Source organism: Botryllus schlosseri, chromosome 16, assembly GCF_051294905.1.
Source record: "Botryllus schlosseri isolate E-star chromosome 16, Bs_hap1, whole genome shotgun sequence".
Classification (NCBI taxonomy): Eukaryota; Metazoa; Chordata; class Ascidiacea; order Stolidobranchia; family Styelidae; genus Botryllus; species Botryllus schlosseri.
The window spans coordinates 14,072,281-14,128,759 of record NC_137251.1 but is presented as its reverse complement, the minus strand read 5'-3'; the positions used below and the strand labels follow the sequence as shown (position 1 = coordinate 14,128,759).

Sequence of the window (56,479 nt, the reverse complement as noted above, 5' to 3'; positions counted from 1 at the left end):
AACGTACATTAAAACAACACAGTCACAATTTAATTAAAACCACGAATCTATTTTCATTTCGTCACATACAGAAAAATAAATTTTCTTTCCCCAACACATACTTGTAACCAATCGCTTTCATTAAACACACAACTTCATAAAAGTATTTACTTTCTACAACATAGACATTCGATGTAGTCAAGAAATATTTTTATTAATCAAAATCATCGATTTCTGTTCACGGCGTTAGTGTGTGCATGTCATAGCGGCGGGCCCCGTATTAAAACGGACACGACACGACTGAATGTAAGGGGGTAGTCTATCGCATCGATTTACATGTGGTCTTCGCTACGGTTTCAAAAAACGAATCATCCATTTTGCATTGATCGAGACCGAGCGAACCAGTTACATGTATTCGCGGTAATGATTTTGTTTGTCATATGCGAATGGTAGGGTTGCTACTCTGGCAAATCAACATACAACAATCTTCTGACGATCATAATAGCAATTTCATTTTCCGCCCCTTCATAATTGTATACGCACGAAAAGTATATTGTACAACTCGGCAACTACGTTTAACAAGACCAATCACACTACCAGCGTTGAACACAAGATACCTACCCAAGTCAAAAATATCATACTGGTTTGGACAACTGACGTTTACCTGTGTAAAATTATCATTTTCACTTGGAGGTCCACCGTTACCTAACTAAAATACCATTGTCCTTTGGGGATTTATCGTTAACCCAGTGTAACAAACCCCTTTTCACTTGGAAATATATTTTTACCCTGGATAACAAACCCCTTTTCACTTGGAAATCTATTTTTTTCCCTGGGTAACAAGCCCCTTTTCACTTGGAAATCTATTTTTTCTCTGGGTAACAAACCTTTTTTACTTGGAAATCTATTTTTTCTCTGGGTAACAAACCTTTTTCACTTGGAAATATATTTTTTCTCTCAGTAACAAACCTTTTTCACTTGGGAATATATTTTTTCTCTGGATAACAAACCATTTTCACTTGGTGGGTCGTCGTTTACGTGAGTAAAAATATCATTTTCCTTTGGAGATCTGGCGTTTACCCAGTGTAACAATACATTTTCTCTTGGCCATCTAGCTTTTCCCAGAGTAACAAAACCATTTTCATTTTGAAATCTGACAAACACACCTGACAATTTGGTATTTGTTGTATTGACGATAGTTTGAAATAGATTACAACGAACAGTGACGGAAATATACACATGTCCGGGTTCGTGCTTTGGATTTTCCAGAGTCAAAATGTCTGAATAAAACACCTCCTCGACGATGGTTGGTATGTGGATAACGGTGTTCGGAAAACGGTTGGATTTATGTTACCCATCGCGATAACAATTCCGAGTCGAGTTTTCTCCCGCATGTTTACTATATTGTGTCTTTATTGGTCAATGTATGTCTCGACATTCAGTTTGAAATCGGAAACCCTGATAAAGTATGTAACCGGATCCGGATATCAACTCTGAATCGATAAACCAATGAACAATATTCAAGGTAAACATGTTACACCCTGTGTTTCCACGAAAAAATACCATCCAGACATACGTCGCGCTTGTTTGCCCACAACAGTATACGCGTAAATGGAGGTGTGTGACATTGCATGCAATGTGTTGGTATACAAACAGCGGGGAGTAACCCTTCGATCCACTGACATTATCATAGCCGGTAGTTTTGATGTAGATCGAATGTCATCAAGCACACCCGATAACAATACCAATAAGCCACATTGCAATGACTCTGAGTCAATCTGAAGCAGGATATACAGACACACAAACATGGAACCGTAACATGGGTTATTCGCACGACGGTGAAAGTGAACTGTACAACATATATCAATAGAGCGTTCACAGTCGAATACGCGAGCCATGCACAATCATATACCCAGATTTTCGTTGGATATGTACGAAACCAATAAATCGATACATTTCTGTTCCTTCTACGTCAATAATACAAGCGGCATTCCAATGCATCGCTCGAATGTAAGGTTCGTCAGGTGTAAAGTTCATGTCAAATAACACCAAAGTGTCCCTTCCGTGTTTTATTATTTCCACCGACGCTTCTTGTCTGTGTCGTAACACTACGGTGCGGGGAGTTGAAAAACGGTGGATTGTGAAACGGATTGACATGACCAACTGAAACCAACGTCAATAGCCTTGTGGTGATGACAGTTTCAAAATGCTCCGATATGACGAGACCAACCCCGATCTCTTGTGGTGATGACCGTTTCGAAATGTCGCCGGACGAACTGGACCCTTACGAAAGTGTGTTTTATGATTGCGTGTGAAATCACGAAAGGTAGTGTTCTATTGTGGTGCACGATCACAGTCTACATTCCACAGAAACATACCTTATTGGATCACAGTTTCAGTCCGACATTTGCAGAATCACTGTTCACGATATTTATCTGGAGTCGTTATGTGGGAGTAGCGACATCCATGCATCGTGATTTAGTGAAAGACTGATCGCAATCATTTCGAGCACCGTACTTCGATAGTTCGCATTGGTCAAACGCTGCAGTCTCAGCAGAAAACTTCGGTGTCGACAACACGATGGATATCGACCGATGTATCCAATTGGTCTGGGTGGTCTGTCTGCAGATAGGGTCATGACTATCTTGCGATAACACCATCGAGTAAATCAGTGAACGGCGTCGAAATATCGATGTAATAGCGCAGACTCAGAGTCACTGCAATGTGGCTTATTGGTATTGTTATCGGGTGTGCTTGATGACATTCGATCTACATCAAAACTACCGGCTATGATAATGTCAGTGGATCGAAGGGTTACTCCCCGCTGTTTGTATACCAACACATTGCATGCAATGTCACACACCTCCATTTACGCGTATACTGTTGTGGGCAAACAAGCGCGACGTATGTCTGGATGGTATTTTTTTCGTGGAAACACAGGGTGTAACATGTTTACCTTGAATATTGTTCATTGGTTTATCGATTCAGAGTTGATATCCGGATCCGGTTACATACTTTATCAGGGTTTCCGATTTCAAACTGAATGTCGAGACATACATTGACCAATAAAGACACAATATAGTAAACATGCGGGAGAAAACTCGACTCGGAATTGTTATCGCGATGGGTAACATAAATCCAACCGTTTTCCGAACACCGTTATCCACATACCAACCATCGTCGAGGAGGTGTTTTATTCAGACATTTTGACTCTGGAAAATCCAAAGCACGAACCCGGACATGTGTATATTTCCGTCACTGTTCGTTGTAATCTATTTCAAACTATCGTCAATACAACAAATACCAAATTGTCAGGTGTGTTTGTCAGATTTCAAAATGAAAATGGTTTTGTTACTCTGGGAAAAGCTAGATGGCCAAGAGAAAATGTATTGTTACACTGGGTAAACGCCAGATCTCCAAAGGAAAATGATATTTTTACTCACGTAAACGACGACCCACCAAGTGAAAATGGTTTGTTATCCAGAGAAAAAATATATTCCCAAGTGAAAAAGGTTTGTTACTGAGAGAAAAAATATATTTCCAAGTGAAAAAGGTTTGTTACCCAGAGAAAAAATAGATTTCCAAGTAAAAAAGGTTTGTTACCCAGAGAAAAAATAGATTTCCAAGTGAAAAGGGGCTTGTTACCCAGGGAAAAAAAATAGATTTCCAAGTGAAAAGGGGTTTGTTATCCAGGGTAAAAATATATTTCCAAGTGAAAAGGGGTTTGTTACACTGGGTTAACGATAAATCCCCAAAGGACAATGGTATTTTAGTTAGGTAACGGTGGACCTCCAAGTGAAAATGATAATTTTACACAGGTAAACGTCAGTTGTCCAAACCAGTATGATATTTTTGACTTGGGTAGGTATCTTGTGTTCAACGCTGGTAGTGTGATTGGTCTTGTTAAACGTAGTTGCCGAGTTGTACAATATACTTTTCGTGCGTATACAATTATGAAGGGGCGGAAAATGAAATTGCTATTATGATCGTCAGAAGATTGTTGTATGTTGATTTGCCAGAGTAGCAACCCTACCATTCGCATATGACAAACAAAATCATTACCGCGAATACATGTAACTGGTTCGCTCGGTCTCGATCAATGCAAAATGGATGATTCGTTTTTTGAAACCGTAGCGAAGACCACATGTAAATCGATGCGATAGACTACCCCCTTACATTCAGTCGTGTCGTGTCCGTTTTAATACGGGGCCCGCCGCTATGACATGCACACACTAACGCCGTGAACAGAAATCGATGATTTTGATTAATAAAAATATTTCTTGACTACATCGAATGTCTATGTTGTAGAAAGTAAATACTTTTATGAAGTTGTGTGTTTAATGAAAGCGATTGGTTACAAGTATGTGTTGGGGAAAGAAAATTTATTTTTCTGTATGTGACGAAATGAAAATAGATTCGTGGTTTTAATTAAATTGTGACTGTGTTGTTTTAATGTACGTTTCAACAGGTAGACTTGACACTGAACAACAATTCGACTCACAAAAAATGTTTGTTGAATGATTTGTCACTGGTGGGCAAAGGGTTAGGAATATTTTTGTATGATAATATCTTCTAGCTGTTTTGTTGTGAGGGCAATCATGTGATGACTCAGCACTTTTCGTTAGCAAAGTAGATTGATTTGTGTGTAAGATGTAAGCACCGTAACTAAAAACATATGTACTCTGTTGTTGGAGTAGCTGATTTATTGCTATGACATGGACATATCCTGAAGGCTTGGTTGGTTTGTTGTTTTACGAAAGATGACGCGACCTCGGTGTCGTAAATTGTGTTAACTAAACTCGGGTGGATACCACAATTGTGCTGGACTTGCACATGGTATTCACATACTGTACACATACAAACTTTTGTGTAAACAACTCTGGTGTTTCTGTTCGTACTAGTTCTGTGTTGAACTATTTGATTATTAAGATACATGAACATCCATTCAGACAACAAAGGCCTTGAGGTATCGAAACAGTTTTGAAAGCGTCACCAATCATTGTACAGGTTCGTAGCATGGGAATGTCGAGTATTTTCGTGTACCATGAATATATTTCATCTATTTTTGGTAAGAAATGAGTTGCGTGGGGTAATCATACACAACCTACAAAAGTTAAACTTGTAGCGTTTGATTGTCTACTTTTTATCAATGCCTTTGTGTTGTTAAAAGACGGCTGAGTTTGCATTTACATTAAGCGGAGAAACTCAAGTAATAAATTTTACTCGTTTGAAAATATCGATCGATGGAGTAACAGTATCAATATGAGTGGTATATTATTTTTTTCGCGATATGCAACCAATCTTCTAAGCATAACTTGTCAAAAATTTATCATGTCGTAGAAACGCCGGTTGTAACGAATTCGAAAGAAATGTACTTCGATTATCACGATGATGCAAATTACGATCAATGAAGTATTTCGGAGATGGATGTGTATCGTTTGGTATGTTCACCAATCGCTAAATGTCGGTTAATTAAACGATGCAAATGACAGCTTGACGATGTTAAAGCTCAAACACTCCAGTGTGTTTATTGCAAAGTATTTCCCGCAAACAAAATATCGAATGTCGATCTCGGTTTCATTAATCAAGTGAGTGAAAATTGTTTTCTATTGGATGGATATGATTTACCTTTAGAAAAACGATATAGACCGATTAAGCGACGCTGTTTCATACCCAATGAGCGAGTGAAATTTCTTAGGGGTTTGATTTAGCTAGTTAATTACCGGTGATTCAATCACATACAAGTATATCGTTTTTTTAGTGATTGAGTATTGTGACGACATTCACTTTGACGAATGACGATGGGAAAATTTCCAATTTCTCTGATCGTGTGTGTTGCGCAAATAGTTCTAGTATGCATTCAGTGAACATCAGACAAATTGACAACGAATTTCAGTAGTTTGGTTAGATGATGAAAATTATTCTGGAGGTTAAAATCGATATCACTACTATGAGCAGCAATACAAAGACATTTTCTGTAGATTTCAGTGTAGCACATACTGTGATTTTATTATTGATATGAGTTTGTATTAACCAAGTCTGTGGAATAGGACGCATCGGTAAAGATATTACAATTGCTTCTGTGCTGATCAAAACCTTGAAGTGTAGATCTATAGACTTCACAATGTTTTTTTTTTACATTTAGCACGTACAATGGTGGGTGTGAAAGGATTAAATATTGATCACACGATTCGAACGATCCTGGATTAATTTCCCGATCAAAAACATTTCGCACATGCAAGTCCTCGTTTTACAAATCGATGCGTTAATTAAAAATATCCCTGAAAAGTTTGTTGATATCACAATAACCAACACCGGTGTAATTACGTCATGATTCAATAATCAAGTCATGATCGACTATTACAAAATCTCGTATGTCAAACTAAAGTATCAATCCTTATGATTACATCATGATAATATTCAATATAACACCTGCGTTCGATTGTAAGAAATGAATTCTCAACTACGTTGCTCGGACTTTGAAATCTCGTATACTCAAAACATATGTTAATCTCAAGTTGCGCGCACCGAGTAGTAATTACTTTTGTCTTACAAAATATACCGAGTAGTAATTAGTTTGTCTTGCAGAATATACCGCGTAGTAATTCCTCTATTTCACAGAATAGTAACGACTTTTCAAGTTGAATAAAAAAAAGATGTGTAGGGATATGAATACAACCGAACTTGTTATGGATTTTAGGTTTTAGTGATTGTATGGACTCGTGTATGTTTGGCTGTTTTTCGTACTGATACTGTTTGAGTTGGTCGGGTAACGGATTTACTTGACAATGTTTTCGTGGTTGACTCTTTGAATATCGTAAGATGGTAAGATGTCAAGACGTAATACTATTTCCGTACACTCAATTACAACAAAACATAACCCGCATTCAAATAATCCGTAAGCTACAAGTGGATTTAAAACTTGATGCTGTTTTGTGGTTAACTCAAGTCAGTAGTCATGTTTGTGTTGATTTCGGGAATGCTCATGACGAGTTGGTCGGGTAAATTAGGTAATGTGGTAGTAACTATGATCTTACCGAGTTGCTGACATTCAAATATCTATTACGCTGTAATATACGGATTTAATTGTGATAAATTATTTCTCAGTTATTGTTCAGACATTCAAATCTCGTATACTCAAAATATAATATGTCCAAGTCAAAACGTATATGCACCGATTAGTAAATACTTTGTCTTCAGAATAGTAACAACCTTTACAATCGAATAAAAAAAGACCGAGCATACGAATACAACCAGGATGAATTAATTCAAATTCATGAGTTGCAGTGATATAATCAAGTAATTGAAAACTAGATTTTTAACAATTGGTAATGTTGTGAATAATTCTATTGAGCATGGTAAGATGTAAAAATATCTCTTTGACAAACGGAAAGCCAGACCGTGAATAGAGTTGTGATGTTTCATTACTTGTTTCAAATCAATGTGTGTATAATATCGAAACGGGACTGTGGGGAAGTTGGTAGTCATGTTTGTCAATCCTATTTCAATTCACACTATGTCAAAGTCCAAATATTTCATTTTGGATTATCTGGATTTAGCTTTAGTACACCCCGTGAATGGATTCCGACACCGTACTATAACGTTTTTGATAATAAGGACTCGAGGATTTTCAATCAACAATACTGGAATTTTTTGATAATGTTAGAGCTGGCAAATGATTAGTTGCGTGATTTTGTTAAGAGTTTGATTTCGTGTTGATAAAGACAATAACTGTATAATACACATACTTGTGATTCTTGATTCTTGTAGAGTTATAGTTGTATTGATTCTATAAGTGCGAAAACAGCGGCGCGGAATGTGCGAATAATTCGATGCGGCTGAAAGTCGGCGTCAGTAATATTCGGTTACGGTCGAATCAAAAGATTTCTCAAAATAATTAGAATTGTACCGAATTAACACATTCAGATACGAATCAACTTGGTTTGTGCAGTAAGTTTCATTTCAAGTTGACAAATTGACACATTACTTGTATATTCACATGATTCTTATTATACAACTAAAGTCAACCACGTTCCGAAGTGTCAAAACATATAGCAAGCACCAGAAAGTGTCAAATTGTTGGTTTTCGAATCACCGTCTGCGACGGCTCTGTGACAAACTAATTACCGAAATATTACCTTGTGAGCGATCGGTATGTCTTTAACACCAAGTCACTAAAATGGTTATGCCCGAGACATTATCTTGTCAGCGATCGCGGGGTTTTGCAAACTATTTCACACATTTTTGAAGTGTTAGTTTGTGAACGCGGTTATTTGTTGATCGCTTTTCGTGTCGCTGCTGAATACTGAATACTCCTGAATGTAATAGTGCTGACTGGATTAGTGTAATAATTGATAGTAGCACGCGGCTGGCCGTGAAACAATTCCACACACAGGTCATTCGAAATATAGGTCGCACTGCTTAATCCTCACAACAAGCCGCGTTTCCGTTTGTGCGGCACGATATACACATTAACAAAGATTCATTCACATGACTATTTACTTGATACATATTCAACACCGGTCGAGAGATGTATATACCCGAAAGTACGAATCACCGCCACACCCATAAGAACGCATGGCGAATCACCAACACAACCTATACGCGAAAGCACGACATGCGAAAGTACGACGTGCGAGAGATGCCAATACCCGAAAGGGCGATGTGCCACCACGAGTTTTCCATGCGATGTGCGAGAGATGCCTATACCCGAAAGTGCGACATGCGAGCGCACCCATAAGAACACATGGCGAATCACCACAGATCCCGTAAGAATACACGACAGGCGAATCACCGCCACCGCCTATAGCAAAAAAGGCGAGTCACCACCCCCGGTTTTCAGGCACCTCACCGCCGCAGCCTATACCCGAAAGTACGAATCACGACCGCATCCATAAGAACACATGGCGCATCACCGCCGAGAGGGGGGTCTAAAAAGGCGCATCACCACCCCCGGTTTTCAGGCGCGTCACCACCCCGCCCATAAGAACCAACGCTAGTTCGCGAGCGATCGTATATACTACTCACGTTGTTCGCTTTTGCCGCGAAATTACACTAGTACTGTTCAGGTAGCCAGCGCCAAGCACGGAAATTTTTGATAATTCATGATAAAATCGGTCAATAAGATCGGGAATTGCATATATATTGCTATCAATTTCTTGTCCTCTCTACTCACGTAATCAGATCTACCGGTAGAGCTGAGTGAGGTGTCTTTGAAACTGTAGAGACCGTAAATAATAATTAAAAGTCTTCTGACGGCCGGACTCGTTGGTGTGACTTCGTTACATGATGTTATTTCGTGACCTCCTGTCTGCTACGGTAGGCCTATGTCAAAAAATATAGGATCGCCCAAACGTACTAAACTAATAGATCACACGATTTCAAATTGGTATTTCTTCACTGGCATCAAATTTTTCCCTGCGGGATGGTATTTGTCTTGTGAGGTTCAGATTACCAAGACAGGAACATTCGACGCCAGTCATTTAGGCGCCTATGGACAAATAAACCTATGTGTATTTCGTATATATAACGAAGTTTTCGGTCACCATACGGGCAGTCCTTTTCGGCCAAGGTTTCTCGCTGCCGATCGTTCTGGCACACTTCTTGGAGTCGCGTGTTACATGGCCTAATACTGTATAATTGTATATGTCTTGGTGCGTCGTGGCGCCGTAATGGCCATCGCCGATATGCCCATTTCTACAAATCTTGCGTATTTTTCCTTGGGGAAGAGTACCCAATAATCATAACATTTGGCAACTTGAAATCGCGCCCAGCGCGAAAAATTTTTGAAAAAGTTACATAAATTTTAAAAAAAAATACTCTATAATTTATGCTTATTCACCAACGAATTCGGGGCCCCCTTTCGAGCTCGCCCCCCCCCCCCAATTGGGGGGTTTGGGGTGCGGCAGTTACGGCCCTGTACATATCGAATGCAATTGGGTGAAATCTGATACACAGATAAGCAAGGTTTAGCCTAGCATAGACTAGGGTTGCCATACGGAAGGTAATTCTAATAAATAGCCTATGCCTAAATGTCCGGAATTTTGAAGCCTTGAAGTAGGCTCAAATTTGTTTCGTAAATCAAGATAAATAGCCTAATAATATTTTTAAGCAGATTGATGCTGTTTGAAAATTTTCTTCGCGCTGCGCACGATTTCATACGCCGTATATTGATATTAATATGGGGTCAACGCACCACCTTCGCAAAAAAAATCAATCGAAAACAAATAAAAATAACCATCATTAACTGAGATAAATGTAATTGTATGATTACGGTATATTCCTAGAGTTGGTTCAGGCCGTTTGAATGTCTAATTTAGTCAAAGGCAGTTGTTCTAAATCTGGGGGTCGTTTGCCTTTATTCTGGGGATCGTGAAGATGTTGGACGTTATCAGCTTCCAAAATAGCAAGTTTGTCAAGCTGACATTTTTTTATTTATCAGCCTATCATTTTTTGAGCTGGACCGCGGCACATTTTCAAATTGGAAATGAGCTCACGGCCATTAATATAGGTTGGAAACCACCGGATGTGCAATCTACTGATGCATTTTATAGTAATATATGGAAGAACCAATTAAGTGACTTCATTCTCAAATTGTAACAAGCAGATGCATATAGTAAGCCTGCAAGAAGTTGCTTTGATTACCCTACGCTGGGCCCAAGATTTCTGCTTTTTTTTGGCGGGAGGGGCTAAAAAATGTTGTTTTGGACCTGGTTACAACACACAACTAGAAAACCGCACCGACCTAACAGTAGCCGGGCTGTCATACACACAACCGGTGGACCAGATAAGGCACACCAGACAATTTCATCCGGCCCGTGAAGAAATCTGTTGCAGAGCCAAGGAATCACCAGCGCTCACATTAGAGGTGGCCCAATTCAAAACCTATGTTTCACTCCACTACTGTATTCAGTCGATATGCGAAACTTTACTAGTGTGACGTCATATTGACTGACAATGTGCTTGTACCTCATTGTGACATCCACTAGTGGGCGCTAAAGAGTGTCCGGAATTTAATTCACAAAAATATTGTGACCCTAGCGTAGACGTGACGGGAGGCTCGATATAACACAGTCATCAAAGTCGCGAGCCACCCATGCAAAACAGGAACACCTTACTAAGAAGTCGTCACTTTCAAGACTTCAGTATAACTATACGAACATTACAAAAATAGGGAAGAAACTCACGACATCATACCATGAAATACCATAGATTAAATGAATAAATTAAAACAATTTCAAATACAATTTAGAGGTGCTTGAGACCTTGAGAGGAGGGATAGTCAAAACATATTTTTCTGAACTCAGAGGAAGGTACAATGCCTAACATTATTGCTATGAATTCTGAATCAATGCGACCGTGGGTAGCCTATATAGGCCTAGCAGATAATTCCTGGATGCTCGGGCAGACCCCGTATGGGTTTACCAGCTTTTTGAGAGTACAGTGCGGAACGTTTCCAAAGACCACCCGGGGATATCTAGATGCTTATGAATACCGGTGCAGGATGGCTAAGCGAAATTACCGCCGCCGAGTATCATGAGCTATTTACTTGCAGCATCAAACTGCGAAAGACACGTAAACCATTCACTCTGCCTACGTCCTACAGCAGTGATTCCCAACCGCGGCTCCAAGCTAGCCTTCTTGCGGCTCTGACTGACCTCTGAATAGCCTAAACCACAAAAATTGTTGTGTTTTAGGAATAGTTATAGTCAATTTCTGTAAATTAATGCTAAGGGATATTAGTTATGTCTAAAGCCGCTTCTAAATACCGGGAAAGAGAATTCTTGCAGACTAGCCTCAAACGCATGGATGAATTTGAATACGCGTCAGATAAGGACATATCATGCGTTCTGCTGGTCATAGACCTTTATAGAGCGTCTCCGTGAAGAGTAGATTTCGATACAATTTGACTAAATCAAAACAACAACTCATTAAGAAAAGCTGGTTCTTCCCGGCATTTGGTCGTTTCGCGTGAGGTCACATCTCCGGTCACGTAGTCCTCGACATCCGTCAGAGCAATAGTTTTAAATCCATGATACGCATACCACAAGTGCTGCGTGGGTCAATCTACGCAGGTGGTAGGCGAACGTTCTTCTGCTACGCGTTGAGCAAAAGATACCAAGGCCCGTATTCAAAGAGACGCCTCGAACTCAAACTCAAGGCTTGCTCGACGGAGTAAAGGCGGAGTTCAACTCCATTTGAGTAGCTCCTTGGTATTCAAAGACATTTTCTAGCTTTGCTCAGTTTCGAGTCTTACTCGACACGTCTGGCATCGTTCGCAACTGTGCGCTGTGCGCTCGCTCGGTATGAACTGTTGCGATGCCGGGTTGGAATCCAGGTACGCTTAGCGTAATATATTTGGTGTGCAGTATCACACCGTGAGGACAGTTAGTAGAATCTTTGGTGTGCACGAGACACCGATTCCATATTGGCAGATAGGTATACGGTACGCGTTTCATTCCTTTCAGATAAAATAGCTATTGACATAGATATGTTAGAATATTACATGCAAGTGAATGGAAACAGGCTGCAGCAAGTACGGAAGTACCTTACAGATATTGATAATCCCGTGGAATACATCACTGAGGAACTGTGTTCTGATCGCTATAGGCTTACGAAAGCCGGTGTTAGTGGATTATGGAGATCCTACATAACCTTACCAGCCCATCCAACAAAGGCCTGCCCCCGTTGTTGAAGTTCCTTGTTGTTTTGCGCTTTTACGCCACAGGAAGCTTTCAAGTTGTTGCTGGGGAACTGGAACATGTCTCCAAGCTCACCGTTGGTTGGTGGATTGGTGAAGCTGGACAGTATGGCCATAGCTCATAAAAGCTCAGCTTCAGCATACATCAAATTCCTACAGGGTTGGTGCGATGACATGCAAAATAAGGTCAAAAACATGCAAAATAAGGTCAGTCGCGACATGCAAAATAAGGTCAGTCACATGCAAAATAAGGTCAGTCGCGACATGCAAAATAAGGTCAGTCCGCGCATAAATCCAAATCTGTACTTCAATTACAAATCCAACTCTTTTTCTTATGAAAACGAACTTCAAAATATCTTTCCTGTATAGTAGCCTACTTTCAACATTGAAATTCCTTATCTATCCTAAATCTTAAGATGTTTCAATCAAAAGATAATCATGATTTTCTTGATTATGAAGTCAGTCGCATGTACAATATTATTATCAGTCCGCGCATAAATCCAAATCCTTATTTCAATTACAAATTCAACTCTTTCTCTTATGAAAAATAAATTTAAAATATCTTTCCTACATAGTAATTTCATGATTGACATTCCTCATCTATATCCTAAATCGCTGAAGATGTTTCAACAAAATATAATCAGACGATTATTACGATTACGAGGTGAGCCGCATAAACAGTACGCGTATATATCCAAATATTTACTTCAAATCCAACTTTTTTTTCTTATGCCACTGGCCTTAGTCTGCACTCTTCATGTGGCGACTGACCGTGTTTCGCATGCGACTGACCTTATTTTGCATGTGACTGACCTCATTTTGCATGTGACTGACCTTATTTTGCATGTGACTGACCTTATTTTGCATGTGACTGACCTTATTTTGCATGTCGCGATTGACCTTATTTTGCATGTGACTGACCTTATTTTGCATGTGACTGACCTTATTTGGCATGTCGCGATTGACCTTATTTTGCATGTGACTGACCTTATTTTGCATGTGACTGACCTTATTTTGCATGTGACTGACCTTATTTTGCATGTCGCGATTGACCTTATTTTGCATGTGACTGACCTTATTTTGCATGTGACTGACCTTATTTTGCATGTGACTGACCTTATTTTGCATGTCGCGATTGACCTTATTTTGCATGTGACTGACCTTATTTTGCATGTGACTGACCTTATTTTGCATGTGACTGACCTTATTTTGCATGTCGCGATTGACCTTATTTTGCATGTGACTGACCTTATTTTGCATGTCGCGATTGACCTTATTTTGCATGTGACTGACCTTATTTTGCATGTGACTGACCTTATTTTGCATGTGACTGACCTTATTTTGCATGTCGCGATTGACCTTATTTTGCATGTGACTGACCTTATTTTGCATGTGACTGACCTTATTTTGCATGTGACTGACCTTATTTTGCATGTGACTGACCTTATTTTGCATGTCGCGATTGACCTTATTTTGCATGTGACTGACCTTATTTTGCATGTGACTGACCTTATTTTGCATGTGACTGACCTTATTTTGCATGTGACTGACCTTATTTTGCATGTCGCGATTGACCTTATTTTGCATGTGACTGACCTTATTTTGCATGTGACTGACCTTATTTTGCATGTGACTGACCTTATTTTGCATGTGACTGACCTTATTTTGCATGTCGCAATTGACCTTATTTTGCATGTGACTGACCTTATTTTGCATGTGACTGACCTTATTTTGCATGTGACTGACCTTATTTTGCATGTGACTGACCTTATTCTGCATGTCGTGACTGACCTTATTTTGCATGCGACTGCCCTTATTTTACATGTGACTGACCTTATTTTGCATGAGACTGACCATTCTGCATGTCGCGACTGACCTTATTTTGCATGCGACTTACCTTATTCTGCATGTAGCGACTGATCTTATTTTGCATGTGACTGACCTATTCTGCGTGTAGCGACTTATTCCGACCTTATTTTGCATATCACCCAGGGTTGTAATGACTCGAGTCATGACTCGACTCGAGTCTGACTCGAGTCACGATTTTATGATGACTCGACTTGACTCGAGTCATTTTCTCAAAATACGGAAATGACTCGACTCGACTCGAGTCAATCTGTGTATTGACTCGACTTGGACTCGAGTCATTGGGCAAGACTCGAACCAAGTCATATGACTCGAGACTCAGACGGTCAAGACCGACATTTCATTGTAATTTCGAAGCATAGTAAAGTAACCACACTATTGGGATTTCGTCTATTGGTACTGGTACTTGAAAATGCGATCAGAAACTGCTAAAAACGAGGAAAATTAATATATTTTAAAAACGAGCCATTCGATATCTCTAACAAGAGTTATAAAAAGTGGATTTAACAATACTTTAACTGGAAAACTGGACAGTCAACACAATGACATGGACTCGACTCGAGTTATAATACCATGACTCGGACTCAAACCTCTGCTCGCTGACTTGGACTCGGACTTGATTCGGTGGTGACTTGAAAATGATTCGACTTGACTCGAGTCAAAACTATAAAAGTGAGATTGACTTGTGACTCGGAGCCTTGAGACTTGGTTACAACCCTGATATCACCAAAACATATAAATTCGCGGACTGGTATATAATTTTCGTCATGTTTCACGCGGAATATATGTATGGCGTAACCAATCTGCTTCCACTAAAGTCTAGTTCAATATAATTTAGGTAGTGGTTGTGTGGTTCATGCGCGAAATTTGAGGGCACATAGTCGCTCATATAACGGTTTCGTCACAGCAAATATAGCTCAGCAATGAGTTTTGAATTCTACGATCTACCACATTTTCAGTTGCCTTCGTAGGCCTAATGGCGTGAAGCACCACCCACACAATTTCAGTTTAAATTTAGCTCAACCATATTGTTTAAATAGGACAATAAACAGAGTAGCCTAATTACCATGGAACTAGAGGCGAATTTTTTAGTTAACTGCAACTTGGCGCCCCCTTCAGAAGCTTTACATCCCCCCAGTTTAAATAACTAGTATAGAACCTCGTAGCAAAGATATTTATAACATGATGCGGACGAGTCGTCAAGCTGTTTGAAATACATTTCTGCCTGGGATGAAGTAACTAACATAAACCGCACATTCCGCATATTTTCATCATTTTAAAACTGCGATGCAATGAGAAGATAGGAAGGTGTCGAAACGACTTGGAGTATTCTTTGAAATCGGGCACCACCTAGGCGAAGTAGAAAAGAGGCAAGCACACTAAATGAAAAGTAAAAGAAGATAGTATAGAAAAAATGGGGTGGCATGTGGCGGCAGGCGAGGTCGATATGTTAGTTCGTGGTCCGGTAATCCTGAAGGCTGACTAATAGTAGGCCTATTCATCTAGAAGAAATTGCTTGTATTTCGACTTGAATTCGGGCATGCTCGACGATTGTCGGATAGCCGGGAGATGCTGTTCCACCACTACAGGTCCGGCATACTTAGCGCAATGCGTTTTCTTGTATTCCACCCTGATCATATGGTATTTGTTCTTCGTTTACGCATATGTCAGTTTCCAGGTTTTGACGGGCAGTGAGAGTACATTTATAACTGCTTTTCAAAACTACTTACTTGAGTATACAGAGTCGCCTAATTCTACTTAAGGATGTTTTTGTCTGCTTCGAAAATAACTTCTAGCCTACTCGTACTTAAGAATGATTATACGTCGCTACTTCTACTTGAGTAGCCTTCTTGATTACATCGACCACCTCTTACGGTTCGCAGTGATCAGAGGTCACTACCTTCTAAATTGCAACATGCATCTTCGTAGCTAATGCAAAATTACTATGACATAACAAGTAGCTGCCATGTTCGAAAATAATTCGTAATTCGGAGTCTATTTCACGCAGTGCTGGTGACAATTTCACTGATGAAAGTGATGCAAATTCATCACAAAACAACTTTTAAAATTGATAAGTTAATTTGTTTTGCCTAAAACTGTCCAAGTAGAAGTGGTCTAAAACAGTGATTCTCAACCGCCGGTCCAATATTATTCAAATTGGCGTGGTCAGTTTATCCACGGCTTTCGGCACGAAACGCTGTAATCGAATCTCGGCGGCAGCATGTTTATCTGGGCCAGGCAATTTTATCTAGTCTAAGCAGAGTTGATAGCGTAAAATTATGTGGAGCCCATGAACTCTGCGGGCCAAATGAGAAGCAGAAAATACGTTAGCGGGACGAGTCAAAATTTTAGCTATATTTTCAAGCGTATGAATTTTATTTCTAAATTGGAAGCAGTGAATGCCATTGTTCAGTGGATATGTCGATATATATCGCTAATAATCTCATCCACGAAGGCCTCGACGCGACGATTGTTCACAACGTTCTCGTTCAGTGATGTTCAGCGCAGGAACTTCGGTAAAACACGTTATACGGCGGTACAAAAATTGCAAAGTTTATTACATGCTCGAAATAAAAGTCCGAAAGAGAATATACCATCAACTCCTCAATACCAGCATACAATCCCGATCAAGTCATAACGAAATACAGATTCACTGTGCGCAGACGCCATTTCTGCCGACCCATTGAGCGCGCTCGAGCGAAAAACGCTATAAACGTATCTGACGACGAGACGCACGCGAAAAGTTCGTCACATATATTTCAAAATAACGAATGTTCACCGCAGGACAGCTAAAAAGGCACAGAAATGTTTCGCACTTTCAGTGGACTCTCATCCCGAATGTTGTTGGTGTGTAAATGTAAGATTTTCTTTCGAACTAGACTCTTGAATTATTTTGAAAGGATGAAATATGTGCACTTATCAGCATAGGAACTTGAGCTGTTGACTTTTTAACTGAAACAACGTGGAAATATCCACACACTGTCAGATTGTATTATCCATTGGAAATTTGATTTGGAATTTCAGTGGACTCTCCTAATTGTTTGTCTGTTGGTATGTTCTTGGATATCCGAACCGGACATTTCCAAAGCTGGACAGCCTAGTCTATGCCCCCATCTGTCCAAGCGGACAGTCGGACAGTCGGACACAGCTCGGACCCGGCTCGGATAGCCCACGGCAATTAGGTGTTTGCTGGGTAGGGAATGAGAATGTGACAGGTAATGTGCCAAATAATATGTATTTGCCAGCATATGTCAAAACAATGTTAAGCATGATACATTTTGAGCTGTCTTTAAACCCCTATCCGCGATTTTCAACAAAGACATCAAAATGTATTTGGGATACTACAAAGGTTTGTTATAGCCACCTTCCGAGCAGTGAGCGAAGGTTGCAATTTTTCTAAATTCACCCTCCCTTGACCGAGTGAATGTCTTCGTGTTTATGCCATAAGACCAGGGTTGTGATGTGACCAAGTCACAAGGTTACGAGTCACAAGTCAATCTTACTTTTATAGTTTTGACTCGAGACAAGTCGAGACATTTTCAATTCATCACCGAGTCAAGTCCGAGTCGAGTGTCAAGTCCGAGTCATGGTGTTTGACTTAAGTCCGATTCTAAGTCATTGTGTTTACTGTTCAGTTCCGATATATGGTCATATGAAACCCACTTTTTACAACTCTGCTCGGTGATATCGAATGCTTTTCATTCAAAATATACTAATTTTCCTCACTTTTAACAGTTTCTGGTAGCATTCTCAAGTATCAGTACTATAGACGAAATAATAATAGCGTGATGACTATACAGCGATAACGTAATAATGAATGACTTTTTGATTTTTCAAGTTGGATATGATCTCTTTTGACATAAATCGAATGCCAGTGAGAGTGCAATTGCATGATCCAGTGTAAAAATTCAAAATTGGGATCTCCGTGTCATTGCCAAGGCCCCAAAACGGTCCTGTGCAACATACAAATCGCTACCCCGACCTTTAAACTCGTTTGCAATGAGAGTAACGAGTTTTAACTAGTTATTTATTTATAATATGTATAAGTTTATACTGAGATCGTCATCGTGTATTTGTCATTTTTATATCATTTGATATAAATTTCGAGCCCAATAAATTTATTTTTATCCGCTCAAGACACACATACACATGGCATACCCGATATAATGAACGGATAGAAGATTGCTGAAACGATATGTCCTGGCCTGATTTCATATTGTTCGCTATATATCTTTAGACGCTTCTTCTTGCTCTCTTTATTCACTTTATATTTTGTATTACTTTGTATTCGTCATTCACCTGGTCTTTCTTGAAAAGAAGCTGTATATGAACACAGACGTCTCATCATGTATGCGACGAGGAGCCCGGACATCAATATACATTATGCAATGCCCGTCCGGCCGAAGATGACAGCAGTCTCAAACCACCTCTTTCAATTTCCAATCCGTACATAAGAAGCAAACAATAGACACTTACGTGACCTTTGACACGAACCAATCAGGTTGCAGCAGGATGTAAACAAAGAACAAGCCCGGGCAAGCTTACTATGAGCTCTTATGGAAAAGGGTTGAAAAATGAAGGTTTTAAGCAAGATTACGTTGAATTGGGGATGACTGGCCTTAATGAATAGTAATAGTGTAGAGCTAGTATGTGGTTGCAGCTTTTAATCTAGGATGAACATGAATGGTGGCAAGTACGCACCAGCGTGCTGTGTCCAAATGCACGGGTTTTTGACAACTTTTCTGATTAAGCGACGATTGTTGTATACTATACTATAGGATTGTGGTAATGCATATTTTGACGATTTCATAGGCTCCAGGTCTCGAGCAAAATTTTCAAGCATATCTCATGTTCAGAAATATATATACTATAAAATATAGCTGCTGCCACACATCACAATTTTTGTGTATTGATTATGAAACTTGAAAGCTATGGAGATTCTATCGAATTTATGGATTTGAGTGGAACAGCATCTTCTTCTAACACCGCGGAGAAAGCTACGAAGTATTTCATGGAGCGCTATGCACACGATTTAGGGATAAAGATTGAGGAGACAATCCACTCTTTTTAGAAGCAATATTCTAGTGAACAGCCAATGTTATAGCAACTTGCGGAAAAGTGAGATAACACACTCAATGGAAATACACGTTCTCGGAAAATCCATTATTGATTCGTCTTGCACTTGTAAGACAGGGTAAGTAAGGAAAAAGACATTTTTTCAGAGACTCCTTCAATAGATATTTTAACCATGATTTATTTTCATATTAGGTTCTGATATATGCTCTCATGCATATGCATTGATTAAGACAATCCAGCACCTGAAGCTAAAAGGACTACATTGTGATTTGCATCAGCATCAGTGAGCTCCATCGTGATTGACAAGCAATCTCTCCACCGTACTCGCAACCGATCAACTCCTGCCTCAAGGTAGATTTTGGTGTATCTGGTGTCTTCAGTTTTATAACATTCCATCAAACACAAATAATCCTAGAACATTTTCATCTGGAGAATTGTTCATTCAACAAATTGGGCATCTAAATGAGCTTCAATAATGCACACCACTGGAATATCTAGACATGCACTGTTGGTACAGACTGACCATGGCACCGCGCAATTACGATCCGTAGCATGCTATTAGGCATTACGATATTGACAATGGAACTGAATTTGCACAATTGCCGAATATGTTGCGTCATTCATTTTTAATTTTCAATCTTGAATTGAGTATGCAATTAGTCCATATATATTTGGTTAGTTGTGATACACAATGCTGCATAGTATGACACCAGACAAAATTTTATACTCCTTGATTCTTCCGATCAGCTGTTCAATATGAATACGTTCTCTCGCCATCTTTCTTGTTGTGGAACAGTCTGGCTCAGGCATTTGACGGTGTGTAAATCACGTGCAGGAATATTTAAATCTAGATTCAATTTCTTGATTTCAGACTCAATGGTGAATCCCTTTTCTGCCATGATAGCATTGCCTGGCTCACCATAGCTGAACTCCATCATTTTCTTACATTTCTTGTCGAATCCACATATTTAACTAATATTTCGATCTGAAATGCTCCCTGTAAATAGTTCCTGCACAAAAGTAAGTGTACCACAATCCATCAATCCTTTCAAAGTTGTATGTGATTTATTGACAGTCAATAATCATTCTAGATTTGAGAAATCATGAATGAATGCAAATGGTGCATTTTTAAGAACCACATATCTACATGGCCAAATCGCGATTTAATGAAGCAGTTACATATGGCTGACCCAATGGTTAAATACTATCCTTACAGCAATACTATAAATTTGACGTCAGTAGGATAAGTCGGGCAATTCAGAAAGAATTTAATGTAGTCCAGCATAAAATTTCAGCTTCTCCGCATCTTTTGACATTATGATGCTCCTCTGAGAACTGAACTTCACTAGCAATAATTGTCCGTCAATTTGTAATTTTCCTGGACGAGTTTACTGTTTTGTGCTTCTATGCTTCTTCCAGAAATTTGATTTTCTTGCGTTTTATCCATCGACTTCCTCTTTCTGCAGCTTCATAAAAGATATCCATCAAGCCTGCACAAAATATATAATATGTTTATTTTACAGAGCAATACTGCTGTGCAGGCACCTATCAAGGCGTACTCGTCCGACTCGTACAACGTATCACCGCTACCAATTTCAACTATTCGTCTCATTATTGAATATATTGTTTTCAACAATTTCAATACATTACACACCATCAAGCAACAAAACTGGAGTGGAATAAAACGAGACACACCAAGTCGATTGTGGCATCAAGTGTGACTGCATTTCAGATTGTACTCATTTTGAAACACAGAATTGTTTCGTCTAGATCAGTGGTTCCCAACCTTTTTGACCTATCGCCCCCTTTTCAAGGTCAATACCGATCATCGCCCCCCAAATTTTGTGTACCGAAAATTGGGCATACAAACCTGTAATCACCGGCAGGTTGACTAAAAAAAAGGGTCAAATTTTCGGCTCGATGTCTAATTTGACACACTTTTGTAACTAAATTTCCGTGGGTTGACTAAAAATATAAAAAAAATAAAAAAAATGTCAGCCGTTTTGACGCGTCATCGCCCCCCCGAATCGCCCCCTTCGCTATTTTCGCCCCCTTTGTCCATTTTCGCCCCCTGTCGCCCCCTTCGTCATTTTCGCCCCCCTAGACCGCCAAATCGCCCATGTTGGGAACCACTGATCTAGATTCTAGATTATGTCACGATTCAATATTTTAGGTACAATAATAGATATGTCATTTTCTTAATAAAATGAGAATCCAGATGACTACAAGGAAGTCCACATGCCTTTATCCAGATTTTCTACAGGGTTGGTTCGATTGGTTTGAAATAAGGACAAATATGTTAGAAATGAGGTGAGTCTCATGTCAGAAATGAGGATAGTCATGTCAGAAATGAGGATAGTCATGTCAGAAATAAGGATAGTCGCTATATTCACTATAAAGTCAGTTACAGTACCAGGCACGACTTTCTAGTGCTGCTAACCCAGTCCGAACACATCCCAGACATGATGTCCAAACACGCCCCAGACACGATGTCCGGGTATCAACACAGGCCGAACACGCCCAAGACACCATGTCCGAATGGCAACACAGGCCGAAAACACCCCAGACATGATTTCTGAACACGCCCCAGATACGATGTCCGGGTATCAACACGGGCCGAACACGCCCAAAAGACACCATGTCCGAATGGCAACACGGACCGAACACGCCCCAGACACGATGTCCGAGTGTCAACTCAGATCCGAAAACAACCCAGACACCATGCTTGAATGGCCGAACATGTCCCAGACACGATGTCCGATTGGCAGCACAGGCCGAACACACCACAGACATGATGTCCAAACACGCCCCAGATACGATGTCCGGGTATCAACACAGGCCGAACACGCCCTAGACATCATGTGTGAATGGCAGTACAGGCCGAACACCCCCCCCCCCCCAGACATGATGTCCGAACACGCCCCAGATACGTTGTCCGGGTATCAACACGGCCGAACACACCCAAGACACCATGTCCGAATGGCAGCTCAGATCCGAAAACAACCCAGACACCATGCTTGAATGGCCGAACATGCCCCAGACACGATGTCCGATTGGCAGCACAGGCCGAACACACCACAGACATGATGTCCAAACACGCCCCAGATACGATGTCCGGGTATCAACACAGGCCGAACACGCCCTAGACATCATGTGTGAATGGCAGTACAGGCCGAACACCCCCCCCCCCAGACATGATGTCCGAACACGCCCCAGATACATTGTCCGGGTATCAACACGGCCGAACACACCCAAGACACCATGTCCGAATGGCAGCACAGGCCGAACACACCCCAGACATAATGTGTGAATGGCATCATAGGCCGCAGACACAATGTCCGAACACAGCCGAGACACCATGTTTGAATGGCCGAACATGCCCCAGACACGATGTCCGATTGGCAGCACAGGCCGAACACACCCCAGACATGATGTCCAAACACGCCCCAGATACGATGCCCGGGTATCAACACAGGTCGAACACGCCCAAGACACCATGTCCGAATGGCAACACAGGCCGATAACACCCCAGACATGATGTCCAAATACGCCCCAGATACGAAGTCCGGGTATCAACACGGGCCGAACACGCCCCAGACACCATGTCCGAATGGCAACACAGGCCGAACACACCCCAGACACGATGTCCAAGTATCAACACAGGCCGAACACGCCAAAGACACCATGTCCGAATGGCAACACGGACCGAACACGCCCCAGACACGATGTCCGAGTGTCAACTCAGATCCGAAAACAACCCAGACACCATGCTTGAATGGCCGAGCATGCCCCAGACACGATGTCCGATTGGCAGCACAGGCCGAACACAACCCATACATGGTGTCGGAACGCCCCAGACACGATGTGCTATTGGCAACACAGTCCCAACACCCCCCAGACACGATGTTAATAAGGTTGGTCGTGTTTGAAATAAGGTCAGTCTAGTGTTTGAAATAAGGATAGTCATGTTAGAAATAAGGATAGCCATGTTTGATATAGGGATAGTCATGTTTGAAATAAGGATAGTCTCATGTTTGGAATGAGGATAGTCATGTCAGAAATGAGGATAGTCATGTCAGAAATAAGGATAGTCGCTATATTCACTATAAAGTCAGTTACAGTACCAGGCACGACTTTCTAGTGCTGCTAACCCAGTCCGAACACATCCCAGACATGATGTCCGAACACGCCCCAGATACGATGTCCGGGTATCAATACAGGCCGAACACGCCCGAGACATCATGTCCGAATGGCATCACAGGCCGAACACACCCCAGACATAATGTGTGAATGGCATCATAGGCCGACCACATCCCAGACATGATGTCCGAAGTCGCCGCAGACACAATGTCCGAACACAGCCGAGACACCATGTTTGAATGGCCGAACATGCCCCAGACACGATGTCCGATTGGCAGCACAGGCCGAACACACCCCAGACATGATGTCCGAACTCGCCGCAGACACGATGTCTGAGTGTCAACTCAGGCCGACACGCCCCAGATATAATGTCTGAATGGCATCATAGGCCGAACACGCCCCAATAACTTCGCTATCTCGTGTCGCAAATTTATAAGGTTGAACTTACTTAATACAGCCATAATGCACATTTTACCTCATTTTGACGTGTCGCAAGCAATAAAGCACAAGTATGTTTTGGAATGTAATCAAATGTATTGCAAACAAGAATATTCATGAATGCTAGCTAGGAGAAATCTCAAGATCATGCGTTGTCATGCAAATATTTGTGTAGTCCAGTGGTTCCCAACGTGGGCGATATCGCCCCCCGAAAATAGCCAAGGGGGCGATAGGGGGGCGAAAACGGACGAAGGGGGCGATAGGGGGCGATGGCGCGTTGAAATGGCTATATTGGCGTCCATGACCGTAACTGCCACACCCAAACCCCAATTGGGATGGGGGCCCGAGATCGAAGGAGGCCCACAATTCTTTCGTGAATTAACAATAATTATTGTGGAAATTTAGGCAACTTTTTCAAAAAAATTCCGCGCTGCGCGCCTTTTCGTGGTCTCATATTTCTTACTTATTGGATACCCTTCCTCCAAGAAATAATATGCATGAGTTATATAAATGGGCATCTCGGCATCAGTCACACCATGTCGCACCAAGAGATATGTATAGTCTCAGGCCATGTAACATGCGACTCCGAGAAGTGGGCCAGAACGCGAAAACCTTAGGGAAAAAGCCTGCCTTTATGCTGACCGACTTCGATATATATACGATAGACATATATATTTAATTGTATATATGCGCCTAAATGGCTGGCGCCAAATGTTCCTGTCCTGGCAATCAGAACCCCACAAAATTATGCCATCTCGCAGAGAAAAATTAATTGCCTGTGCAGACATACCAATTTCAACTCGTGTGAATCTTTTAGTTTAGTACGTATGGGCGATTTGAATATCTTTTGGCATAGCAGACAGGCCACAAAATGTCATTACGTAACGAAGTCATTATACCCACGGGTTCGCCCGAATATGTTAAATTATTATTTACATTTTCCAAGACACCTAACTCAGCTTTACCGGTAAATCTGAATACATGAGCAGAGAGAGGATAAGAAATTGATAGAAATATATATGCAATTCCCGATCATATTGACCGATTCAATCATACCGATGGAAATTTTTCGCGCTTCGCACGAATTAAGCCGACTAACTAATGAGTCCAACAATTTGTGCTGAGAAGTAGCGGTGAAGAGGTATCGGGGGAGTTGGGTATGAGGGGTGCAGAAGTTTGCTTTATCGCCCTATGGAGGGGGGGGTCAAGACCAACGTATTGGGGGCTGACGAAGTGCTGTTATGGTCCTTTTGGAATCAAGTCGGAGAAATCACCTTTTTTGTTACTCAGCTCACCAAAATTTAGCTGGGAAAGTGAAATTTCGCGGTCGAGCCGAAAAGTTGACCTTTTTTCTTAGTCAACTCGCCGGTGATTTCAGTCTGTATGCCCATTCTTCGGTTCCCCATATTTGGGGGGCGATGATCGGCGTGGAGTTTGAAAAGGGGGCGATGAGCCAAAAAAGGTTGGGAACCACTGGTGTAGTCTGTAGGAGTCGACACCATGCGAGTGCGTTCAACGCTTCCATTTGAAGTATTTCATCAAATTCAGCTCCATCTTCCTCGTCTGAATTGATAGATTGTGAAGGCAGAGGCAGGCTATTGTCACAATTATATTCTGAGGTTCTTCCTTGAATATAGGCAATGCGCGAGATATTTTTTCAACACCCAAAGCACTGTGCTCTATGCCAGAAAGGGTAACATTATGTATGAAAACAATAGTGACATTTTTCGGTCAATGTTCTTGGCCATAATAGTGGCGTGAATAAGTAAGTCCTCAGTGGATAGTCAGCATCTCCAAAAGCATAATCTTCATCATTTAATATTAATATGCCAAAATGCTGGACAGTTGTGTCTTCAAAAATCGGAATCACAGTCGCACTCTTTCTTCGAATACTTTGCGATAACGTACTGAACATCTGCCAGATACTTCCTCGGGGTTCTATTCTGATCACCCGTCCGTAAATTTCAACAACTATAGCAATTTCATATTCCTTCACTGCATCGCTTTACTATACAGCATCAGCAAGCAACTAAAAACAATAACTATCTGGCCACAAATATCCTGCGTTGTAAACCAGGGCTGTCAAACTCAAAATTACGTCGCGGGCCGGATTCAAACATTCGAAATGCTCGCGGGCCACCGGCTTTGCTTTTCACTTGAACATATTGTTACCAAGCTAGCAAGAATAAGTAGAGCAACACTTTGATCGCGAACAATGAAATTGACGATGATGATTGGTTGGTTCAATGCACTTATGAACCGCTGCTAAAACAGTCGCGGTAACGACGATACAAGTTCACTTATTTCTATGCTCCATTTACTTGAGTCGTAATATATCGTTAACCGTATGTATGCGTTGTGAGGATTGATGAATTCCAGAGATTCAACTGTAAACGCGGACTTTTGAATTTGTTGTATTTTATTTGTATTATTAAATCACGATTCAGGTTTCTCTACATTACGGGGACCTTTTGAGTCAGAAATGATACAGCACCGCGACCATGCACTGATATTTGTGTAAGAGTCGTATGAATTGATTTTATCATTGGATTAAAGCTGAAATCGCAGATACTTTGCTGTATAGTACCCCATTCACCAATGTATTGTTCGAAGCTGGTCCAGAATGATCATTATTCCACACAACAGTGGAACTAAAGTCCCAATTACACAGTGGCTGCCGGGATCTGATCATCGTGTTTCGCGATGCGAATGGAGCAGCGGGCGATCAGAATAATATTCAGGACTTCTAGCCTATGATCTACGAGGGCTGTAACTGCCACACCGAAACCCCCAATTGGGGGGGGGGGATTATGGCTTTAGGGGAGCTCTCCCGTGGGAACATCTCGCAGAACCGTACATCCTGCCATAGGCAATTTCATCACTGCCCTTTATACATACGATTCTTAGACGCACACAGACACATACCATATGTAAGCTTCCAGTTGCCAACTATAGCTTATCTATATCGAAGGCTTCGGAATACATGGGTCGGATTTATGGTGGTCAATCATTTCGGGAGCGCACTTTGCGGAGTAGCATGTAGCATACTTTATATATCTTCGTGTGTCCCGAAACGGTAGCCTAGTTGCCGGAGCTAACAGTTCCCAACCGCCATACTGAACTGACACTCCTACAGACTCAATCAACCCAACGACCTCGGGCTACACTAGTGTATCTACTGGTCCTGTTGTATTCTCATAATTGAGAATGCAGCTAAATTCAATAATGGGTATTTGCGGAATAATTTTTTTTCGTGACACCGATAACAAAATCAAGACATGAACGGACACCAAATCGCGCCAAGCGCGAAGAAAAATTTTAGGTTGCATACTTTTGTCCCAAAATACTCTAATATCTATTGATTTTACGAAAATTTTCAATAAATTTGGGGGGGGGGCAACCGCCCCTTTCGTCCCCCCTGGCTACGCCAGTGCGTCCAACATCCAACTTCGCATCGGCATTTGAAATTATAGACGTGTAACCAGGAGTCTTCGATATTTATATGTGTGAGCCCCAAATATTCCTGTCCTTGTCAAATAAACCCAGCGGCAAACACAGGCGACCCGCAATAAATGCAAGGGACATTAGTATCGGCCGAACTCATAAATTAACTTTGAATGAAACTACAATTTACCAATACCGATCTTGATCGAAAGCTATTTCGCAAATACAATTTTAAAGCTGGCAGGTCAACGGAACCACCAATAAATATAGCCGTCCAAGTCTGAAATCTGGAAATCGGCATTGTTCCGAATGATCGCTCGATAAAATTCCATTATCTTGGTCAATTATTCATTCGGACATCGTGTCTTAAGCGTATTCGGCCTGTGTTGATACTCGGACATCGTGTCTGGGGCGTGTTCGGTCCGTGCTGCCATTCGGACATGGTGTCTTGGGTGTGTTCGGCCTGTATTGATACTTGGACATCGTGCCTGGGGCGTGCTTGGACATCATGTCTGGGGTGTGTTCGGCCTGTGATGCCATTCGGACATGGTGTCTCGGGCGTGTTCGGCCTGTATTGATACCCGGACATCGTATCTGGGGCGTATTCGGACATCATGTCTGGGGTGTTATCGGCCTGTGTTGCCATTCGGACATGGTGTCTTGGGCGTGTTCGGCCTGTGTTGATACCCGATCATCGTATCTGGAGCGTGTTTGGACATCATGTCTGGGGTGTGTTCGGCCTGTGCTGCCAATCGGACATCGTGTCTGGGGCATGTTCGGCCATTCAAACATGGTGTCTCGGCTGTGTTCGGACATTGTGTCTGCGGCGACTTCGGACATCATGTCTGGGATGTGGTCGGCCTAATGCCATTCACACATTATGTCTGGGGTGTGTTCGGCCTGTGCTGCCATTCGGACATGGTGTCTTGGGTGTGTTCGGCCGTGTTGATACCCGGACATCGTATCTGGCGCGTGTTCGGACATCATGTGTGGGATGTGTTCGGACTGGGTTAGCACTAGAAAGTCGTGCCTGGTACTGTAACTGACTTTATAGTGAATATAGCGACTATCCTTATTTCTGACATGACTATCCTCATTTCTGACATGACTATCCTCATTTCTGACATGAGACTATCCTTATTTCAAACATGACTATCCCTATATCAAACATGGCTATCCTTATTTCTAACATGACTATCCTTATTTCAAACACTAGACTGACCTTATTTCAAACACGACCAACCTTATTAACATCGTGTCTGGGGGGTGTTGGGACTGTGTTGCCAATAGCACATCGTGTCTGGGGCGTTCCGACACCATGTATGGGTTGTGTTCGGCCTGTGCTGCCAATCGGACATCGTGTCTGGGGCATGCTCGGCCATTCAAGCATGGTGTCTGGGTTGTTTTCGGATCTGAGTTGACACTCGGACATCGTGTCTGGGGTGTGTTCGGCCTGTGTTGCCATTCGGACATGGTGTCTTGGGCGTGTTCGGCCCGTGTTGATACCCGGACTTCGTATCTGGGGCGTATTCGGACATCATGTCTGGGGTGTTATCGGCCTGTGTTGCCATTCGGACATGGTGTCTTGGGCGTGTTCGGCCTGTGTTGATACCCGATCATCGTATCTGGAGCGTGTTTGGACATCATGTCTGGGGTGTGTTCGGCCTGTGCTGCCAATCGGACATCGTGTCTGGGGCATGTTCGGCCATTCAAACATGGTGTCTCGGCTGTGTTCGGACATTGTGTCTGCGGCGACTTCGGACATCATGTCTGGGATGTGGTCGGCCTAATGCCATTCACACATTATGTCTGGGGTGTGTTCGGCCTGTGCTGCCATTCGGACATGGTGTCTTGGGTGTGTTCGGCCGTGTTGATACCCGGACAACGTATCTGGGGCGTGTTCGGACATCATGTCTGGGGGGGGGGTGTTCGGCCTGTACTGCCATTCAAACATGGTGTCTCGGCTGTGTTCGGACATTGTGTCTGCGGCGACTTTGGACATCATGTCTGGGATGTGGTCGGCCTATGATGCCATTCACACATTATGTCTGGGGTGTGTTCGGCCTGTGCTGCCATTCGGACATGGTGTCTTGGGTGTGTTCGGCCGTGTTGATACCCGGACAACGTATCTGGGGCGTGTTCGGACATCATGTCTGGGGGGGGGGGTGTTCGGCCTGTACTGCCATTCACACATGATGTCTAGGGCGTGTTCGGCCTGTGTTGATACCCGGACATCGTATCTGGGGCGTGTTTGGACATCATGTCTGTGGTGTGTTCGGCCTGTGCTGCCAATCGGACATCGTGTCTGGGGCATGTTCGGCCATTCAAGCATGGTGTCTGGGTTGTTTTCGGATCTGAGTTGACACTCGGACATCGTGTCTGGGGCGTGTTCGGTCCGTGTTGCCATTCGGACATGGTGTCTTTTGGGCGTGTTCGGCCCGTGTCGATACCCGGACATCGTATCTGGGGCGTGTTCAGACATCATGTCTGGGGTGTTTTCGGCCTGTGTTGCCATTCGGACATGGTGTCTTGGGCGTGTTCGGCCTGTGTTGATACCCGGACATCGTGTCTGGGGCGTGTTTGGACATCATGTCTGGGATGTGTTCGGACTGGGTTAGCAGCACTAGAAAGTCGTGCCTGGTACTGTAACTCACTTTATAGTGAATATAGCGACTATCCTTATTTCTGACATGACTATCCTCATTTCTGACATGACTATCCTCATTTCTGACATGAGACTCACCTCATTTCTAACATATTTGTCCTTATTTCAAACCAATCGAACCAACCTTCCTCCAGATTTTACATCTTCCATGCATGTCATTGGCTCTGGGAAAGGTAAAAGCGCACACCAGGAAAGGTCTGGGTAGCCATCTCCATGTTACGCAGGCTATTAGCACAGTGTTTATCCTGATAGATTCAATACACGAGCTAGAACAAAAAATGACGATTTCAGCCGGGAACAGATCATGTTGCCTAACATATATCATATTAATATGATCATTGAATATGCAGACAAGTGTCCAGTGTAACAATAATTTGCTAGATAATGATACAGACTGTAGACTACTATATACAAATGTCGATTCCATAAATAGAACGCATATAACGCCACATAATGGATACCACACATATCCTGACTCAATATTCCTCTAATACATTCTATTCGCTACGACAATCCTATAGTATACGACTAAGGAGGATAATACAGCAATAGTTGCTTCATCCGAAAAGTTGTCAGAAATTCATTCATTTGGACATACCATGCTGATGCGTGCTTGCCATCATTCATGCTTATTGTAGGTTATAACACTGCATATACATACTAGCTCTATGTTATTACCATTCAACAAAGCCAGCTATTCCCAATTCAATGTAATTTTGCTAAAAACCTATATTTTTCAACCCTTTTCCATAAGAGCTCATAGTAAGCTTGCCCGGGCTTGTTCTTTGTTTACATCCTACTGCAACCTGATTGGTTCGTGTCAAATGTCACGTAAGTGTCTATTCAGGTTTTCTGGCGCCGGCGGTAATGACGTACTGAACTTACGATTTACATCCTGAATCAAGCATTTCTTCGTAATGGTTGGAAGAACCCACCACTACAAAATTGCTCCCGGTCTTCCCCTATATTTGGATTTGAAATTTAAATCATATTGTAGGCATGCAGTTCGCAGACAAGCAAAATAGAATTTGGATTTTAAAATAGCCAAAGGAAATAAATTGAACGTTTCAATTTTCACGAGGACATATAGCCTGAATTTCCATTCGAATTTTGCAATTTCAATGTTCAAAGTATAGTGTAGGTAGCAAGATTTCAAGTAGAAAAAAATTGGATTTGAAATTATGATTTATGCGCGGACTGCATGCAGAATAAGGTCAGTCACACGCAAAATAAGGTCAATCGCGGGACATCCAGAATAAGGTGAGTCACGTGCAAAATAAGGTCAGTCGCATGCAAAATAAGGTCAGTCGCGACATGCAGAATAAGGTCACCCACATACAAAATAAGGTCAGTCGCATGCAAAATAAGGTCAGTGGCGACATGCAGAATAAGGTCAGTCACATGCAAAATAAGGTCAATCGCGACATGCAAAATAAGGTCAGTCACATGCAAAATAAGGTCAATCGCGACATGCAAAATAAGGTCAGTCACATGCAAAATAAGGTCAATCGCGACATGCAAAATAAGGTCAGTCACATGCAAAATAAGGTCAGTCACATGCAAAATAAGGTCAATCGCGACATGCAAAATAAGGTCAGTCACATGCAAAATAAGGTCAGTCACATGCAAAATAAGGTCAGTCACATGCAAAATAAGGTCAATCGCGACATGCAAAATAAGGTCAGTCACATGCAAAATAAGGTCAGTCACATGCAAAATAAGGTCAATCGCGACATGCAAAATAAGGTCAGTCACATGCAAAATAAGGTCAGTCACATGCAAAATAAGGTCAGTCACATGCAAAATAAGGTCAATCGCGACATGCAAAATAAGGTCAGTCACATGCAAAATAAGGTCAGTCACATGCAAAATAAGGTCAATCGCGACATGCAAAATAAGGTCAGTCACATGCAAAATAAGGTCAGTCACATGCAAAATAAGGTCAATCGCGACATGCAAAATAAGGTCAGTCACATGCAAAATAAGGTCAGTCACATGCAAAATAAGGTCAATCGCGACATGCAAAATAAGGTCAGTCACATGCAAAATAAGGTCAGTCACATGCAAAATAAGGTCAGTCACATGCAAAATGAGGTCAGTCACATGCAAAATAAGGTCAGTCGCATGCGAAACACGGTCAGTCGCCACATGAAGAGTGCAGACTAAGGCCAGTGGCATAAGAAAAAAAAGTTGGATTTGAAGTAAATATTTGGATATATACGCGTACTGTTTATGCGGCTCACCTCGTAATCGTAATAATCGTTTGATTATATTTTGTTGAAACATCTTCAGCGATTTAGGATATAGATGAGGAATGTCAATCATGAAATTACTATGTAGGAAAGATATTTTAAATTTATTTTTCATAAGAGAAAGAGTTGAATTTGTAATTGAAATAAGGATTTGGATTTATGCGCGGACTGATAATAATATTGTACATGCGACTGACTTCATAATCAAGAAAATCATGATTATCTTTTGATTGAAACATCTTAAGATTTAGGATAGATAAGGAATTTCAATGTTGAAAGTAGGCTACTATACAGGAAACATATTTTGAATTTCGTTTTCATAAGAAAAACAGTTGGATTTGTAATTGAAGTACAGATTTGGATTTATGCGCGGACTGACCTTATTTTGCATGTCGCGACTGACCTTATTTTGCATGTGACTGACCTTATTTTGCATGTCGCGACTGACCTTATTTTGCATGTTTTTGACCTTATTTTGCATGTCATCGCACCAACCCTCCTCTCAAATTCCCACAAGTTGAAGTCGCAGCCAATGAGGCCACACGATTTTACGACAAACAGCTGCTGAACAAGGTTCTAATATCCTCCAGAATAACTATAGAGAGGACTTTTGGAGTGTGGAAGAGCGTGTTCCCCTGCTTATCACTGGGTCTACGGGCGACACATCCATGACTGTGATTGATGTTAACAGCAGTGTTATACAACTATGCAAGAAAACACAGGTAATATATTTCTTGATTTTTTTAATATCAAGCGCTTAACTCCCTTCAAATTTAGATGCATCATCAACAATGAAACTGATGTCCCTGTCATCCCATAAGAAGTTGTAGAGGCACCGAGAGATGTACGTGGCTCCCTGAGAGGCCTAGCTCGGAGACGACGGATCGTAGAAACCCACTTTGCGAATGAAATTTAATTTGTTATCAGAAATAAAGAAACTGCGGTATCACTTGTATGAAACCGAACGAAATGGTACAGTGTAGAAAGAAAAGAAGTGGAACAGTAACTATCAATAATCCACGGTTACATGGGCACAGCGAAAAAAGCATAAATATCACGGTGCGGTGTTGCAAGTCAAGGCTTATGCAATTAAACGGGCATAGCAAAAGGAACGTATTGATGTCACGGTGCTGTAATTAGAGGCATAGTAACTATCAATAATGCACAGTTAAAAGGGTATGGCACAAGAAAAGCATTCATGTCACATTGCTGCAAGTACAAGCATAGTAACTATCAATAATCCACAGTTAAATGGGTATGGCACAAGGAAAGCATTCAATTTCACATTGCTGCAAGTACAGGCATAGTAACTATCAATAATCCACAGTTAAATGGGTATGGCACACGGAAAGCATTCAATTTCACATTGCTGCAAGTACAAGCATAGTAACTATCAATAATGCACAGTTAAAAGGGTATATGGCACAAGAAAAGCATTCATGTCACATTGCTGCAAGTACAAGCATAGTAACTATCAATAATCCATAGTTAAATGGGTATGGCACAAGGAAAGCATTCAATTTCACATTGCTGCAAGTACAAGCATAGTAACTATCAATAATCCACAGTTGAATGGGTATGGCACAAGGAAAGCATTCAATTTCACATTGCTGCAAGTACAAGCATAGTAACTATCAATAATCCACAGTTGAATGGGTATGGCACAAGGGGAGCATTCATGTCACATTGCTGCAAGTACAAGCATAGTAACATCAATAATGCGCAGGTAAATGGCACAAAAAATATTTGCATCACGGTGCTGCAAGCAGAAGCAATGTATCTTAAATTGAAAGCTTTTATAAAGTAGTGGGACTGGTGAGAGAGAGAGAGATGATATTCTTTCTCGCCTGCACCATCGAGATGCTTTGGCGACGGAGTTGCGATATGAGGTCATCTAGTCTGCGCCCCCTTTTTTTTCTCCTCCATGCTATCCGTGATTGCTGAGCGCCTAGCAGGATAGCTGCGGTTACCATTTTTCGAGTTTTTGGTATGACCCGGCCGGGGATCGAACCTACGACCTACCGCTCGAGAAGCCGGACGCATAACCATTACACTATCTCGCCTTCAAGCTTTTGCCTTGCATCTGCTATCAATAGCTGCTTGGTCACAAGTACCGACTGCAGATCAGCAACGGACTGCTGCTTCTCTACTAAGAGCCTTTGCTGTTGCAAGCAGTCAATTTCCAATTTAATCTTTTCCACTTTCAACTCAGGCTCCAAGAACATGGCATCCGATATGAAGTTGTTAACTTCAGCTCTTTTTGGTTTCTTTCTTGGCATCTCTGTCTTTTCCGTTTCTTTTACCACCGGCCTTGAAGCCGGAGTTGCAGCCGTGAAACTTACATCTGAAATTGGGATATATGATATAGAAAGCACTCATTGCGCATAGCAAACGCGTATAAATTCTAAATAACTTATATATGCTTATAAAGCTTTGCTCAGAATTTTAGTCATGTATCTGTATATATTTACACAGATTTTAGTTAACGTTCATTAATAATAAACAATATCGATGTCAACATCACATCGTGGATATGCCCCAGACCCTGATCACCATTGACTGGCTATGGTCCTCATGACTATCAATCAATGCGCAGTGCTAATTCTGGTCAGTGTTAGCTTTCGGGTTTGCGAATATAAGGTTTTACAGTTATTATACGTCGGAGCGATTTTGGAGGTATGGCACAAATTTGGTATGTACAGGAATCGCAGCTAAGCGGTAACCCAACACGCAGCAAAACCTACATAACCAGAGACAGCGATGCTCAAATATCAACAGCGAATACCGTTGACTACTAATAGCGGGGATAACTGCTTAATATGGTGCTTTTATCAATCAAGTGTCCATTATTATGGAATACCGTACCTGAAGATGTCGATGCTACGGAAACGTCCACAAACACCACTTGGTCAGAATCAAAATCGTTCTGGAGTGGCTCGAATTGTTCCGGTATCATGCTATGGATCATCTGTGACATCTCTGGTACTGCCTTGGTTGGAGGACCTCCGCCAGTTGCAGCCAGGTGGGCACGTTCCTCTGTTATATCTTCTTTCGATCTGTTGAAATGCATACGCTACGCATTAGAACTGGCCTCGGCATATTCCTAGAATTTCATCAAAAATCTTACCTCGCCTTCATGTTATTCCAACATTTTTTAAGCTGCTTGGATGATACATTTTGAGCATCCGGGAAGGAATTGTATTGAACGGCAAGATCTTCCCATGCAGCATTTTTCCTTTGGATAGAATTTCCATCATTTCTTTTATCCTCAAGTACATCCAGCTTTGCACTTACAAGAGTCATAAGCCGGCTCTTGTCAGCCAAACTAATTTTGACTTAATTTTGACATAACTGTAACTGTAACTGGAAAAATGTTTCTGTTGAAATCCAACATTATAGTTTGCTTTCCTAAACATTATCATGTGGCAGACACATCGAGAAAACTGCGAAAAAGCAAGGCTTGTATGAATACTACCACATCACTGCCATACTTCACAACTACCATTTCATTGATATACAGTACACTATTATACAGTTTATTAAAGCCCGATATTACATGAAAATGATCGAACTCTGTGGACTTTACAATGTACTATACCGGTATAGTTTACCATTAAGATCATAAATACGATTAATATATGTGCACAGCCCATCATCCCGCAGCATACTACCAGAAAAGTCAGTGCAAAGCGTTCGAGTAAAGCCTTGAGACAGCCCCCGGCTTGACTCGGAAAACGCGCACTCGACTGCCAAATTCCCAGCTCGCCAGCTACCGCGCATCGTCTCTGAATACCAAACAGCTCGAAGTCGAGCTCGACAGACCGCGAAGTCCGACTCCAGCCGTGCTCAAACTCAGTATTGAGTTGATTGTTACGCAATTTTGACGCAAAGTGAGTTTGAGCACTGAGTGAGGTTTCTTGAATACGGGCCCAAGAGTGCATGATGTTGCGTTAAACGCTGGCCACGATACAAACAGACACCGTGTTTCACGCTAAAATTTTCACGAGGTAATATGTCCTTTTTCAATTTTTTTTTGTCGAAAGGCAGTGCAGCATTATAACCAATCATTCACAATGCAATGATATCAAACAAGAAGCAGGCTTCCACGATCATAAAATTTTTCTTTTCCGAAACTTCCTAACGAGGAAACCTATCACACCGAGAACGAGCAAAGTTATGATTGCGAGATAAAACGCTTGAACTGTATGCGTCCGGCCGTAATCCTCGATGAAACTGTTCAGTGTCTTCATCAGTTGTTCCAAATGAGGATTTCTACATAGAAAAGGGAATATTTGAACTGAACATCCGTTACCCACCGGTCACTTTTCATATTCGCTGTTGATAAAGCCAACGCCGAAACCAAGTATCAATTTAGGGCGGTGGTTCATAACCAGAGGTTGACTGAGCCAGGGCTCTTCAACCGGGTGCATCGTACACCCCAGGGTGTACCATAATATTTAAAGGGTGTACCACTCGGATGGGGTGTACTGAGGTGTACGAGATCCGCTTTACAATGGACCGGAATACCATCTATGACGATAAATACGCAAGTTTATGCTTCAGAGCAGGTTGACGGGATGTGCAATATCGTACAATATTCCTATCTGAAGAGACCCTAGGCTAGGGGATACAGAACTTAATATACATTTTAATAATATATTCATGACAGAAATGTATTGAAACCCAAGCTTTGCGGAGTTCCTGTTAGCCAATTTAACATGAGTATTTATCGTCCAGGTGAGCCATGACGACTCTACCCTGGAATGCGGCCCCTGGATTAGGCTTATTATGGAATCGGTGTAGGCTATAATGTGGTCAGGGGTATACGAGTTAAGAGTAAATGTTAAAAGGGTGTACCACGACGAAAAAGGTTTGAAGAGCACTGGACTAAGCTGTTTCAGGAGTCTACCAAATGATACATCAGCCAATTGTTTTGGAAAGTATTATGCAGCCATTACCTGATTGCGGCTTGCGTGACGGGAATTTAGAGTAAGTATCAAGTTTAAGCCTGTATTTACTGAACAATACAATGCATGTATATTGTATGTGGATGTCTTACGGTTCGGATTGCACTTTGGGAACCTCCATATGTTCAACCTTCTGGAAACCATCCAACACAAAGTCAAGCACAGTAGAAACGGAAAATTCGTCCATCGGTACTTTATACAGTTCTGTTCTGTGAAAGCTGCAAAAACGAACATTCCGTTCAATGTAAATAGGGTTACCAAATGTCCTCCTATTTCAGGAAATCGAAAATGTCCTCCGAGGATGCCCAAATGTCCTCATTTTCGGAAATTCGTCCTCCCGTATAGCTTTGGCAACAGGCTAATTTTTCTAGTCAACACAAGACTTCTAGCGTAAATTTTAGAATCGGCAGTTTTCTAGTCAGCCTATCTGACCTTTATCATTTGCAAAAGTGTCTTCCTTTACGGATGCTAAAATATGTAAACCCTAATTGAAACAACTCGGGCAATCATTGTAATCACTATAGCCAAACACCTTGGAGAATAGTTTCGATATAAATTGTATTGCATCAAATATTTATAATGCCACTAGACTCGCTATGTAGGCAAGCGGCCTATATTGAATCGAAAAGTCGGGTGTTAAAACTACAGCATTAAGAATGCGCATGAAAGCCCCGAAAAAGCACATACCGGTATTTAAATACAGTTTTCAGAAAAAAAGCAGTTCAGCACAGTCTTACCGAATGAAAGTTCATCCAAAACTTCACACAAATATAATGGGATACGCTACACTGCATCTAGGGTTCTAGATGTTCTATAAAAAGCAGATTGAGATATCCTTGCTAAAAGCGCAGAAGTAATTTCGGGTCACATCACCCACTAGTCAAGTAATGATGCTAGCAGCGTCATAAAAACTAGCACGGTGCCGATTATTACTTTGACCAGCTCTATTTAGCAAATGCAGGCGAGGTGAAGACGAAATGATTGTCACGGACTCCAGCTTATCATAATACCCATGCATCAACATCCACAGCCTAGCAGAAAAATGGAATGAAAGAGCTTGACCAAACGATAATGTCACGAAACGCTGGACATTACTTACTTTACTACGTCCCCGATAGTGCAGCAGCTACTAAAAAGTGGTCTACTTCTATCATGAGTCAGGCCAAAAACGACGTGACTGCTTAATGCTTATATATAACAGCTTGCTCTGCAAGGTACCTGTACGCTAGCAAGTTACCACGAGCATGTTTCATCGGGACTTCGATTTTTTTCACGCTACAAAAAACCACAAGTAAAAACGTCAACACAGGGAACATGTTATCTTACGAGCCGAACCAGTCTCGAAGCGGCAAGAGCGTTCGCTATCACTGCACTACAATCAATGCTCATGTATAATACCCAGAGGTGGTCAGTAACGAAGTATTTCTACTCCTCTCCACCAAATCTACTTTTCCAAACTGCTTACTTGTGTACTATTTAGCTAGACCAGTCTTGGAATTAGCTACATCCTTTTGTAATTGAGTCTACGGCGTTACGTCTACTTCTACATGGGTAGCAACCAGAAGAGTAATGACTTAGGGGCCAATTTTTTTGTGACTCGACTTGATTCGAGTCATATTTTCAAATGCGCCAAAATGACTCGACTCGAGTCAATATTTGTATCGACTCGAAGTGTGCTTGAGTCATTGTGCATCACTCGAACCAAGTCATATGACTTAACACTAGGACAGCCAAGACAGACATTTCATTGCAACTTCGAAGAATAGAAGTTTCCACATTATCGGTACTTCGTCTGTCAGACCTGATACTTGGAAAATAGGACCAGAAACAGGTAAGACTGAGGAAAATTACTATATTATGAATGCGAGCCATTCTATATCACTCGAGCAGAGTTGAAAAAAGTGTGTTGAACCCGATTGAACTGGAAACTGAACGGTGAACATAACACTCGAGTCATAACACTATGACTCGGACTCGACCCTCTACTAGCTGACTTGGACGCGGACTTGACTCGGTGTTGAATTGAAAATGACTCGACTTGACTTGAGTCAAAACTATAAACGTGAGATTGACTTGCGACCCGGAACCTAGTGACTTGATTACAATCCTGGTAGCAACGCCGACTACTTTGACCACCTCTGATAATACCATTCAGTTCATAGCCTAAACATGTATCTATTGATGTGAAGATTCAGTTAGCTGGTCATATTCAAACTGTAAAGATTGCTTCGTCGCTGATCGAGCGCATACATGGACTTCCGACATGTCGCACATGGTAGTTAAAATTATACTTACAACAAAAGGGAGGCGCACGTGGACGGCAGAACGGCACCAAAACGTTTGGTGACAGCCTCACTCGTGCTGGTGTCGACAAATGCGACGTTCTTTCTCATTCGAAGCCTTAAACCGACAGTGCCCATAACGGGCAGGTGGGGTTTGAGACATTCCGCTTTCGAACGATCAGCACTGAAAAGCAAAGTACAATTTATTCTATACCAGTACTCGGATTACTATGTTACACGCAAATTCGCGAATAAAGTGGTCGCAGGTGATAAATGGATGCCGGCATGACATCAATTTTGTTGTAGAAATTATGTAAACTTCGCATGCAACCCGACATATCAGATTGGTCAAACCGATCCCGAAATCCAGGCTAGTAGCCAGCCGAAAAATAAGGGGGGGTTGAAATAAAAAGAAGGGGTTTCGATTTTTTTCGAATCTATTAATATAGCATCAATTCATTAGGGTTAAGTACATGCGTAAATGGCGATTATGCAATCTCCTCGTGTTGACGAACTTACGCGTATGATAAGCTTGCCAACGAGTCCGGAAGTGTTGTCAATTAGCGAGTCGCTGATCTCTTGTGAACAATTAAATACGCGCGCTTTATCAACGCATATTATGTGGCCTTGGCGTCGATTTGCGCAAGTCAAAACGTCGCAGCTGTTATGGAATCTGCTCTATAATTGATTTCAAGTGGTTCAATTCCAAACCTTTCTCATCTTTTATAACTGAAGCCTTGACATACATCTTCTCATGGTTATGTTAAGTATTGGCGGAAACCAATTACGCAATACGCATGCACGCACACCGCACAGTCGCACATGTTTGCAGACATTCGATGTCGTTCAGTTTCGCGATGTCACTCTTTAAAGACAATCGCTAATGAGCATACACCAAACGAAATTGTCTCTAAGCCATCGAGAGGTAGCAGTCGAAGCATGCTCGGCCCGAGACGCGATAGTTAGGCCATAGGCCAGCGATGATATCTTTTTTACCAGGCCTATTGCAGATGCGATTGTTAAGGCCAGCGATGGTATAGTGCGCATCGGGACTATTTCAGATGCGATTCTTCAAGCTAACGGAACTAGGCCTGGTGGAGACGCGATAAATCAGGCCGGCGACGATTGCCGAGCCGTGTGCGCGGCAATCGATGACCTAGTTTCGCAATCATCTCAGCGGGAGATCGCGTCGCGCTACATTGCGCAATGTGCAGTTGTGCACAGACGAATGTCCTTAATTAGCAACACGCTTCTCGCTAATTGGCCGCGAGCAACACGGATAACACGACTTATTGCATTGCAAATGAATATTAGCGTCAGAATGGTCATTTCAAAAGGACAAGGTTTTGCGTTTCAAGTGGAGGGGGTTTCGAACCCCGAAATCCCTCTCTCGTTTTGCAGGACGAGAGAAAAATAAAGGAAACAAGGTTGATATAGCCAACAATTGTCAAAGCTAAGGAACTATTCAGGAAATTAGCAAAATATAGTAGTTATTGATCGTTTCCTATCACCTCCCTAGCATCAATTAGCGCATAATTTCAACAGTCTGAAGGCATTTTTTACCCGTTAAACAACTTGAAGGAACCATATATCCGTAATATAGAAAAATACTACTGTATTGAATTGATAAATGAGAAATTGATTACAGGCAATATTTGACACAAATTTAAAGATTTGAAAGGGAACGGATAAAAACACTAGGCCTATCACTTACAATAATATTACCCAGTCTCCTGTAGTTGCACCGGTAGAAGACTGGGTAAGATGCTCGAATGTCTCATCCGTGAGCTCTTGTACGGGTGTTTGCTTGGCTTCCTCCACCCATTCGAGGACATCGTTGACTTCCCATACTTCTTCACGGCCTGCAGAAAACATAACTGGGTTTATGCTTTGAGCTGCCTAAATCATTGGTATCAGTGAGGTGCAGAAAGTAAGGATGGATCTCAGTTCAACGATACTGATGCATATTGAATATTATATTAATATTGAAATAAACCCAAATATGTTCAGCTGACACTCGTCAGGGGTAATCGTCAGCAACTAGTAGAGTATATAAATGATCCTATAATTGATCCTGATATCTGTTTTCTAATTACACAACTGTATTTTGTTCAGCGCTCAATTGCATATGCCTTCTCCTGTGAATAAACTATACTACTACAATTGCAGACTTCTTCCAGTCCTTAACAGAAACTTGAGACATTTCCTTAGCATCGCAAGCTTGTGACATTATGAAACGATGACGCTGATAAATGAATGCTTATACCTCATTTGAGAGGGGTATGTTATGAGTGATTTGATCATACTATGTTTTGAATAAGTAAAGGTAAATTATGCATTCCAGTTCCGGGTATCATTAAAATGAAGATTGTAATCTTCAAAGCCGAACAGGTATCTATGGGCAATATGTTTCGGACCACCGCTGTGGACCTTCGCGAAACTGTGTACCAAATAACCTCTATACATGGCATGTTAACTGAAATGAAAAATTCAATCTAGAATAAGCATCTCATGAATTTAAGGATATTTTTGCGACAATCTGTAGTATTAATTTAAACAAGGAAGTATATCCAACCTGTCCCATCGTATAGAAACGAGGTATCTTGATTAAACAGCACCATTTGTGGCAGTGTGTTGACCCCGTACTCCGGAAATTTCATCGCTAACTTATAACTCACAACCTGTCAAATACGACAAAATTCAACATGCAGACTGCAAGCGTTGTAGGTTTCAAAATATCGTACGCACCTTTCCGTCGTCCAGCTTGTGCAAATATTCAACAGCTTCATGAAACTTCGGTAGTAATCTCTGGCATTCGGGACATTCTTTGAAATCCCCGTCTGCAAAAAACGTTTACAGTAATGTACATTGAATGGGTTATAATGACTCGAGTCATGGCTCGATTCTCGATGAATGCACTCATTTTCTTAAAATATGGAAAATGACATGACTTGACTCAATTTGCGCATGGACTCGACCGAGTCATACGACTCGAGACTCGGACGCCAAGACAGGCATTTCATTGTAACTTCGAATAATGTAAAGTTACTACATTGGCCTATTCGTATTTCGCCTATCTGCTAAGTTAGGAAGTTAATAGGCCAATATTACAAATGGGAGACATTCGATATCACCCATGCAGCATTGTAACAAAGAGGATTGAACATGATCTGAACTCGAAACGGTAGAGTCAACATAATGACTTGGACTCGAATCTCAACACTATGAGTCGGACTCGACCCTCTGCTGCCCAACTTGACTCGGTGGTGAATTCAAATGACTGGACTCGACTCAAGTCAAAATTATAACAGTGAGATTGACTAATGACTCGGAACCTTAGGACTTGGTTACAGTCCTGATGATAATGCCATTTTTATTAGAACAGCAATACAGCTATTAAAACACTGAATCAAGGTAAGGAAAATAAGGATATATTGACACTTACAAAAATACACTAACATAGCCTCATTTCCTGAAGATATGATATTCTTCAACTTCTGAGTGCTTATGTGAGGAATCGAATTTGGGTCGTATTGGTAATCGCTGCCATACACTTCCACATACAACAGTATTGAGATGCCCAAAATAACATAAATAGGATTAAAAAATCGCATGCTAAAGAATTTCCTGTCAAAAGAATATCAAAAAAATAGGAATAATCAAACAAGAGGTCGATGCTGTTGTAGATTGTGCGATGAAAAACATCAATATTGCAACACGAAATCAAAAGGGCTACACCGAGCAACTCGGGATTCTGTGCGATTTCGATAGCTCAAAGCTTCGAGACTGCGTCTCGGGTCATTGATCATATCTTCAGAACCATGCGATATGATAATGTTTCGTCCCTGTGATTGAAATCGACGTTGGCATTTGGAAACGGCCTGACGAACGGAGTCTGTAGTAGTCTTTGTCACAATATGAAATAAACAAAGTTGCTTACAATTTCCAAAAAGTTTGTACACCGCGGAGGTCATAGTGGATGCAAGCAGACTTTCTGCATTTCTGATAAACAGTCGTCGCAAGCATTTACACAAACACAGATGATGCAGAATCGCAGAAAAATCGACCCTGGCGTGACATATCTGAATCTCAAAGAGATGAGGCAACACTTGAAAGGATGATGTAAATTTTTGATATTCGCAAAAGCCGGTGTTGCCAATATTTACAAGCACTATGGAATTGATCTTTAGACAGGAGTGAAAAATCTGCCGAAGATGGTGGATGTTTCTTAAATTAAATTCACTCAACATCAAGTGTTCCAGATTTGATAAGCCAGCGATCGGGGCGAAGTCTTTCGCATCGAGGACCCCCGTGAAATCAAAAGAGGAGGTCAACTCAAGTTTTTTCAGACTTGGCTTGCACTCGGCTAGCTCCTTGAAAAAGGATGTGCTTACAAATTCCAGCCTAGAAATCCTGGTCGAAGGTGTGGGAAGGTCCGGTTCATTACAATTTTGAATGGAGTCATTAATACTGAAAGATACACCTTGTAAATGGTTTAATATTCTTATGATGTCCAACAGTCTGAATAAGTTCAGGGAAACACTCTGTAGATTCAATTCAATTAAATTGCTGAATGAGCCGAGCCTCTCGTAGAATCTTTCAGAGATTCTAATGTCAAGCAAACATTTGCCAAGGTCAAGATGGGTTAAATTTGGAATTTCACAGTCCAAAAGTATTCCATTCAAAGCATTCCTAAAGCATCTAAGTCCATTTTGTCTCAAGTCGGGACGAATTGAGAGGTATTCAACTGCTGGTAGGGATAATGGAAAGGGTGACCCATTACAGACACAACGCCTTATATTTTCAGAAGGCGGCAAAACAGCAGAAAGTGCAACTATTCGTATCTGATCCGAGCTTGTGCTACTGTCATGTCTGCAGTCATGTAGCCCACTATTTCTCAGTACTGCCAAAACATCATCGACGGAAGATTCGTTTGCACACAAAAGTGATGAGGTACCTAGATACGCTGCAAATTCTGTATATCGAAAGTTATTTTGGAAGGTTTCATAGCCACAAAGACATCCTCTACTACAATACTTATATATTGAAACATAGTGTGGTGGGTTGTCACAGCAGATGGCGATAAAACGGTTCAAAATGTTTCCCTGGTAATTTCGATTAGAAGGGACAAGCGAGTGTGTCACAATAAATTCGACGTGCATAATTTTCAATTGCAAGACCTGACTTTGTGCCTTGTCACAGAAATCTCTCATTGCTGTATCGGTAATTGTTAAAGATAAATTCTGAAGGCGCGGGGCTTTAGATAAGACATCCCGCAATTGAGTTCCACTCAAGCAACTTCCTGTCAAGTCGAGAGTCATGAGATTCAACAACTTTGGCAATTTTGTCAGCTCAGACTTCAAAAACCACGTGCAGTCTCGAAAAGATAGAAAGCGCACGGCAGTTTTAGCAGCCGTGATTGTTTTTGCACGTAATTTGTCCGGCATAAAGATACAGTCCGTAAAATCCAATCTTATATTCAGGTTGCTGTCGCCGCAGAGATCACGGAACATTTTGCATACATATTGCACTTGTTGCAACCGATCCTTCAACGGTATGTATTTCAAAATCATTATCCATATTTCCCAAGGCAACCGGTCCTCGGAATATTTATTGGGTTGCGACGACTTGGCACTTGATTCATCGATTTCAGTTTCAGCCATTTTGATCCCTGGATAGAACCATCCGACAGGAGGATTCAATATTTGCAAAGGTTCAAAATAATATGACCTGTCACAGAATTGCCGTTTGTTATTGTTATTGGTATGAATGAATGAAAGATTAATGAATTGGAAAATAATATGGTGCAGCTTCTTTATAAGAAAAAGCTCTTGATACGAATACAAGAATATAATGCAAAATAACTTTATCTACAGAGACTTGATAAAACAAAGAACGACCGTAAAATGGCAACATTTCCAGTATAAATCAACAATTATGATAAGAAATTAAACTTGATTGATGATTTGACAATGAAAAAGCTTGAGAATCACTGCTATATATGATCCAGAGTGGAATGGGTGGCAACGGCACGCACAGCTTCACACGAGCATTTATATCTGATGACGCCGATTAATGAATTATGCTGACGTCACAAAGCGATACCAGAGTCCAGATCCAGAATAAGGCGCTTGTGCTTTACAATGAACGCAAGCAATCGTGGCATTTGGGCAACAGCGAATATACGGCGTAACTGTAGAAAGTTGACTTTATATATCGTAACCCTAGTCCGGCGTATACCAGGTCTATTTTAGCACATTGTGTCGTTTATTAAGCAATTCAGATTTGAATCTAAGCGAAAAATATTTCCGTCACGTGGATGAAATTTTCCAATCACGCGAGAAATCCGTCCGTCACGCACAACATGTTGCCGAAAACAACCACCGATTCCAGTCTGGTATATGATGAATGTCTACATAAGGATATGTCAATGTTAATACAGGCGATAGCGCGAATCCGTTCCTGCAATCGACATCTCATTTCCATGCGTAAAAACCTACATTACGATAACTATTTTCACGGAAGGCAACACGCACCCCAATTATGAAACAGCATCTCGCCGGCTATCCGGCAGTCGTCTAGCATGTCTGCATTCAAGTCGAAATACAAGCAATATCTTCTAGATGAATACCAGCCAGCCTTCAGAATGACCGGACCACGACCTCACATCGACCTCGCCTTCCACCACATGCCACCTCATTTTGTCGCTTGCGTCTTATATTCTCTGCATTACATTACATTCAGTGTGCACTGTGCTCTGTGCATGCTTCGCTCTTTACTTCGCCTAGGCCAAGGTGGGTGCCTACTTCAAGTTGTTTCGACACAATCCTATCTTCGCATTGTCTCGCAGTTTTGTGGTGTTTTGAAACCACTGTGATGCTAATAGCACATCCGCAGAAATATGATGACCGGGTGAATCATTGTGAATGTACGGGGATAACATGATTTTTTTCGGTCTATAAAATTTAGAAATAACTATGATATGTGTTGCCAGATTTCAAAATTCTCAGAAAAACCGATTGCCAGCTCTTAATATTTAGAGGTGGTCAACAAAAAAGATCCTGCTCCGGCAAATAGACATTCAAATGCCTACATTTTATTGATGAAATCCAAATATCATATTCACCCCTCTGCGACCCCAAGGGCAGGTCCACTACTTGCTACAAGTTACAATAACAATCCCAAATGACATCAAAAAATATTTCAGCCTTGGGAACACAGTAGGGGACTCAGCAGAATCCTATGAAAATGGATCATTTTTCAGGAAACATGCATGCCCGTACTGATATTATAACGGAAATTTGAAAAATCATTTTCACCCCTCTGCGACCTCATAAGCTGAACTACACCTTGCTACAAGTCGAGAAGACTATCTCAACATCACACCAAAAAATATTTCAGCCTTCGGAACACAGTAGGGGACTCAGCAGAATCCTATGAAAATGGATCATTTTTCAGGAAACATACATGCCCGTACTGATATTATAACGGAAATTTGAAAAATCATTTTCACCCCTCTGCGACCTCATAAGCTGAACTACACCTTGCTACAAGTCGAGAAGACTATCTCAACATCACACCAAAAAATATTTCAGCCTTCGGAACACAGTAGGGGACTCAGCAGAATCCTATGAAAATGGATCATTTTTCAGGAAACATACATGCCCGTACTGATATTATAACGGAAATTTGAAAAATCATTTTCACCCCTCTGCGACCTCATAAGCTGAACTACACCTTGCTACAAGTCGAGAAGACTATCTCAACATCACACCAAAAAATATTTCAGCCTTCGGAACACAGTAGGGGACTCAGCAAAATCCTATGAAAATGGATCATTTTTCAGGAAACATACATGCCCGTACTGATATTATAACGGAAATTTGAAAAATCATTTTCACCCCTCTGCGACCTCATAAGCTGAACTACACCTTGCTACAAGTCGAGAAGACTATCTCAACATCACACCAAAAAATATTTCAGCCTTCGGAACACAGTAGGGGACTCAGCAGAATCCTATGAAAATGGATCATTTTTCAGGAAACAGACATGCCCGTAGTGATATTATAACGGAAATTTGAAAAATCATTTTCACCCCTCTGCGACCTCATAAGCTGAACTACACCTTGCTACAAGTCGAGAAGACTATCTCAACATCACACCAAAAAATATTTCAGCCTTCGGAACACAGTAGGGGACTCAGCAGAATCCTATGAAAATGGATCATTTTTCAGGAAACATACATGCCCGTACTGATATTATAACGGAAATTTGAAAAATCATTTTCACCCCTCTGCGACCTCATAAGCTGAACTACACCTTGCTACAAGTCGAGAAGACTATCTCAACATCACACCAAAAATATTTCAGCCTTCGGAACACAGTAGGGGACTCAGCAGAATCCTATGAAAATGGATCATTTTTCAGGAAACATACATGCCCGTACTGATATTATAACGGAAATTTGAAAAATCATTTTCACCCCTCTGCGACCTCATAAGCTGAACTACACCTTGCTACAAGTCGAGAAGACTATCTCAACATCACACCAAAAAATATTTCAGCCTTCGGAACACAGTAGGGGACTCAGCAAAATCCTATGAAAATGGATCATTTTTCAGGAAACATACATGCCCGTACTGATATTATAACGGAAATTTGAAAAATCATTTTCACCCCTCTGCGACCTCATAAGCTGAACTACACCTTGCTACAAGTCGAGAAGACTATCTCAACATCACACCAAAAAATATTTCAGCCTTCGGAACACAGTAGGGGACTCAGCAGAATCCTATGAAAATGGATCATTTTTCAGGAAACAGACATGCCCGTAGTGATATTATAACGGAAATTTGAAAAATCATTTTCACCCCTCTGCGACCTCATAAGCTGAACTACACCTTAGTACAAGTCGAGAAGACTATCTCAACATCACACCAAAAAATATTTCAGCCTTCGGAACACAGTAGGGGACTCAGCAGAATCCTATGAAAATGGATCATTTTTCAGGAAACAGACATGCCCGTACTGATATTATAACGGAAATTTGAAAAATCATTTTCACCCCTCTGCGACCTCATAAGCTGAACTACACCATGCTACAAGTCAAAAGGACTATCTCAACATCCCACCAAAAATATTTCAGCCTTCGGAACACAGTAGGGGACTCAGCAGAATCCTATGAAAATGGATCATTTTTCAGGAAACAGACATGCCCGTAGTGATATTATAACGGAAATTTGAAAAATCATTTTCACCCCTCTGCGACCTCATAAGCTGAACTACACCTTGTTACAAGTCGAGAAGACTATCTCAACATCACACCAAAAAATATTTCAGCCTTCGGAACACAGTAGGGGACTCAGCAAAATCCTATGAAAATGGATCATTTTTCAGGAAACATACATGCCCGTACTGATATTATAACGGAAATTTGAAAAATCATTTTCACCCCTCTGCGACCTCATAAGCTGAACTACACCTTGCTACAAGTCGAGAAGACTATCTCAACATCACACCAAAAAATATTTCAGCCTTCGGAACACAGTAGGGGACTCAGCAGAATCCTATGAAAATGGATCATTTTTCAGGAAACAGACATGCCCGCAGTGATATTATAACGGAAATTTGAAAAATCATTTTCACCCCTCTGCGACCTCATAAGCTGAACTACACCTTGCTACAAGTCGAGAAGACTATCTCAACATCACACCAAAAAATATTTCAGCCTTCGGAACACAGTAGGGGACTCAGCAGAATCCTATGAAAATGGATCATTTTTCAGGAAACATACATGCCCGTACTGATATTATAACGGAAATTTGAAAAATCATTTTCACCCCTCTGCGACCTCATAAGCTGAACTACACCATGCTACAAGTCAAAAGGACTATCTCAACATCCCACCAAAAATATTTCAGCCTTCGGAACACAGTAGGGGACTCAGCAGAATCCTATGAAAATGGATCATTTTTCAGGAAACAGACATGCCCGTAGTGATATTATAACGGAAATTTGAAAAATCATTTTCACCCCTCTGCGACCTCATAAGCTGAACTACACCTTGCTACAAGTCGAGAAGACTATCTCAACATCACACCAAAAAATATTTCAGCCTTCGGAACACAGTAGGGGACTCAGCAAAATCCTATGAAAATGGATCATTTTTCAGGAAACATACATGCCCGTACTGATATTATAACGGAAATTTGAAAAATCATTTTCACCCCTCTGCGACCTCATAAGCTGAACTACACCATGCTACAAGTCAAAAGGACTATCTCAACATCCCACCAAAAATATTTCAGCCTTCGGAACACAGTAGGGGACTCAGCAGAATCCTATGAAAATGGATCATTTTTCAGGAAACAGACATGCCCGTAGTGATATTATAACGGAAATTTGAAAAATCATTTTCACCCCTCTGCGACCTCATAAGCTGAACTACACCTTGCTACAAGTCGAGAAGACTATCTCAACATCACACCAAAAAATATTTCAGCCTTCGGAACACAGTAGGGGACTCAGCAGAATCCTATGAAAATGGATCATTTTTCAGGAAACATACATGCCCGTACTGATATTATAACGGAAATTTGAAAAATCATTTTCACCCCTCTGCGACCTCATAAGCTGAACTACACCTTGCTACAAGTCGAGAAGACTATCTCAACATCACACCAAAAATATTTCAGCCTTCGGAACACAGTAGGGGACTCAGCAGAATCCTATGAAAATGGATCATTTTTCAGGAAACAGACATGCCCGTAGTGATATTATAACGGAAATTTGAAAAATCATTTTCACCCCTCTGCGACCTCATAAGCTGAACTACACCTTGCTACAAGTCGAGAAGACTATCTCAACATCACACCAAAAAATATTTCAGCCTTCGGAACACAGTAGGGGACTCAGCAAAATCCTATGAAAATGGATCATTTTTCAGGAAACATACATGCCCGTACTGATATTATAACGGAAATTTGAAAAATCATTTTCACCCCTCTGCGACCTCATAAGCTGAACTACACCTTGCTACAAGTCGAGAAGACTATCTCAACATCACACCAAAAAATATTTCAGCCTTCGGAACACAGTAGGGGACTCAGCAGAATCCTATGAAAATGGATCATTTTTCAGGAAACAGACATGCCCGCAGTGATATTATAACGGAAATTTGAAAAATCATTTTCACCCCTCTGCGACCTCATAAGCTGAACTACACCTTGCTACAAGTCGAGAAGACTATCTCAACATCACACCAAAAAATATTTCAGCCTTCGGAACACAGTAGGGAACTCAGCAGAATCCTATGAAAATGGATCATTTTTCAGGAAACATACATGCCCGTACTGATATTATAACGGAAATTTGAAAAATCATTTTCACCCCTCTGCGACCTCATAAGCTGAACTACACCATGCTACAAGTCAAAAGGACTATCTCAACATCCCACCAAAAATATTTCAGCCTTCGGAACACAGTAGGGGACTCAGCAGAATCCTATGAAAATGGATCATTTTTCAGGAAACAGACATGCCCGTAGTGATATTATAACGGAAATTTGAAAAATCATTTTCACCCCTCTGCGACCTCATAAGCTGAACTACACCTTGCTACAAGTCGAGAAGACTATCTCAACATCACACCAAAAAATATTTCAGCCTTCGGAACACAGTAGGGGACTCAGCAAAATCCTATGAAAATGGATCATTTTTCAGGAAACATACATGCCCGTACTGATATTATAACGGAAATTTGAAAAATCATTTTCACCCCTCTGCGACCTCATAAGCTGAACTACACCATGCTACAAGTCAAAAGGACTATCTCAACATCCCACCAAAAATATTTCAGCCTTCGGAACACAGTAGGGGACTCAGCAGAATCCTATGAAAATGGATCATTTTTCAGGAAACAGACATGCCCGTAGTGATATTATAACGGAAATTTGAAAAATCATTTTCACCCCTCTGCGACCTCATAAGCTGAACTACACCTTGCTACAAGTCGAGAAGACTATCTCAACCTCACACCAAAAAATATTTCAGCCTTCGGAACACAGTAGGGGACTCAGCAGAATCCTATGAAAATGGATCATTTTTCAGGAAACATACATGCCCGTACTGATATTATAACGGAAATTTGAAAAATCATTTTCACCCCTCTGCGACCTCATAAGCTGAACTACACCTTGCTACAAGTCGAGAAGACTATCTCAACATCACACCAATAATATTTCAGCCTTCGGAACACAGTAGGGGACTCAGCAGAATCCTATGAAAATGGATCATTTTTCAGGAAACATACATGCCCGTACTGATATTATAACGGAAATTTGAAAAATCATTTTCACCCCTCTGCGACCTCATAAGCTGAACTACACCTTGCTACAAGTCGAGAAGACTATCTCAACATCACACCAAAAAATATTTCAGCCTTCGGAACACAGTAGGGGACTCAGCAAAATCCTATGAAAATGGATCATTTTTCAGGAAACATACATGTCCGTACTGATATTATAACGGAAATTTGAAAAATCATTTTCACCCCTCTGCGACCTCATAAGCTGAACTACACCATGCTACAAGTCAAAAGGACTATCTCAACATCCCACCAAAAATATTTCAGCCTTCGGAACACAGTAGGGGACTCAGCAGAATCCTATGAAAATGGATCATTTTTCAGGAAACAGACATGCCCGTAGTGATATTATAACGGAAATTTGAAAAATCATTTTCACCCCTCTGCGACCTCATAAGCTGAACTACACCTTGCTACAAGTCGAGAAGACTATCTCAACATCACACCAAAAAATATTTCAGCCTTCGGAACACAGTAGGGGACTCAGCAAAATCCTATGAAAATGGATCATTTTTCAGGAAACATACATGCCCGTACTGATATTATAACGGAAATTTGAAAAATCATTTTCACACCTCTGCGACCTCATAAGCTGAACTACACCTTGCTACAAGTCGAGAAGACTATCTCAACATCACACCAAAAAATATTTCAGCCTTCGGAACACAGTAGGGGACTCGCGACACACGACTCGGTACACGCGACCACAAAACAACATGCATTCGTTCGCAAACCGTAGTATGGCCGCAAATCGATTTACTCGAAGATGGATCGGCAACAAAAGTTTATAGGGATTTAAGGGGTCAATTGTAAGAAACTGAGAGAATTTGTGGGTCGCATACAAATATCCCATCTGCATCTGTTCTCAAACAGTTAGAGAGTAGTATTGGACTATTACCAGAAGATGACATTGTAAATTTGTATCGATATTTGATGTCGAAGTTTATGGCTGCATAAGAAACTCTTCAGAAAGTCCGTCAGTTTGACTGTCACTGTGCACGCGTTCTCAGCGCCACGTATCACGAATGTGCTCAATCCATCGGTCATCAAAAAAGATTGTGAACTGATGAAAGTGTTGGAGCCCGATTTTCATGCAGATGAATAGGCTACTTCCATTAAGTTATACTGAAAGAGATCTGCATTAAATATGTAATCCACACACGCAACCTTAGCTACATTGCAGCTAAAGCGATGATGGACTCGCATTATGATATTTATGTATTTATACTATGAACGAAAACTGATTCCGAATGAAACTGCTTTCATATTTTGAATTGATCAACAATTTACTTGTATCCTATATGTTTGCGACGAACTCTATATATCCCTGGTTTGCATATGCATGTGCCATCTAACGTGATTGTTTGACTTAAGTCTAGTCATTGGTTCTTAACCTTTTTCCTCAAGCGCCGCCTTTCAAAAATTATCGGGCTCTAGCGCCCCCCATATTGTAAGGACTGTAATAAAGAAAAATGGGTAAGAGGGAGAAGCCATAACAGCAGTTAGTCAGCCCCCTAAAAAACGACCCATAGCGGGATAAACCAAACTTTCAGGGGCTTCGCCGTCGCGTGATTTCGATGGTCAGCAAAGTATATGTGTGGCCTGGTCGCCCCAGGCGCCAGAATTTCCAATAATGCATGAATGAATAGGTGGAAATTGCATATATATATTTGTCGCTATAAAATTTTTATCCTGTCAGTCGACGTAATCATATTTACCAGTAGCGCTTAGTGAGCTGTTGTCTTGGAAAATGAAGGCCACGTAATTAAAAATTAAACGTTGGTACAATTACTTACTTACCTCCTGTTATATTTTTACCACTTGTCCGCTATATAGTCAAAAGATATTGAAACGCATACATGTATCAAACTAAAGTAAGCACACGATTCAAAATTGGTATTTCTTCACTGGCTAATAATTTTTATCTGATGGATGTTATTTGACCTTTGGGTGCAGTTGCTACGGCATGATAACTCGGCACGAGCGATTTAAGCACCTATGGACAATTAGGCTTGTATTCATCGAAGTTTACGGTCAACATAAGGGCAATCCTTTTCGACTAAGGTTTTCTCTCTGACGATCTTTTGGCACACTTCTCGGAGTACCATATTAGCCGGAACTTCATATGTCTTCGTGCATCGTGGTGTGGCAATGGCCGACGCCGTAATGCCCATTTCTATTTTCTATAATTATGCGTATTTTTTCGTGGTGGAGTCGTCAACACATTACGAGTAATTTATGTTCATTCACCGGGATATTTACCCTTCGAGCTCACCCACTCCCGATTGGTCAAAGTCTAGTCGGTCTTATCGGGACTTTAGTATTGGAAATATTTCGCGCTCTAATCGCGCTCGAGGACTACTCGACTATAATAAACCATATAATATTTGTTATGTGGTATATTCAGGGTCAAATCAAGATAGTTATAACAACAATAGGGTACGGGTGAAAATGATTTTTCAAATTTCCGTTATAATATCAGTACGGGCATGTATGTTTCCTGAAAAATGATCCATTTTCACAGGATTCTGCTGAGTCCCCTACTGTGTTCCGAAGGCTGAAATATTTTTTGGTGTGATGTTGGGATAGTCCTTTCGACTTGTAGCATGGTGTAGTTCAGCTTATGAGGTCGCAGAGGGGTGAAAATGATTTTTCAAATTTCCGTTATAATATCAGTACGGGTATGTATGTTTCCTGAAAAATGATCCATTTTCATAGGATTCTGCTGAGTCCCCTACTGTGTTCCCAAGGCTGAAATATTTTTTGGTGTGATGTTGGGATAGTCCTTTTGACTTGTAGCAAGGTGTAGTTTAGCTTATGAGGTCGCAGAGGGGTGAAAATGATTTTTCAAATTTCCGTTATAATATCACTACGGGCATGTCTGTTTCCTGAAAAATGATCCATTTTCATAGGATTCTGCTGAGTCCCCTACTGTGTTCCGAAGGCTGAAATATTTTTGGTGGGATGTTGAGATAGTCCTTTTGACTTGTAGCATGGTGTAGTTCAGCTTATGAGGTCGCAGAGGGGTGAAAATGATTTTTCAAATTTCCGTTATAATATCAGTACGGGCATGTATGTTTCCTGAAAAATGATCCATTTTCATAGGATTCTGCTGAGTCCCCTACTGTGTTCCGAAGGCTGAAATATTTTTTGGTGTGATGTTGAGATAGTCTTCTCGACTTGTAGCAAGGTGTAGTTCAGCTTATGAGGTCGCAGAGGGGTGAAAATGATTTTTCAAATTTCCGTTATAATATCACTACGGGCATGTCTGTTTCCTGAAAAATGATCCATTTTCATAGGATTCTGCTGAGTCCCCTACTGTGTTCCGAAGGCTGAAATATTTTTTGGTGTGATGTTGAGATAGTCTTCTCGACTTGTAGCAAGGTGTAGTTCAGCTTATGAGGTCGCAGAGGGGTGAAAATGATTTTTCAAATTTCCGTTATAATATCAGTACGGGCATGTATGTTTCCTGAAAAATGATCCATTTTCATAGGATTTTGCTGAGTCCCCTACTGTGTTCCGAAGGCTGAAATATTTTTTGGTGTGATGTTGAGATAGTCTTCTCGACTTGTAGCAAGGTGTAGTTCAGCTTATGAGGTCGCAGAGGGGTGAAAATGATTTTTCAAATTTCCGTTATAATATCAGTACGGGCATGTATGTTTCCTGAAAAATGATCCATTTTCATAGGATTCTGCTGAGTCCCCTACTGTGTTCCGAAGGCTGAAATATTTTTGGTGTGATGTTGAGATAGTCTTCTCGACTTGTAGCAAGGTGTAGTTCAGCTTATGAGGTCGCAGAGGGGTGAAAATGATTTTTCAAATTTCCGTTATAATATCAGTACGGGCATGTATGTTTCCTGAAAAATGATCCATTTTCATAGGATTCTGCTGAGTCCCCTACTGTGTTCCGAAGGCTGAAATATTTTTTGGTGTGATGTTGAGATAGTCTTCTCGACTTGTAGCAAGGTGTAGTTCAGCTTATGAGGTCGCAGAGGGGTGAAAATGATTTTTCAAATTTCCGTTATAATATCAGTACGGGCATGTATGTTTCCTGAAAAATGATCCATTTTCATAGGATTCTGCTGAGTCCCCTACTGTGTTCCCAAGGCTGAAATATTTTTTGATGTCATTTGGGATTGTTATTGTAACTTGTAGCAAGTAGTGGACCTGCCCTTGGGGTCGCAGAGGGGTGAATATGATATTTGGATTTCATCAATAAAATGTAGGCATTTGAATGTCTATTTGCCGGAGCAGGATCTTTTTTGTTGACCACCTCTAAATATTAAGAGCTGGCAATCGGTTTTTCTG

The 56,479-nt window shown here is 41.2% G+C and overlaps 2 protein-coding genes and 1 long non-coding RNA gene across 6 annotated transcripts; 1 reads left to right on the top strand and 2 right to left on the bottom strand.

The window, feature by feature from the left end:
• Positions 1–19,173: 19,173 nt before the first annotated feature.
• LOC145458219 (uncharacterized) lies at positions 19,174–21,770 on the top strand. The gene is made up of 3 exons (XR_013921086.1): positions 19,174–19,739; positions 19,814–19,972; positions 21,145–21,770. It is a non-coding gene; the product is annotated as an uncharacterized LOC145458219 (long non-coding RNA).
• On the bottom strand, positions 20,668–36,415 carry LOC145458217 (uncharacterized). Of its 3 annotated transcripts, XM_080336530.1 has the most exons (4): positions 35,688–36,415; positions 35,426–35,616; positions 30,907–34,904; positions 20,668–21,111 (listed from the first exon to the last, which is right to left on the bottom strand). In XM_080336530.1, the coding sequence occupies exons 1-3, from the start codon at positions 35,861–35,863 to the stop codon at positions 34,609–34,611; spliced, it is 663 nt and encodes a 220-aa protein (XP_080192656.1). In that variant the 5' UTR covers positions 35,864–36,415; the 3' UTR covers positions 20,668–21,111; positions 30,907–34,608. The 3 variants fall into 3 exon arrangements, with proteins under 3 accessions (XP_080192656.1, XP_080192655.1, XP_080192654.1); XM_080336529.1 differs by lacking the exons at positions 35,426–35,616; positions 35,688–36,415 and adding an exon at positions 30,433–30,574 and having other exon boundaries at positions 30,907–32,675; XM_080336528.1 differs by lacking the exons at positions 35,426–35,616; positions 35,688–36,415 and having other exon boundaries at positions 30,907–32,675.
• A 153-nt stretch (positions 36,416–36,568) lies between these two features.
• On the bottom strand, positions 36,569–43,435 carry LOC145458218 (uncharacterized). 2 transcript variants are annotated; one of them, XM_080336531.1, is made up of 8 exons: positions 43,255–43,435; positions 42,558–42,649; positions 42,385–42,490; positions 41,524–41,671; positions 39,823–39,993; positions 38,746–38,802; positions 37,620–37,745; positions 36,569–36,832 (listed from the first exon to the last, which is right to left on the bottom strand). In XM_080336531.1, the coding sequence occupies exons 1-8, from the start codon at positions 43,421–43,423 to the stop codon at positions 36,670–36,672; spliced, it is 1,032 nt and encodes a 343-aa protein (XP_080192657.1). In that variant the 5' UTR covers positions 43,424–43,435; the 3' UTR covers positions 36,569–36,669. The 2 variants fall into 2 exon arrangements, with proteins under 2 accessions (XP_080192657.1, XP_080192658.1); XM_080336532.1 differs by lacking the exon at positions 38,746–38,802.
• Positions 43,436–56,479: the final 13,044 nt, after the last annotated feature.

Excerpts from the sequence above, each read along its gene's own strand:
- LOC145458217 (XM_080336529.1), bottom strand. The coding sequence starts at position 32,675 with ATGAAAAATAAATTTAAAATATCTTTCCTACATAGTAATTTCATGATT.
- LOC145458218 (XM_080336531.1), bottom strand. The coding sequence starts at position 43,423 with ATGCGATTTTTTAATCCTATTTATGTTATTTTGGGCATCTCAATACTG. Across the intron at positions 41,672-42,384 it reads GTTTCTATACGATGGGACAG|GCCGTGAAGAAGTATGGGAA; the intron begins GTTGGATATACT and ends TGTTTTCTGCAG. Across the intron at positions 37,746-38,745 it reads GGTAACTTGCTAGCGTACAG|CTTTCACAGAACAGAACTGT; the intron begins GTACCTTGCAGA and ends TCGTTTTTGCAG.